Source organism: Littorina saxatilis, linkage group LG3, assembly GCF_037325665.1.
Source record: "Littorina saxatilis isolate snail1 linkage group LG3, US_GU_Lsax_2.0, whole genome shotgun sequence".
In the NCBI taxonomy this organism is placed as follows: Eukaryota; Metazoa; Mollusca; class Gastropoda; order Littorinimorpha; family Littorinidae; genus Littorina; species Littorina saxatilis.
The window spans coordinates 42,894,279-42,955,226 of NC_090247.1; the positions used below are offsets into that span (position 1 = coordinate 42,894,279).

At 41.8% G+C, this 60,948-nt stretch overlaps 4 protein-coding genes across 4 annotated transcripts in view; 3 read left to right on the forward strand and 1 right to left on the reverse strand.

The window, feature by feature from the left end:
* The window catches only part of LOC138960941 (uncharacterized), a 12,876-nt gene extending 3,746 nt beyond the window's left edge, over positions 1-9,130 (forward strand). The window contains exons 3-12 of the mRNA XM_070332571.1: positions 28-198; positions 720-811; positions 1,427-1,653; positions 2,247-2,497; positions 2,910-3,144; positions 4,223-4,312; positions 4,744-4,955; positions 6,640-6,840; positions 7,874-8,051; positions 8,951-9,130. Of these exons, the coding sequence (XP_070188672.1) occupies positions 28-198; positions 720-811; positions 1,427-1,653; positions 2,247-2,497; positions 2,910-3,144; positions 4,223-4,312; positions 4,744-4,955; positions 6,640-6,840; positions 7,874-8,051; positions 8,951-9,054 (1,761 nt within the window). The 3' untranslated portion in view covers positions 9,055-9,130. The remainder of the gene's footprint in view (positions 1-27; positions 199-719; positions 812-1,426; positions 1,654-2,246; positions 2,498-2,909; positions 3,145-4,222; positions 4,313-4,743; positions 4,956-6,639; positions 6,841-7,873; positions 8,052-8,950) is intronic.
* Positions 9,131-12,859: 3,729 nt separating this feature from the next.
* On the forward strand, positions 12,860-17,284 carry LOC138961201 (uncharacterized). Its single transcript, XM_070332802.1, has one exon. The coding sequence runs from the start codon at positions 12,860-12,862 to the stop codon at positions 17,282-17,284; it is 4,425 nt and encodes a 1,474-aa protein (XP_070188903.1).
* Positions 17,285-22,702: 5,418 nt separating this feature from the next.
* Positions 22,703-23,275, reverse strand: LOC138961202 (uncharacterized). Its single transcript, XM_070332803.1, has one exon. It carries the CDS (start codon positions 23,273-23,275, stop codon positions 22,703-22,705), a length of 573 nt encoding a protein of 190 aa, XP_070188904.1.
* A 6,701-nt stretch (positions 23,276-29,976) lies between these two features.
* Positions 29,977-60,670, forward strand: LOC138961203 (uncharacterized). Its single transcript, XM_070332804.1, has 12 exons — positions 29,977-30,176; positions 39,028-39,187; positions 41,181-41,351; positions 41,872-41,963; positions 42,585-42,811; positions 43,403-43,653; positions 44,094-44,328; positions 45,424-45,513; positions 45,938-46,149; positions 47,828-48,028; positions 59,417-59,594; positions 60,491-60,670. Exons 1-12 carry the CDS (start codon positions 29,977-29,979, stop codon positions 60,592-60,594), a joined length of 2,121 nt encoding a protein of 706 aa, XP_070188905.1. The 3' UTR covers positions 60,595-60,670.
* The last annotated feature ends 278 nt before the right edge of the window (positions 60,671-60,948 follow it).

The following is a 60,948-nucleotide window of genomic DNA, read 5'->3' on the forward strand; positions in this document are numbered from 1 at the left end:
TCTCCATTTTCTACACTTTTTTCATAGGAGACGTACGGAGAGGACCCCTACCTGACTGGCAGAATAGCCACCGCATTCGTGCAAGGCCTGCAGGGTGACCACCCGCGCTACGTGAGGGCCAGTGCTGGCTGTAAACACCTGGCCGCGTATGATGGACCCGAGAACATACCTGTTGACCGTCTCACCTTCAATGCAAAGGTATGTGTTACTATATTATTAATGCTTGGGGTACGGTGGTGGGGGATGGGGGGTGTGGGATCGTTGGGGTGGGGGTGGGGGTGGAAATGGATGTGTGTGTTGGGGGGGGGGATGTTCGAGAGCCTGTACTTTTCGGTATGTGCTCCTGTGTGTGTTTGCGTGTCCATGTACGGGCGCGTGCGTGCGCGCAGACCTGTTATGGTTGGTTTTGGGTTTGGAAAACAAGCACCAGACTGCGAACATCACATTTAGCCCATTAAAGAAGTCTTCCATTAAGACATTATCTTTATGTTTGTGGCAGCGTAAAAATACCGATTAAATACTCAAAACAGATTGCCAACGCTCGTCCTTTAACTGAAATCGTTGCTGCCGATGCTACGTCTTTGCTCGTAAACATTCTTCATGCGTGTACGTGTACCTAAACTGATTCCTGTTTTTGTGTGTGTATGTGTTGTGTGTATATATTTATTCATTCATGTTTTACGTCCACTGATAACAAAGTAGGGATGTTATCTGCATAGGTGTCTGAAAGAGATCTTCGAATGACATACCTGCCAGCGTTCAAGACATGCGTTGAAGCCGGAACATACAGCATTGGTGGTAGTTATAATGCGTGAGTAATTGTGAACTGGACATCAGCCAGAGAAAAATGGCTCCACTGTATATTTCTGACTGCTATTTCTCATGGAGTAAAATCTCAGTAAAAGACATGGGGGTGAAGGGTGTACAGAAAATGTTCCATTGTAATAAATTTATGTTATCTTATGGAAATGAAGTGTGTTTTTTGTCATTGTTTTTATTACTTTTAGTGTAATTGTAATCGTTATTATATATAGCTGCATTGTTGTACAGACACAAAGTCTGAAAATCCTAAAAGTGAGTGATAAATCCCATAGCTCATATATAATATCAAAGTATTCAAGGATAAAGATTGAATAACATCAGAATGTTATTAAAGCATTTTTGTTTAGAGACCCCAAATAAAGACCCTTTTTTGTGTGTGTTGAAAATCAGGTTTTAAAATGGAGGTCAATGCATTTTACAGATGTTATTTTGAGAAAAAAATTACAATTGAAAAACTAATGTCTTTAAAGGGGATAGTTTTAAAACGGCGTTTCTAAAAATGAGGGTTCTAATATTCATGGCCAACTTGGACTAATTAACTTCGAGAAACACATTTAAACAGTTGTCTTTGTTATTTTCCTCCATCTTGGCTCTTATATTCCAGTATCAACGGTATACCATCAGCCTTACAGCGGTATCTGATGACGGACATTCTACGAGGGGAGTGGGGTTTCCAAGGTTACATCTTCAGTGACGCTGGCGCTGTGGAATCGGTCATGTCCAGCTTCAACTGGACACAAAGCAAGGTGGACGCTGCAGCTCTCTGTCTCAACGCTGGTACAAACGTTGACCTAACCAACGACGGGAATACAATTGTCTATGCTGCGCTTGGTGAGGCACGATTTTAGTTTAAAATTGTTAGGAGGACACAGGTATAAAATGTCATAGTTCGTGTTAGGGTCGTTCCTCTGTCTTTATTCTGGTTCCAACCTGGACCTTACCAACGTGAAGACTACAATTGTCAATGCAGCGTTTGGTGAGTCATGATTTTAGGCTGAAATGATGCTTATAGGCATAAGAAATATTGAACAAATAAATAGAGAGGCCATTTTTTCACGGTCATAATCGTCTATATTCGACAACAAGGTTTGGGATTCTTTCTCTATCTTCACGACGGCACAAAACTACAGGAATACAGGTGTTCACGCTGGCTCGGTACCGGTGATACCTGATTTTAGCTTAAAGACCTGAGGTGATTTTGGCGTAAACAGAGCTGGACACAAAATCCTCGCCTGGGGCTGATTCCAGATAGCTTGCTGCATGTGCAGTCTCTTGCTGCAACTATTAGCCTGAACTGTTGCAGTTTGTCGCAAGCTCTTCTGTCGCAGTTTGTCGTAAAATTCACCTGCCGTGTCGCGACAAAAGCAACAGCTGTGGTACAAAGATACTTGTTTGTATTTGATAACTTTCTTTCTTTCCGCAAGGTGATGCCTTGAAGCAAAACAAAGTGACAGAAGCTATTCTGAGAGAACGCCTGGCGCCTCTCTTCTACACACGCATGCGTCTAGGCGAGTTTGACCCACCGGAAATGAACCCTTATAGGTCACTGGGCATGGAGGAAGTGGAGAGTGCTGCACATAGGGCGCTGGCTGTAGAGGCCGCCATGAAATCCTTCGTGCTGCTAAAAAATAACGGGGTGCTTCCTCTGAAAGCTCGCCGTTATGACACCATTGGGGTGAGCCGTGAATAAAGAATAAGATGTGGTTTTTTTTTTTGTATGTCTTTTACGTCTGTGCGCGTGCTTTCCTTCTAATCGTTAGCCTGAAACATCTTCTCTTTCTCTCTTTCTCTCTCTCTCTCTCTCTCTCTCTCTCTCTCTTTCTCTCTCTCTCTCTCTCTCTCTCTCTCTCTCTCTCTCTCTTTTGTTAGTTTATTTTCTTTTCTTTTCTTTTCTTTTCTTTTGTGTGTTTGTTTGTATCAAGGATAGATTGTAAGAAAAGACCTAGCCTTAAATCGTTTTCCTTGTAAAATACATTTCAGTTTAGTTCTCTCTAATAAATTCTGCCCCACTACTCCATCCCCTTCTGCAGCCTTCACACATCGTACCCTACAACACATACCTACCTTTGCGCTGTTATCATTATCAGGTCGTGGGTCCGATGGCAAACAACAGCGAACAGCTGTTCGGTGACTACCACCCCAACCCTGCCCCTGACGCTGTGGTCACTCCGCTGCAAGGCCTGCAGTCTCTGGCCACCACTGTCCGCTACGCAGCGGGCTGTGACGGTAACCCGAGCAGCACGCAGTGCGAAAGCTATTCCTCGGACACCGTCAAAAACGCTGTCACCAACACGCAGCTCAACATCGTGACGCTTGGAACAGGTAAAGCGCTGTTCACACAGCAGACTTTCAACCAACTTTCAACCAACTTAAATTGGATTGAAGTCGCCCAGGAATCGCTGAGACCAAATCGGCACAAGTAATTCTGTCATTAGAACGGTCCCGACGATTTCATTAGTCCCGATTAAATTCCGATTTAGCAACGACTTGAAAATGTAATTGAGGGCTGCTCGACTCCCCAGCGATTTACAAGCAACTAGGGGCAGACTTTTATTATTGGGCTTCCCGATGTTTTAGCTCTAGCATAAATAAGAAATTCCTCCGAGGTAGGAAAAACACCCCCGAAGTCAAAAGTCAAAAGTCAGACGTCAGACGTCAGACGTCAGAAGTCAGAAGTCAGAAGAGAGAAAGTCAGAAGTCAGAAGTCAGAAGAGAGAAAGTCAGAAGTCAAAAGTCAAAAGTCAAAAGTCAGAAGTCAGAAGTCAAAAGTCAAAAGTCAGAAGTCAGAAGTCAAAAGTCAAAAGTCAAAAGTCAAAAGTCAAAAGTCAGAAGTCAGAATGTAAACACAGGGTCCATTGCGAAAGGGTACGTCGAGGTAGGAAAAACACCCCCGTTGGTCAAAGGGAAATAACCATTCTCACTGCCACCAACTGAGAAGGTTATTTCCCTTTGACCATTAATATGTCACTCTTAATCTTAATCCACCAATAACTCCCTAACCGTGTGTTTGACTGGTCCCAATTTTTGTAAGGACCGTCTCAGGAATGTATAGAACCTGTTCACCAAGTTTGGTGACGATCGGTCCGTTCATTCTTGAGATCTATATGCGAACACAAACACACAAACAAACAAACAAACAAACACATCCAGTGAAACCTATACACACCCCTATACCGGGGGTGTAAAAATGTGTTGTTGTTTTATAAACCTAATGCGATCGGAAAAGCCGGAACGTGCAAATCGGCTAAGAATTGTACAGACCTTCCTGTATACTCACAATAACGCTTTCAAAATATCCCATGGTATTATGTTTACTAAAACGGCTACACTGCTTTCACTCCGCCGCCCTCACCAGATGACGGACAAGCATTCTGCATACATATTCCTGTTTTGCGTACAGGTCAAGCGGTAGAAGCAGAAGGAAACGATCGCACGTCCATCGACCTTCCTGGGCACCAGGCTCAGTTACTGATGGATGCTATTAAATACGGTATGTAACCAACGTGTTTTTGTTCTTTTTTATTTACCCGATTTGTTCGTCATATCGCCATATTTTTTGTCGATGCTGCTGTCGCCTGTTTTTTTTTTTGTTTTTGTTTTTATAACACTGGCTCTCCTACTTCTGATGATCATGACGATAACGATGACGATGATGGGGTTTACTACCCTAGCAGGACTTTGTAGTACAAACCACTTTTCCACTTATTAGGGGCACTTCAATTTTAATTATTTTTTCCCTGGTGCTGCTCTTGCGACCTCTGCTGTTGACAGCAGTGACTTTCCTGCTGCTGATGGTGATGGTAAAGCGGGAGCCGTCGCCAGACAGTTAACATCTGTCTACATTCTAGAGCGGCTTACAACAGGCTCTCACGATAGGACTGTTCTTCCGCATGACCGTAGTTAATACACCTCTTCTTCCAGGCGGATCAACGCCACTCATCGTGCTGCTGTTCAGCGGCGGTCCCCTAAACATTAGCTTCATGGATTCGGACCCCAGTGTGTCCGCCATTCTCCACTGCTTCCTTCCCGCTCAGGCCACTGGTGACGCCATACGTCACGCCATTCTCAATGACGTCACTGGCGCTGTGCCTGCCGGGAGATCGCCCTACACGTGGCCGGTGTATTTTGAACAGGTTTGTTCGCAGAGCACGCTGTTTACAGTTTATAGTTTTAAGTGTCGATTGGGTGATTTCGTGTATCACGATTGGTTTATAGGCTATATAGCGTATGGTTTTACATTTAATTTTTAATACTCGTGAATATGGAATTTACGAAATGATTAATATTTATAACTCCCACCTACCATTATTATTCTCTATATTTAGAGCGTTTTGTTTATTTGTTTCTTAGACATCGACTTTTAGCTTTTTCTAGGTATACGGATGTAGTTGAGTTTTAGAAACGCGGAGAGAAAATAAATAATGTTGTCATCATTTTCACGAGTTTTCATTCACAAGCACCTGGGAAACAAATCTCATGTTCCCCATGCAATAAATCCTCGGTTACCATAGTTGCAGGAAGCAGGTTATACATGGATAATCAAAAGCAAACCCAATGGAAACGCTCGGGTATTCTTCGGCTCTTTTCATTGGCGTTTCTCCAGACCTAAACAGACGACACGACACTGCTTTGCAAAGTTCCAAAAACGAACTGGCAAACTGGCAAAAGTAAACAAAAAACAAAACTACTTCATGAAAGGTCATAAATTCATCACAAACAAATGAAACCCACCGATATGTTTTGTCTTCTTACAAAGTCATGGAGTGCGTGTATCTGTGTTTCCATACACAGACGTTCGGAGAAACACGAACGTCAAGTTCAAGTCAAACCAATTGACCCCTGACACACACATTTTGACCCGTGCACAAGACGTTGTATCGATAAACGAAGCACAAATAAGAAATAATAATAAAAGCAAAGAAAATAGCAACTTAAGATATGCAAACATCTAACAAAGCCGAGCAAGCAGAATGACAGGTCTAATGAAAAACAAAGAGGCACTGAGTCGGAAACAAGATCGCGATTCTTTCCTTCGCTGCACGACGCAAATCTTCTGTGACCTTTGACCCAGCGTAGCTTCCACATTCGATCACTAAGCTTAATATTTACAACTACAAGCCGAGGGGGTGGAATACCGAGATGAACCTACAGAACTGTGCATCCTCAAACCTGACATAATCATCCCAACATTTTATGAACTCAAAAACACAGAAAGTTGCTTTCACACGCCAGCTTTGATTGCCAGTGGTTATCAAAACAGAAACCCGTGTGGTTATCAAAACGGAACTCGTGTTTCAAAGCATGGCTCCCTGTGTTGATTGTGCACTTATTTTCTCACTACCAAAATGATGACAAAAACGATGTTTGGTGGTTTGTTGTTAGACCAGCTTTTTTGTCGGTCCTCGGGGGGCATATCGACTTTTGTTTCATATTTATTGACCGACCCTTGGTCCTTTAATTTAATATGAAACAAAAGACGATATGCTCCCCCTCGGACCGACAAAAAAGCTGGTCTGTCAACAACCCATCAAACATCTTATAATAGCTAATTTGGCGACAGTCATCACGTACAATGGTTATTGTGAGTTGAAATATGGTCGATCGTGCCTACGTGACGTTTTACTTTGGGTCAGTGTTGACGACACGCAATCCTTTTGTGAGTGTATAAAAGATAATAACATAGGCCTAATTGTGTTAGTGTGCTTGTTATGTTAGCGTTTTATTGCTTGCAAACCTGTACAAACAAGGCTCTGTCTGTCTGCGTGGTTCAAGCGCTGTTCTCTTTGCTGTACCCAAGTATTCAAATCTGTTTTGCAGCTTAATGATATGACAGACTACTCCATGGAAGGACGGACATACCGGTATTGGGCAGGCCCAGCACTATACCCATTCGGGTACGGTCTGTCGTATTCCACTTTCGCGTACTCAAAGCTGATGTGCCCTAAGAACATATCTGTCGGGGATGGCATAAACTGCACTGTGGACATAGTCAACAATGGTCCCATTCCTGCTGATGAAGTAAGCACTTTTGTGTGTGTGTGTGTGTGTGTGTGTGTGTGTGTGTGTGTGTGTGTGTGTGGTGTGTGTGTGTGTGTGTGGTGTGTGTGTGTGTGTGTGGTGTGTGTGTGTGTGTGTGTGTGTGTGTGTGTGTGTGTGTGTGTGTGTGTGTAACGTTTATATGTATGAATTATTCAGCGGTTGGAACTCGACAGATCAAAGTTGAAGTAAATCTGTCTTTTTGGGATCAGTATTAGAAATAAGTTGACCTTTCTTGTTATACGTTTCGTCAACAGTTTACCAGTCAAATCAATCCCTTTTCGTCGAAGATCCTGCAAGTGTACACCTCGTGGACCTAGTCACCTGAGAGACAGTTCGCTTTCTTTGATTACAACACTGCGTGCATGTGTGCAAACTGCTTTTTAAACTGCCTCCCTTGATATCGGCAGTATCTCCGACAGTTCCAAACTTTACAAAATCGGAGCAAATGAACCACATTCTTCCAGAGGAAACGGCAAACGCAGTACTGTTTCGAGAATGACGTTTGTCTCGACGACTTTGTCATCACAAGCAGTGGAAAAAGGTCCCTGCCAAACTGTAGTTTGACACGACATCATTTACCTAATATACACACGTGTTAGTATATGGTTCAGTTAGGATATTGGTGGTCTCTCTCGCGTATGAAGGATAAAACGGGCGTTTCCGGGTGTTCAAGGAGCTGCATATAATTATGTGACCCTCCACCACGGAATGAGTCGCATGTCACCTCGCGCGGTTCTGCGCTAGGTTTAAAAGTCCGGGGGATGTCTGTTAACAGTGTGACGGTCACCTTAGTCACAGGCCTATAACTCGAAAAGTGTTTGCTCTTTTCTAAAACGGTTTTCACCACTGGATAGAGCATAAAAAACTCTTTAAGAAAATGTAAAAATATGAAAATTATGCAAAGGTGACATGCGACTTATTCCGTGGTGGAGGGTCACATATGGGGTTTCGAGCGGACGATATTGGGCACTCTAGCATGCATTGGGTTTACTTTACCTTTCTGTCTTTATAGGTGCTCCAAGTGTACATCTCGTGGACGGCCTCCCAGACGGACTTTCCCCTGCCGCGACAACAGCTTGTGTACTTCAACCGTATACCTTTCAAAGCTAAGCAACAGATGACCTATGCCTTCCACGTGGACGGACGTTCTCTAGCGCTCTGGTATGACAGCGGCTGGGAGATCAAACCAGGTGATGCCTGAGGATTTATTCTTTATGTTAAAGGCAGAGAATCGAAAAAGCAAGAATGGTAATGTTATTGGAACGTTAAGTATGTATGACTAAACAAAACGTTACATTAACTGCACCGCGACCCAGCGGTCGTTGAAGTGGACAGCCAGACAAACACTTATTATAAAGGTAATAAACGTATCTGATAAATTGTCCAAGAAACTTGCTGAGAAGACACAAGCGAGGCATATTATAAGAAAGACCTGGTTGCCTCGCCGCGTTGTGTCTTCTGAGCGAGGTTCTTGGACAATTTCTCAGATAAGTTTATTACTGTATCTGTATCATAAATGTTTGCCTGCCCGTCCGCTTAAACGAGCGTTTATAGAGCCTGAGCCTCCCCGCTTGGGAAGATCTGAGATGGTGAGCCTATAACTGTTTTCGCAGGAAGGATTATTTCGTTAGTGTGGACTAGAAGAGAATACGTGAGAACATTAGAGGGATCTGTTTGAATTGGGTATGTGTGTACATCATGTTCGTGTGTATGTAGGGGGGGGGGAGGAGGATCAAGTGAGGATAAGGTGAGTTTGTTCGCTTTGTCAGAAACCCGAACAACATGGTCAAGAATACTATGAGGATAAAAGTCCTGTGTTCATTGCAATGCTTCCTATTATCTCAGATGCCAGGAGACCAGAGAAATCTAAACACGGGTCAAGACTATTTTGAAAATAAAAGTCCTTTGTTCATTATAATGCTTCGTATTATCTCAGGTGCCAGGAGACTGGTTCCGTTTAACTCACTTGACTGTCTGTGTCTCAGTGCTTACTCCCCTCATTTTTGTGGATCCTGTCGAAAAATCTTTGCGTCACTTGGTTATATATAAATAGTGATAAACAATGTTTTGTGCTTATTTAACTCCCCAGGTTCGGTGACAGTGTACGCTGGAGGACAACAGCCCAATCAGCAAAAGCAAGTCCCATCCAACATTGTGACTGCCGGCGTCGGCGTTATCGCAGCTTCAGCTTAACTTTATGCTTTCTTCTTAGCTGTCTATTTTCTGGAATGTACACCAATTCGATAACAATGACTTTTCCTACGCTGAACTTCGAGGTGTTTTTACTTGGTGTTTGTTTTGCTTTTGTATTCTTTTTGTACTGTGTGTGTACTGTGTATGTGTGTGTGTGTGTGTGTGTGTGTGTGTGTTGTGTGTGTGTGTGTGTGTATGTGTGTTGTGTTGTGTTGTGTTGTGTTGTGTTGTGTTGTGTTGTGTTGTGTTGTGTTGTGTTGTGTTGTGTTGTGTTGTGTTGTGTTGCTTTGCATTGTGTTGTGTTGTGTTGTGTTGTGTTGTGTTGTGTTGTGTTGTGTGTGTGTTGTTGTTGTAGTTGTTGTTGAAGGGCCGGACTAAGGGGGGGGGGGGGTTACAGGGGTTGCGCAACCCCCCCCCCCCCTGGCTTAAGCATGTACCTCCCAAACGCCTTTTTTTGTGGGGGAGGGAGGGGGGTGGGGTTGCATCTGGATCATCATGAAATCCGAGGAGAAATCGCACCTCTCATCCCCTCCAAAAAAAATCATGAAAAAGGGAACATTCCTTGCATTGCATTCCGTTGCCTATGCGTCATAGGGGATCCATCGGCATTTTTCTTCAACGATTTTTGTGATGAAAAGTATGAGTCCTTACAATCTTAATTCTTCTTCATTGCCTATACAGCTTGCTGTCGAATTTACCTTTTTCGTTCAAGGAGAGGCTTCCTTTCCCTCCAGAAACATCAAAAAACGTTCAGCTTCAAGGGGGCGAAGCCCCCTTGCAACCCCCACCAAGGGGGTTCGCCCCCTGGACCCCCACCAAGGCGGGGCTTCGTCCCCTGGACCCCCATCTGTAACCCCCCCCCCCCCCCCTAGTACTTACCTAGTCCGGCCCTGTGTTGTTAATGGATGTGTATTTGGTTGTCTGTGTGTGTGTGTGTGTGGTGTGTGTGTGTGTGTGTGTGTGTGTGTGTGTGTGTGTGTGTGTGTGTGTGTGTGTAAACATGAGCATAACATGTATATTGCAAAATTTTCACATCCTGACCTCAAATAGGCCTGTCAGATAAGTCTACTTCTGCCCTACCGTTCGAACTGGTAATAGTGTGTTGCGAAAATGTACGCAAGCTATTCAGGTCCATACAAATACCGAGCACCGTCAGGCACCTATGGTCTATTTAATTAGGTGATGCAGCAAGTGCCTATGTATTGTCGGGAAAACCGAAGTATAATTACGTCAAAGTTTTGCTATCAGTTGACGTCATTTTGTTTGTCGTCAAGGAGTTGTCGTATTTCTTGAAGGAGTTTCCTTCAAAGCTTATTCTTTTACTTTCGATGTGATCGTCAGTTTACTTTGTTCATTAGTATTGGGAACATAAGGAGTTAGATAATAAATGAGGTTATTATTAGGTACGAAATTCTTGATCGCTATTTTCGCGAATAGACAAGAGTTTCCATTGGTCTAGGTTAGCTAACAACGCAAAGATGAGTTTCGGTTAGCGATTAAGGAGTTTGCGCAGAGAGAGAAAAGAATAACGATCGAAAAGAAAAGGCAACGGAAAGTGGAAGAGAAGGAGCGAAAGCATGAGAGGACCACAACAACACCGTTCTATGCCCATGCCTAGAAGCAAAACCCATCGCCAAGGGCGAACGAAGTTGGCAAAAGCTTCCACAGAGGAGACACCCTATCTTTCACGGGGCGACCAGAGATCTGGCAGCGAGCGACAGCGATAGCCGGTAACCGTCAGGGTGATGGAATCTTTTCTCGGTAAATATGTTTTTTAGATCCAAGTTGATTTTCCCAAGGTTACCAAGTTAATTTTTATGAGCACTGTATTGGTCACGGTATCACAAGTGTGATCAAATACCAAGATTTTATGTGATCACTGTAGATCAAACGTAATACATTGTATGAACGTTGAGCAGCATGAGGAACGAATGTGGATAATTAATTGTTTATAAAGTGCTGTAATGAATGATATAGTTGGATCTCCATTTGAATAACAAGATGTGTTTTTATCACACAGGTCTCAGGGGAAACGGTTTGTATGATGATAGAATAATTCCCAGTTCTGAGACTTGTCATTATTTCGACAGATATGTTGGTGTTTCGAGTTACGACTACGAGTTTCCAGTTCGAGATCTGAGGGACGAGTTTTTTTCACGATCAACCCTCTAACTTCGTGCGATGTTTTCCTGATCATCAATGATGAACTTTATATAACCGTTCGACGATAACCAGCCTGGACCACACGACGTTCCGACTGTCAACATCATCACTGCGTGTTTTCAAGATGAGTGACTTTTAGAATTAGATCCAGGATATATGAACGATACAGAAATGAAGAATAACCCGTCGACCACGGAACAAGCCAGTAAATAAAAGTTGAATCTATAAATTTACAAATACGTCTTGTGTGTTTTGTGCATGAATCTGCAATAGTGGTGTGATAGAATTTTTTTTAGAAACAAAATTCATTCTTGTTCTGATTTATAACGTAAAAGGTGAGGTCTTCGTACCCTCCGAGTACGCAACAGACAAGGATCCGCAACATTTGGGGGTACTCGTCCTAGGGATAGTTCCAAGACATTCTTGTTTTTGGGATTATTTCCAAAGACACGAGCCAAAATTCTAAATTTTTTAGTTGGGTATCACACCATTGTGCAGGTTTGTCACAAAACTCATTCGGAGGTCTGGCTATGGTAATTCATTTTTGTATTTGTACATTTTGCACGACTGCATGTGCATGAATAGGTCAGTTGGATAGGTATGTTGTAACACGTAGATTTTTGTTTCACATACGAACTGTCAGTATTTGTGAATACAGTAGGTGATACCAGTAGAAGTGTATGAGTGAAAGAATTGTGATTGGTTTCCTTGGGAAAATTATCTTGGACGCGAGGTAGGTTTTCTTGAGATAGCCAATTTACGAATTCCAAAAGAAAGGGAAACATTGTAAACCGAACTGAAACATCAACATATATTCTTTTGTGCGAAGGCACTATTCCATTTTAGTCAAGCAATACTTGAATGTAAACGCACGCTTGGACTAAAATCGTCCATGACTTTGTATTTCTTGGTGGCATAAGAAATATAGTTGTCATAGATTAAAGTAAAGTAATTCAACTCAGGGAAGCTGAGTTTTGAATGAAGATTTACCGGAACTATTGTAAGAAGTGCAGTAGGGTCTGATGAGAGTTTTGATGATAGGTAGAGAATTAGCATGGTATTGCTGAACCTATAAAACTCGAGTTTACCTAGTAAAGCTTAACTGGGATGGATAGACATATAAAAGCATTATGGTTGGTTTTGTCTAGGTTCTGAAAGTCAGAATTGTAAAATCCAGTTAGCCGATTTCCAATTTCGAAAGTCGTTATTGGTTTAGTATAGTTGGGTCAATGTGACACTATACTGAGACTAGGTAAGGAAAATAATCTTGTTGTGATAGATTATTTTAGTGAAGCTGGTGTGTTTCCTGAGTCAGTAGTGACTAGGTTTTGTGCTATTGAATTAGTGTCAAGGTCACTCGGAAGCCAGATCACGTTGTGGTGATTGTGTTATCAGTTGTTATAACCCTTCACAAGGAAGTTTGATATAGCAGTTAACTCGGGAGTCGAGTAGGTCTAGGTTAAAGACATAACTACTATAGTCAGTCGGTGTTCTAATCTGGTAGTGATTAGAGGTGTGCTCTTATATTCCTTACTTTTGTATACCAGGGTTACGTGTAGACAAATTAGGATTGAGGAACTGAGTCTTTAGTGTATTTTGGCAAAATAACTGAGACTAGTTGTTGCACCGACAAGTTAAGAAAATGCCGAGACGGCAGGTTATGGAGGCGGATTCTCCGCTGTTGGCATTCAAGCAGGATGGGATTATCCTGGGTCTGTCAGGTATAGAGTTGGCAGACTATATCGAAAAGCGACGTCTGGAAGAGATAAATCGAGAGGAAAAGAAACTCGAAGAGGAAAGAGAGGCGGAGCAGAAAAGGGCGGAAATGGAAGAAGAAGCCAGAAGGGAGGAAAGAAGGGCGCGAGAAAGACGCGAAGAGATAGAAATGCAACAAGAATTCGAACTGAGGAAAATGCGGGAAATGGTTGACCTAGGTTTAAATCAGAATGTAAACCAAAATAACCAGTGCATGCCCAGAGAGTCAAGTAGCAAGATACATATCAATCTGCCAATTTTGGATGACAAAGATGATATAGAAGCCTACTTCAAACAGTTTGAACGCATTGCAAAACTATCAGATTGGGATGAAGATGATTGGGCAATTCGATTGTCAGGGCAATTGCGAGGTCAAGCACGCCAGGTGTACATCGAATTGTCTGATGAGGAGTCAGTAAACTATGACGAGGTGAAAACAGCGATCTTGCAGCGTTTTCAGCTGACTGCTGAATCTTACAGGAAGAGATTCAAAGAGGTTAAGTGGGAAAAGGAAGAGAGCATCAAAGAATGCCGAAAACGCATGAAAACCTATCTAGATAGATGGAAGGAGTTGTCCGAAAAGGAAGGGAAGTCAGGTGACTTGGAGGATTTAATTCTCACAGACAAACTGTTGGATGTCCTAACTCCGGACCAAAACAGATTCGTTAGGGAAAGAAATCCAACTAACATCGATGATGTTGTGAAACATATGCAAACATACATAGATGCACGTGATGCCGGGGGACGCATGCCACCGCGACAGTCACAGGGGGGCGAGCGTAGGTTTGACAATAAGCCGCGTAATGGACCACCTCCAACCGGGGGTAACGCACAGTCAGACAATAGGCAGCCACACAAGGGCAATAACTTTGGACAGAGGTCGGGGGGTAATCCAAACAGGCAAACAGGGAATAGACCACCACCCAACACGAAGGGGTGCTTCAGATGTGGGGGGCCGCACATGATGCGTGATTGTCCCAAAAGATTGGATGGGCCAAGACCCAGCAGTAATTATGCATCAACATTACTAGCTGCAGTTCGAACGTCAGGTGACGAGGTCACATGCCAATGTCGTAAGGGCGATGCATACGATCCAAACTGTAGAGTACAGGTAGAGGGAAAGGACGCAAGTGGTATCCGTGACACGGGCGCAACTTGTATAGTGGTGAACTCTTCACTAGTGCCGCCGGAGTGTTATACGGGCGAACACCAGAACATAACCCTAGCAGATATGCGTCAGAGAAAAATGCCGATAGCGGTTGTACAAATGGACACACCGTTTTTCTCGGGAGTCACACGCGTGTTGGTGGCAAAAGCTTTGTGTCACCAAGTTCTGATCGGTAATATCCGAAAAGATATGGATGAAAACGAGATCAGTGTACCTGTTTTTCCAATTGTGAAACGGGAGGCAGAGCCACAAATGTGTGCGCCTGTACAGACTCGGAACCAGGAAAAACAGAAGGCGGAGAAAAAACCCTGGGTTCCGAAACAAATCGATCTCGGTCAGATTCGGCCAGAGGATTTGTCTAGAGAGCAAAAGACAGACCCCTCTCTAGCAAAAATCCGCGATCGGGTTGCCAAGGGGGCAAAAGACGGCACTCATTACGAGTGGAAAAAGGATATCCTTTATAGGATATACATGGACAACGGCAGTCCATGCAAACAGGTGGTTGTCCCAGAATGTTTTAGAACGGACGTCCTAAAATTAGCGCACGACACACCTATGGCCGGGCATCAAGGCGTGCGTCGCACCAGAGACAGAATTTGGCGCGATTTTTATTGGCCAGGGATTTGTGGTGACGTCAAACGGTATTGCGCGTCATGTGATGCGTGTCAACGCAGCTCGCGGAAGGGGGCTACAAGGAAAGTGCCTATGAAAAGCATGCCGCTGATAGGGACACCGTTTGAACGAGTGGGAGTCGATATCGTAGGGCCCATCATACCCGCATCTAACCGAGGGCACAAATACATATTGACTATGGTAGACTACGCTACACGGTACGTAGAGGCTACACCACTCAAAGACATTAGAACAGAAACAGTGAGTGAAGCTTTGTGGGTCATGTGGACAAAAGTGGGCATTCCTCGGGAGGTACTGACCGATAGGGGTAGCCAGTTCACAAGCGAGGTTATGGAAGAGGTAAACAAACTTCTGAACATTAAAGGCATCCATACTACGCCGTGGCATCCTCAGACAAACGGGTTGACTGAAAAATTCAACTCTACGCTCAAACACATGATGAAAAAGCTTTGCCAAGAGCAACCAAAAGACTGGGACAAGTTTCTCCCTGCGCTACTGTTCGCGTACAGGGAAGTCCCACAAGAAAGTCTGAAATTCTCACCATTTGAACTGCTGTATGGCAGAGAAGTCAGAGGTCCCATGCAAGTTCTACGTCAAGTATGGACGAATGAGGACACAGCAGATGAGACACGCTCCACTGTCAGTCATATTGTTGATCTCACAAACAAAATCGAGAAGACTTGCGAGATTGCCAAGAACAATCTCAGCAAGGCTGCTCTCAAGTACACAAAGGCGTACAACAAAAAGACAAAAGAAAGAAGTCTAGCGGTTGGAGACAAAGTGTTGCTTTTGTTGCCTGAGAAGCACAATAAATTGCAGCTGACATGGAAGGGTCCGTACCCAGTGATAGAGAAAGTCGGTAGTTGCAACTACAGGGTGAAAATCAAGGGACGTGACAAGCTGCTACATGCAAATCTGCTGAAGTTGTATGTAGAACGCGAGTCAGAGTCCAAAGAGAACAGGTCCGAGCAAACTAAAGCAAAGACTATAGTGGAAGTTCCGGAAATAGTGGCGGTGGTGGTGGATGATGTGCATGATGATGAAATGGGTGATTTGGGGATAGACCGATTTCCCATGCTTTCCCTAAAACCAAAAGAAGGTCCCAAAGATGTAAACATCAATCCAGACCTAGAACCACAAAGACAAGCAGAAATACAAGCACTTTGTGACAGGAAGGTCAAAGCACTCAAAGACATACCTGGGAAATGTGTCATTGAAGAGTGTGAGTTCAAACTGACATCACAAGAACCTGTGCATGTAAAACAGTACAAGCTACCTTTTTCACAAGTAGAAATTGTGAAGAAGGAGGTCAATGACATGCTGAAGTTAGGTGTCATAGAACCTAGCATTTCACCATACAACAGTCCGATTGTATTAGTGAAAAAGAAGGATGGGTCAATTCGATTCTGTATTGACTACAGACAGCTGAATCGTGAAGTAGTGTTCGATTCTGAGCCTATCCCAGACGTACCCTTGATCTTTGCAAAATTGCAGAAAGGGCGCTATTTGTCAAAGATTGACTTAACAAAGGGGTATTGGCAAATTCCCATCAAGGAAGAAGACAAAGAAAAAACTGCTTTTAGCACACCACTTGGGCAATTCCAGTTCGCCTACTTACCGTTCGGAGTGAAGACAGCCAGCATGATCTTTACTCGCATGATGCGGAAGCTCTTAGAACCGCTAGGACGTGATGATGTCGAGCATTTCATAGACGACATCATTATCGCGACAGAAACGTGGGAGCAACACGTAGAGGCGGTAGAAGCAGTTCTGTCTAGACTGGAAGAGGTATGCTTGACTGCAAAGCCATCAAAGTGTTACTTTGGCTACGCAGAGCTGGACTACTTGGGACACCACGTAGGGCAAGGCATGACCAAACCAGATGACGAAAAGACCGAGAAAATCAGGAGCGCAAAAAGACCTGAAACCAAAAAGGAAGTCAGGGCTTTCTTAGGACTGGCAGGATTCTACAGAAAGTATGTCAGTGACTATGCCAATCTCAGTGCACCGCTGACGGACTTGACAAAGAAAGGTCTACCTGAAAGGGTAGTGTGGAACGAAGAGTGCGAGGAAGCCTTCACGAAGCTCAAACAAAGTCTGGTATGCAAGCCAGTGCTGCTACTGCCAGATATCGACAAACCGTACACAGTGAGGAGTGACGCGTCCGATATCGCCATAGGCGCGGTACTTCTACAGGACCAAGGTCAAGGACTTCAACCAGTGGCGTACGCGAGCAGGAAGTTGAACAAGGCAGAACGTAACTACTCGGTCATTGAGAAGGAATGTTTGGGAGTAGTATGGTCGATCAAGAAATTTGAACAATACTTGTACTCGGTACATTTCACTCTGGAGACCGACCACCAACCACTCACATACCTGCAGAAGACCAAGACAGAGAATGGACGTCTCATGAGATGGGCACTCCAGTTACAACAGTACTCCTTTACTGTTAAAATCATCCGAGGGGTTGATAACGTTGGGGCCGACTATTTGAGTAGACTGAATAACTAGGTTTAGCTTAAACATGAATGTTTCAGCTCAAGAGGAGGGGCGTATGTTGCGAAAATGTACGCAAGCTATTCAGGTCCATACAAATACCGAGCACCGTCAGGCACCTATGGTCTATTTAATTAGGTGATGCAGCAAGTGCCTATGTATTGTCGGGAAAACCGAAGTATAATTACGTCAAAGTTTTGCTATCAGTTGACGTCATTTTGTTTGTCGTCAAGGAGTTGTCGTATTTCTTGAAGGAGTTTCCTTCAAAGCTTATTCTTTTACTTTCGATGTGATCGTCAGTTTACTTTGTTCATTAGTATTGGGAACATAAGGAGTTAGATAATAAATGAGGTTATTATTAGGTACGAAATTCTTGATCGCTATTTTCGCGAATAGACAAGAGTTTCCATTGGTCTAGGTTAGCTAACAACGCAAAGATGAGTTTCGGTTAGCGATTAAGGAGTTTGCGCAGAGAGAGAAAAGAATAACGATCGAAAAGAAAAGGCAACGGAAAGTGGAAGAGAAGGAGCGAAAGCATGAGAGGACCACAACAACACCGTTCTATGCCCATGCCTAGAAGCAAAACCCATCGCCAAGGGCGAACGAAGTTGGCAAGAGCTTACACAGAGGAGACACCCTATCTTTCACGGAGCGACCAGAGATCTGGCAGCGAGCGACAGCGATAGCCGGTAACCGTCAGGGTGATGGAATCTTTTCTCGGTAAATATGTTTTTTAGATCCAAGTTGATTTTCCCAAGGTTACCAAGTTAATTTTTATGAGCACTGTATTGGTCACGGTATCACAAGTGTGATCAAATACCAAGATTTTATGTGATCACTGTAGATCAAACGTAATACATTGTATGAACGTTGAGCAGCATGAGGAACGAATGTGGATAATTAATTGTTTATAAAGTGCTGTAATGAATGATATAGTTGGATCTCCATTTGAATAACAAGATGTGTTTTTATCACACAGGTCTCAGGGGAAACGGTTTGTATGATGATAGAATAATTCCCAGTTCTGAGACTTGTCATTATTTCGACAGATATGTTGGTGTTTCGAGTTACGACTACGAGTTTCCAGTTCGAGATCTGAGGGACGAGTTTTTTTCACGATCAACCCTCTAACTTCGTGCGATGTTTTCCTGATCATCAATGATGAACTTTATATAACCGTTCGACGATAACCAGCCTGGACCACACGACGTTCCGACTGTCAACATCATCACTGCGTGTTTTCAAGATGAGTGACTTTTAGAATTAGATCCAGGATATATGAACGATACAGAAATGAAGAATAACCCGTCGACCACGGAACAAGCCAGTAAATAAAAGTTGAATCTATAAATTTACAAATACGTCTTGTGTGTTTTGTGCATGAATCTGCAATAGTGGTGTGATAGAATTTTTTTTAGAAACAAAATTCATTCTTGTTCTGATTTATAACGTAAAAGGTGAGGTCTTCGTACCCTCCGAGTACGCAACAGACTAGGATCCGCAACATAGTGTAACGCATGATTATTTCCCTTTGTACGGTCACCTCCACCAAAAGTGTACCTCGATTGTTATTTCTTTCCAAAGTTTATTTTTCAAGTAAAGGGCTATCATGCGCACTCAATATATACATGTGCACAAAAATGGACGAGTTTATGAAGTGATTAGCTTGTGAGGGACCAAATGAAGATTTCTACTAAGATATCACAAAGAAATACAAACAAACACCCACGCACACACACATACGCGTGCACACACACACACACACACACGCTGAAAGAAACGAGTTTTGTTTTTGTTTGTTTGTATTAATTAAAGTTTATTGAATTTGACGTTTTTTAAACAGAAAATCACATTTCTATAATGTACAGATTTAAAAATGAGCACAAGTGCTAAAAAAAAAAAACCCCACCATGTCAGTGTGACAGGGGAGGCTACCGCTCCTTTCACAGCAGACTCTGCACCCGAGTTGTTGGCCTTTAAGTCAACACCCGTGGTTTGTGGAAATCTGTTTGTGATGGGGTCTGGTAGTTTCCGATTGTCTGTATGTTCATGGAAACCTTCGGGTTTGCATAACAGTTTTTATAGGGCTAAGAAATTAGCCCTAATATTTTCAAACCTGTTTGATTGCACTTCGCTTCCCGAGGTGATTGTAGTGTTTCGGCACTCGGTTACATACAGTAACACACAAATGGAAATTTCAGCAGTCAAAGCGCAAAAATGCGATGCAATGCACACTTTGGCGTGTCACAACCTCTTGTTCATTGTGTGTTTATTGTCGAAATGCGCACAAGTGTGTGTGTGTGTGTGTGTGTGTGTGTGTGTGTGTGTGTGTGTGTGTGTGTGTGTGTGTGTGTGTGTGTGTGTGTGTGTGTGTGTGTGTTTCTTCATTTTGGCGATACTTGCCTCGTAAATGATATAGAAGCCTGTCTCATAGTTTGAATGTGGCTGTGCGGGTCTTTGGGTGTTGCTGCTTTTGAAGGTCGTTGTGTCTGCCTGTTCATCTGTCGGTCAGTGTTTGGATCATGGCAGCAAGCAAATAAATAAGTTGATTTAATTTTTAAAAAATCAAAGAGCTCCGTAAAGTTGGGAATGCATTCGAACAATGAGAAACCTAATAATTTTGTTTTTTTGGGGTAGGTTTACATCAATATTCCTCTTTTGTCATCATTTTCACGAGTTGTCATTCACAAGCACCTGGGAAATAAATCTCATGTTCCCCAGGCAATAAATCCCCGGTTACCATAGTTGCAGAAGCAGTTTATACATGGATAATCAAAAGCAAACCCAATAGAAACGCTCGGGGATTCTTCGGCTCTTTTCATTGGCGTTTCCCCAGACCTATATAAACAGACGACACGACACTGCTTTGCAAAGTTCCAGAAACGAACTGGCAAACTGGCAAAAGTAAACAAAATACAAAACTACTTCATGAAAGGTAATAGGCTTACATTCATCAAAAACAAATGAAACCTAGCGATATGTTTTGTCTTCTTACAGAGTCATGGAGTGCGTGTATCTGTGTTTCGATACACAGACGTTCGGAGAAACACGAACGTCAAGTTCAAGTAAAACGACCCCTGACACACACATTTTGACCCGTGCACAAGACGTTGTATCGATAAACGAAGCACAAATAAGAAACAATAATAAAAGCAAAGAAAATAGCAACAAGATATGCAAACATCTAACAAAGCCGAGCAAGCAGAATGACAGGTCTAATGAAAAACAAAGAGGTACTGAGTCAGAAACAAGATCGCGATTCTTTCCTTCGCTGCACGACGCAAATCTTCTGTGACCTTTGACCAAGTCAAGTCAAGTCAAGTCAAGTATTTTATTGTTTTGGGCCCAGAGGGCTTTGAAACAAAGATATAACTTTAACAAAAAAGGTAACATATCAGACAGTTAATATATGTATACAAATTGAGCGGACAAATACAACAATACTATACAACCAAAATAAATTGGCAATATACACTTCCATACATACAAACAAAAAGAAAAGAAAATAGGTTTAACAAAATCAGGTAAGAAATCAGACAGATAATATGTATACATTAAGCGGACAACGATAATATACAGCCGAAATAAATTGGCAATACCATTATGCCATGCATCTTTTATAAAGACACAAAACAAAACAAAAGCATGCATTACATACATATACATACCAATAAAGAAACTAGATGTAACGCTAACATACTAAAGCCATAACATGGGCTACAAATCTTGCTAGCTTCATTAGTTTTATCTTAGATTTACAATTCATTAACTGTTCATATTTTAAACAATTTGGGTGAGATCGGTAATAGGGACTAATTAATTTTCTTCTTTCAGACACTATACTTTCGTCGGTACAAATGAACAAATAGTGAAACTCATCACCTAATTCATTTTTATCGCACATATCACACAATCTTTCATTTCTAGGGGCATTAAAAAATCTGTGCTGATGTATTGGCAACTTATGATTGCTTGTTCTAAATTTTGCTAATTTAACTTGGAATTTCCTAGGCAACCAAAGCAAATACCTTTCCAGACAAACATCCTTTTTATATTTAGTCAAGTTTTGACTAAATATTTTAACATCGAGGGAGAATCGAAACGAGGGTCGTGGTGTATGTGTGTCTGTCTGTGCGTGTGTGTGTGTGTGTGTGTGTGTAGAGCGATTCAGACTAAACTACTGGACCGATCTTTATGAAATTTGACATGAGAGTTCCTGGGTATGAAATCCCCGAACGTTTTTTTCATTTTTTTGATAAATGTCTTTGATGACGTCATATCCGGCATTTAATGAAACTTGAGGCGGTACTGTCACGCCCTCATTTTTCAACCAAATTGGTTGACATTTTGGTCAAGTAATCTTCCATGAAGCCCAGACATTGGTATTACATTTCAGCTTGGAGGCTTAAAACTTAATTGATGAGTTTGCTCATTAAAAATCTGAAAATTGTAAAAAAAAAAATAAAAATTTATAAAACGATCCAAATTTACGTTTATTTTATTCTCCATCATTTGCTGATTCCAAAAACATATAAATATGTTATATTCGGATAAAAAACAAGCTCTGAAAATTAAATATATAAAAATTATTATCAAAATTAAATTGTCGAAATCAATTTAAAAACACTTTCATCTTATTCCTTGTCGGTTCCTGATTCCAAAAACATATAGATATGATATGTTTGGATTAAAAACACGCTCAGAAAGTTAAAACAAAGAGAGGTACAGAAACGCGTGCTATCCTTCTTAGCGCAACTACTACCCCGCTCTTCTTGTCAATTTCACTGCCTTTGCCATGAGCGGTGGACTGACGATGCTACGAGTATACGGTCTTGCTGAAAAATGGCATTGCGTTCAGTTTCATTCTGTGAGTTCGACAGCTACTTGACTAAATATTGTATTTTCGCCTTACGCGACTTGTTATACATTCTGTAATTAAAACACAAGCTGTTGGCATTCACGTCAGTGTTCCATTCCTGCAGGAATTGATCTCTTAGCCTTTGTTTTACAACGTTTTTAAATCCTGAGACGGCAAGTGTCGTGTTTTTCCTTTCTTCACTCTTAGTCGCAAAGGAGACACAACGAGTTGTGTAAGTTCTGTAGATTTATTAACAGCTGGAACAACGGTGACAATATCTCTCAGCACAGTGTAAGAAAGAACAAGTGCAAGACTGGTAAAGAACAACAATACGTGTGCGCAGCCCTACTTATATAGTTAATGGACATACGAGAATATTCGGGAAACATCGACACTAATCTGGTTAGATCTACACAGTTCCGTCTGTCCGATGAGCGTCTGCGCTTACGTCATGAGTGACTGCGCACTTAATCAAAGTAAGTTCCATACTGTTCTTTATCCTTCCATTCGATTCCAGTGGTATCTAGCGATCTCCACAACACCTCCCCACCTAAACTGATGCTACTCCTCAAGCATCAACAGCAAAGTCTCTCTGTGGGTTTGCGTGTTCTCTTTGACCGTCTTGGATTGTCTGGTCCATACTCTGGATCGGATGGAGTACCTCTGCGTTTGGTCTGTCTCCGAGTTTGTGGCACAGTTTCCAAGATCTCCATGGGGTGATCTGTTACAAGTTCAGAAACAGTGTCCACTTCCTCACCAGGTTCATTGTCTTCCTCAGTGGTGTAGCGTGGCTGTAGCTGTTCCCAGTGTCGTCTCCATTCTGGACCATGAGGAATGACCATGACGTTGAAGCAGCGAGTACCCAGAGACTTCTTGATGACTGCTGGTACCCATCGGGGTTGTTTGTCTCGGCGAGGTCCATGGTACAGAGCATACACAGGATTTCCGGCCTTGTACTGTCTGGTTACCTTGACGACAGCTTTCAAGTCTGGAGTCATCTGAGACTTGGATGTCTCCTTGGATTGCTTGCCCTGAGCGATGTGGGCTGGCGAGGGCAGCAGAGTGTCGATCCTTGTCCGTAACTGCCTGGAATTCAAGAGTTCACTCGGAGAGAAACCACAGGATGTCGGCGTTCTCCGGTACTGCATCAAGAACTCTTGAAGAGCACGCTTCGGTGGCAAAGAAGATTTTCTCAGTGCTTGTTTGAATGTCTGCACCAAACGTTCGGCGGCTCCATTGGTAGCAGGATGATTATGGTGCCCCTGTCAGGTGCGTGATCCCCCGTTCCTTGCACCAGCTCTGAAATTCTTCAGAAGTGAAGGTCGGCGCGTTGTCAGTGACCAGCGTGTGAGGCAATCCAAAATGAGCAAAATCTTCTTCCAGCAGGTCTAGAGTGGCTCTAGAGGACGTGGATGACGTAGGATGAATGCATGGATACTTGGAGTAAGCATCCGTGATCACCAGCCAGTCTCTACCCATGAAGTTGATTGCATGGTCCAGGTGTAAGCGGCTCCACGGCTTTTCTGGTAGCATCCATGGGTGAACTGGAGGCTTGGATGGCTTGTTCTGATGTTCACCGCACGAGTCACATCGTCGAGTAGCCATCTCAATAGCAGCATCGATACCGGGCCAGTAAACAGCAGTTCTTGCCAACTGTTTCATGCGTTCCATGCCGAAATGTCCGAGATGCAGCAGATCAAGGATCTTGGACTGCAGGCTCTGTGGAATCACCACTCTCGATCCATGGACGAGGCATCCGTGGCAGATACTGAGAGAGTCCGACAACTTCCGGAACTTGTTGACATCTTCATTGATCTCAGCGTTCTTTGGTGGCCAGCCTTCACGGACGTAGCGCATCACAGTAGATATCACTGGATCTTTTCCTGACTCTTGACGGAGGATATTGGCATCCGCAGGCTGGACTTGAAGACTGAGAACCTTGATGGCACACACCATGTCCATGTCTTCACCACTTTCCTCCCTGTCGAAGTCGATGTCATCTCCGTATGGCAAGCGACTAAGGGCATCTGCATTGCCATGATCCGCTGTTTTCCGGTACTCGATGGTGTAGTTAAACTGGTTCAGCCACAGGGCCCACCGAGCTAGTCTGTTAGCTGCGAGCAGTGGAGTCCCTTTCTTCGGTCCGAACAGTGATGTCAGCGGCTTATGATCTGTCACCAGTATGAACTGACGTCCGTAGAGATACTGGTAGAACTTCCGCAAGCCAAAGATGATGGCCAGGGCTTCCTTGTGGATTTGGCTGTAGTTCCTTTCTGCAGCCGTGAGAGTCTTGGACACGTTGGCGATTGGGCGCTCGCTTCCATCTGGATAGCGATGAAATAGGACTGCTCCAATTCCAACGTTGGACGCGTCACAAGCTAGTCCCAAAGTCTTGTTTGGATCGAAGTGTACCAGAACTTGATCCGAGGAAAGCACATTTTTCAACTGTTCAAATGCTGCCTGTTCCTATCTCTCTCTCTCTCTCTCTCTCTCTCTCTCTCTCTCTCTCTCTCTCTCTCTCTCTCTCTCTCTCTCTCTCTCTCTCTCTCTCTCTCTCTCTCTCTCTCTCTCTCTCTCTCTCTCTTCTCTCGCCCAATAGATTGTTAAATTGACAACAACATATACTATTAAGATACAAAACAACAAAAGCTTCTGCTACCAGAATAAGATTACTTGAGACAGCAGATGTGCACAAATCTAAAGTTTTGAAATGGACAGTCCAACAAAGCGACCGACACGGGAAGAGAACAGGTTGCATACTTGCATGCTCACATACTTCTAGAATAATGCAACACTGAACGGTTGTCTTCGGACATTTGCGGGATGTAATATGTAAACCGAGTTTTGTTTCTTGTATAGGGTCCTTGTTGTGGGGTTGAAACCGGTAAACTCCCTTGAGTGCTTAGTTGCCACATGTTATGTCATGCGTCTTTCCAGACTACTGCCCTGCTCATCATTAACTCCTATTTGACATTAGAAATTGTTCAATCTGTCTTTTTTTTCTCCCCCTTTTCATAGGGGAAGCAATTTTAACTTTTTTATGTTACCATTTTCTGGCATGAAAATATCTTTTCAATTTGAAATTCCACCTGACTAACTGCTTTGCCACCAGAACTTGAACATATTAATTTAGACCTCTCTCTCTCTCTCTCTCTCTCTCTCTCTCTCTCTCTCTCTCTCTATCATCATCATCATCATCATCATTATCATCATCATCATCGTCATCATCATCGTCATCTTTATTATCACGTGCTGAAGTTTTCCGACCTCCTTTTGTTGGTTAACTTTTTAACTTTTTAATTTTTTAATTATATAATTGTGTGTCTATGCGTCCCAAGGACAGATTGTAAGAAAAGGCGTAGCCTTAAATCTTAATCCTTGTTAAATAAAGTTTAATTCTTTTTTTTTTTTTTTTTTTTTTTTTTTCTTTCTTTTTTATTGACCTCAGTTGCATGCAGGATGCTTCAACCCATATTTTTTGCCCGATTTTTGTAATTTTTTATTTTATTTTTTTATTTTTTATTTTTTTTTTTTCTTTAAGGCGGGGAGCATCCTTCTTCCTTGGTCTCTTTCTGTATAACATAATCAACTTTATATTATACAAAACATAAATTTCTGTCTAATGTTTAACTCTAATTCCAATAAAATACGTAAGTCTAACTTCTTCCCATACTTAAATTTTCCTATGGTCATTTTTGTTATCAAAATACAATAATTTATAAAGTAAATTTGATCGTTTTTTAAATTTTCATTCCAAAAACCAAATAATATATCTGTTTCATTCAAAGTTATATTATAATAAATTTGCTTAAAAATAAAGTCTTTACATAGTTTCCAAACGTTCCTCACCTCTTGACAATGAAAAAAGAAGTGCTCAAGTGTATCCAGTTCATTACAAACTTCACAATTATTAGTTTGACATAAACCCATCTTGTTTAGTAAAATATTCGTTGGGTAAATTCTGTGTAAAATTTTCCAATGAAGCAGACGCAGTCGTTCTTCTTTTGTACAATTAACAGCTAACAGCCAGTGTCTTGATTCCAGAACAATATTATGCTTTCTTTGCCAAAAAGAACAGGCGCTCGGAGTTTGTACCTCGAAATTAACCAAAACAGTTCTTATTTCCCTTGGTGTAATATTACCAATACGAGTCAAACCCTGCAACAGAACATATCGGTATGGCAATGCGTTAATCAGTTTTGTTTTAAGTGCTGTACATAACGCATTATACTCAAATTGTCTGGCTGGTTTATAAGCAACCTTTTGACATAATTCTTCAAATGAAATCATGTCACCGATTTCATTCATGACATCCTTTACATGATAAATATGACATTTAATAAAATCTTTGAAAAAGAGGCATTTATGTTTATATTGTATATTCATGTTGTTCCATATACATTGATTCATCAATGGAACAGGTGTGGCATCATACTTTTCATACAAAATGTGTTTGTTGTCTAGCCAGGTTAACAATACTTGTCTCCAAAAGACCGATCTGCAGTTAACAACGCCAACCAGCTTCTTGGAGGATGCATTAGAGTCAAAACAGGACAAACCATTACCCAAACTTGAAAAAACATATCTAGGAGTGACAGACCAGTAATTGTCTGTAGAGTTCTGCAGACCAATAGCCCACGACATCATAAATGAGTTGTGCATATCCACAACATTTATCATATTTAATCCACCATCATCTTTTAATTTACACATAATTGTTCGTTTTACTTTTTCAAACGCCCGTGTATTTGAATATTTTTTCTTCCAAATAAACCTGAACAAAATGGAATTAATTTGATGTAAAACATGATAAGGCACTGCTAGAGACTGGAAGATATAAACGAACTGAGATATAAGAAAGGTTTTAACAATGCAAATTTTACCTTGTATACTTAAGTTTCTTTTGGACCAATTAAAAATTATTTGTTGCATACGTTGAATTTTCTTAGACCAGTTGTCTTCAATTGATGACGCAGGTATATTGTTTGAAAAAACAATTCCAACGATTTTTACTTTCCGTTTCCATTTAAGACCAAAATATTGGTCAGTACAGTATTTGTTTGACCCAATCCACATGGCTTCAGTTTTATTTACATTCACTTCTAAATTGGAAACAGCTTTAAACATGTTTAAAATATGTAAAGCTCTTTCCAGATCTCTTTGATCATGTAAAAAAAGGGTGACATCATCGGCTTTAATTCAATTCAATTCTCTCTCTCTCTCTCTCTCTCTCTCTCTCTCTCTCTCTCTCTCTCTCTCTCTCTCTCTCTCTCTCTCTCTCTCTCATATTCGCTCACACGCACGGACACAAAAAACACTGAGAAAGAGAGAGAGAGAGAGAGAGAGAGAGAGAGAGAGAGAGAGAGAGGGAGAGAGGGAGAGAAAAAGAGAGAGAGAGACAGACAGACAGACAGATAGGCAGACAGACAGACAGCGCAGGGATTTATTTTTTTATTTTTTTATTTTTATTTTATGCAATTTATATCGCGCACATATTCAAGGCGCAGGGATTTATTTATGCCGTGTGAGATGGAATTTTTTTTACACAATACATCACGCATTCACATCGGCCAGCAGATCGCAGCCATTTCGGCGCATATCCTACTTTTCACGGCCTATTATTCCAAGTCACACGGGTATTTTGGTGGACATTTTTATCTCTGCCTATACAAGTTTGCCAGGAAAGACCCTTTTGTCAATCGTGGGATCTTTAACGTGCACACCCCAATGTAGTGTACACGAAGGGACCTCGGTTTTTCGTCTCATCCGAAAGACTAGCACTTGAACCCACCACCTAGTTTAGGAAAGGGGGGAGAAAATTGCTAACGCCCTGACCCAGGGTCGAACTCGCAACCTCTCGCTTCCGAGCGCAAGTGCGTTACCACTCGGCCACCCAGAATACTCTGGCACATCCATGCTTTCTTATCTTTTCATTTTTGTATTTATATTTTTTTGTGGGTAGGGGAATGGGGGGGGGGGGGGGGGGGGGGGGCTGTCCTCAAACAAGATAACCTTGTATTCCAGTGAGGGCTTGAACTCGGTGTAAACGCAAGTTTTCTCAATTTGGTTTGGGTTTTGTAAATCCATATGGTTTTTACATTTAGTCAAATTTTGACTAAATGTTTTAACATAAACGGAGAATCGAGACGAGGGTCGTGGTGTATGTATGTGTGTGTGTGTGTGTAGAGTGATTCAAAAACTACTGGACCGATCTTCATGAAACATGGGAGTTCCTGGGTATGATATCCCCAGTCGTTTTTCTCATGGGGTGGGAAAGGATGGGAGGGGGGGAGGGAGGGGGGATGGGGAGGGATGGGGGTGGGGACAGTTGTCTTTTCATTTTGGTTTGTTTGTTTCTTTCTTTTATTTGTTTGTGATTTGTGCGTGTTTGTGGGCATGCGTACGTTCGTGCGTGTGTCATTGTGTGTTTTGTAGGAGTAACAGAACAAAGTCTGCAATCAACTGACAATGCCCTTGGCCCAGCCGGTCAGTTCGATGTGTGTGACTGAGTCGTGTCTCGGTATTTCTAAGTAGATACGTTTTGTAACTTCGAGGACGGTTTAAAGGCGCTGTCAATGCTACGTACAAATATCAACCATCAGTAATTAGTCTCCGAATAATTCCGTACATTTGTGTAGGTTTGTACCATGTCAGACAGTTCCAAGTTCCAATTTGGAATCCAGTTTCGATAGATATGTTTGTAATTTTCAAAATCATCACAATAATCAGCCCGGGGGGGGGGGGGGGGGGCGGGGCGGTTAGCGGTTAGCTCAGTTGATAGAGCACTGGGCTTGTGATCCTAAGGTCGCAGGTTCGACTCCAAGACGGGACGGACACGGGTCAAATTTATGTGCAGACCCAGAGACGGTAGCCATGTCCCACCCCCGTGTCACCACAGTGGCACGTAAAAGACCTCGGTCATTCTATCATAAGTCCAGATGGCTGATACCACCTAAACACGCGTACACTTGTGTATCTTATCAAAAGCCGCCAGGGCGTAAAACTCGAATTATCATATAACCCATATCTAGTCCCAAAGAGGCGAAATATTTAGCCTGTAGGACATGAAGCATTCTCTATTTCTTTGTTCAATAATCAGCAATGCCAGAGCATGTTGGAGCTTAGACCTTGTGGACTTTTGTTCTGTTATTATTACTGCTTGGAATTTGAGGATTAAGGTCACTTGTCCGTTACAATGCTTGCTTTTATCTCGGATGGTAGGAGATTGGCTCCGCGTAACTCTCACATGTATACTCTATTGCACACGTCTCATGCATTTAGAGCGTTTACTTCCCTTTCTTTATCATAATTATCAGCAATGCTGTTTAGCCCATGATAAACATTGGTGACGCCGATTGCTTCAAGATGCAAATTAATTCTCTGTGGTTTAAATTAACTCTTTGTTCTAAATGGCAAGAAACGCTTTAAACAAGTACAGAAACCCAGGACGGCGATCTTGTTTGAGTCTGTAACACGAATTGCGCCTTTAACAATTTGTAAAATAATGGTGCATAAAGTTCAAGGGTAAGTTAAAGGGCAAACGATCAAGTACGTGTGTCGATCTACAAACAGTTTAAAAAAAACTGATTCAGCAGAGATAACCGCACTTACTTTTGTACGAGCCTGCCCGCGTTGCAAAAAAAAAAAGATAATAATAAAAAATAAAATTTAAAAAAAAGTCGGCTAGACAAACAGCACTTAGAAGCACAGGTGAAAGGCTTCAGGTTCAGTCATGTTTTCACTCGCTGTCTTACAAACCTTGCTCGTCCCTCTTTCTCTCTTATCCGCATCTGGCTCTACAGCTGCAGATTTCCCTTTCCGCGATGTGTCCCTGCCGTGGGTGACACGCATGCAGGACCTGATGGACAGACTCACTGTAGACGAGGTTCTGGAGCAACTGGCTAACCCCGGCTACAACCCTACTCCTCCCATCCAACGGCTGGGGATAGGTTCCTACAACTTCGCCACGGAATGTTTGAGAGGAGACGCGGTTGCTCCTGGCAACGCTACTGCCTTTCCTCAAGCCATCGGTTTGGCTGCTACTTGGAGGTAAGATGCAGTATTGTAAAAAAAAAAAATTTTAAATAAAAAAAGGCTAAATAGTTCAAAGTTGCAATCATTTTCGCGCCACATGTCATTTCACCACTGCGAGTCATGCCAGGCTTTTACGTGGAACAAGTTCATCCTTCACACCTGGTCAAGGGCCAAATATATCTATATATATATATACGACTAGTGTCTGTCTGTCTGTCTGTCTGTCTGTCTGTCTGTCTGTCTGTGTGTCTGTGCGCGATGCACGGCCAAAGTTCTCGATGGATCTGCTTCTGGGTGGCCGAGTGGTAACGCACTTGCGCTCGGAAGCGAGAGGTTGCGAGTTCGACCCTGGGTCAGGGCGTTAGCAATTTTCTCCCCCCTTTCCTAACCTAGGTGGTGGGTTCAAGTGCTAGTCTTTCGGATGAGACGAAAAACCGAGGTCCCTTCGTGTACACTACATTGGGGTGTGCACGTTAAAGATCCCACGATTGACAAAAGGGTCTTTCCTGGCAAAATTGTATAGGCATAGATAAAAATGTCCACCAAAATACCCGTCTGACTTGGAATAATAGGCCGTGAAAAGTAGGATATGCGCCGAAATGGCTGCGATCTGCTGGCCGATGTGAATGCGTGATGTATTGTGTAAAAACAATTCCATCTCACACGGCATAAATAAATCCCTGCGCCTTGAATATGTGCGCGATATAAATTGCATAAAATAAAAATAAAAAATAAATAAATAAATAAATCCCTGCGCTTAGAACTGTACCCACGGAATACGCGCGATATAAGCCTCATATTGATTGATTGATTGAAATTTGGTGGGCTTATTCAGAGAGACCCCGGACACAACCTCATCGATGAGATATTTCAACACGTGCTCTCAGCGCGCAGCGCTGAACCGATTTTGGTTTTTCCCAGTAACTCTTCCTTATCTTCTCCAGTGTTTTCAGCGTTTATCTCCCTTCCTTCGTGTGGCGTCAATCCATATTCCCGTTACTACGTTACTATTTTTAAAATGTCACGATTGCACCCGTAAGTTGTCCTTACTGTAAAAGTGAAAAGGTCGAATCAATTTATAGCCACGCGAAAAATACACTGTCATCTATCTCTATATATTTATAGATATAGATATACATATATATATATATATACGGCTTCTCTGTGTGTGTGTGTGTGTTTGTGTGTGTGTGTGGGCAACACCTGTGGATTGTAGAGTTCTGTTTGTGATGTGGTCTAGCGGCATTGGTGTGTCAGTATGTTCAGGTCTTCCTTCGAGAAGCCATAACAGTTATTTTCAATCCCGTTTGAGTGGACTTCGCCTTCAAAGGTGATTGTGGTGTTTTGGTCACTGAATCATTTTCCTGCTGTTCCCATTCCACCTGGGGGGGATTTAAGTTCATTCAAAGGGGGTCGAGTGTGACAGGGAGACTACCGTCGCCCTTCACAGCAGACTCTGCAGAGTTGTTCGCCTTAGAAGTTGTGGGCTTTCCTTGCATGTACCCGTAAGTTGTCCTTACTGTAAAAGTAAAAAGGTCGAATCAATTTATAGCCACGCGAAAAATACACTGTCATCTATCTCTATATATTTATAGATATAGATATACATATATATATACGGCTTCTCTGTGTGTGTGTGTGTGTTTGTGGGCAACACCTGTGGATTGTAGAGTACTGTTTGTGATGTGGTCTAGCGGCATTGGTGTGTCAGTATGTTCAGGCCTTCCTTCGAGAAGCCATAACAGTTATTCTCAATCCCGTTTGAGTGGACTTCGCCTTCAAAGGTGATTGTGGTGTTTTGGTCACTGAATCATTTTCCTGCTGTTCCCATTCCACCTGGGAGGGATTTAAGTTCATTCCACGGGGGTCGAGTGTGACAGGGAGACTACCGTCGCCCTTCACAGTAGACTCTGCAGAGTTGTTCGCCTTAGAAGTTGTGGGCTTTCCTTGCATGTACCCGTAAGTTGTCCTTACTGTAAAAGTAAAACAAGTCGCGTAAGGCGAAAATACAATATTTAGTCAAGTAGCTGCCATTTTTCAGCAAGACCGTATACTCGTAGCATCGTCAGTCCACCGCTCATGGCAAAGGCAGTGAAATTGACAAGAAGAGCGGGGTAGTAGTTGCGCTAAGAAGGATAGCACGCTTTTCTGTACCTCTCTTTGTTTTAACTTTCTGAGCGTGTTTTTAATCCAAACATATCATATCTATATGTTTTTGGAATCAGGAACCGACAAGGAATAAGATGAAAGTGTTTTTAAATTGATTTAGACAATTTAATTTTGATAATAATTTTTATATATTTAATTTTCAGAGCTTGTTTTTAATCCGAATATAACATATTTATATGTTTTTGGAATCAGCAAATGATGGAGAATAAGATAAACGTAAATTTGGATCGTTTTATAAATGTTTTTGTTTTTTTACAATTTTCCGATTTTTAATGACCAAAGTCATTAATTAATTTTTAAGCCACCAAGCTGAAATGCAATACCGAACTCCGGGCTTCGTCGAAGATTACTTGACCAAAATTTCAACCAATTTGGTTGAAAAATGAGGGCGTGACAGTGCCGCCTCAACTTTCACGAAAAGCCGGATATGACGTCATCAAAGACATTTATCAAAAAAATGAAAAAAACGTATGGGGATATCATACCCAGGAACTTTCATGTCAAATTTCATAAAGATCGGTCCAGTAGTTTGGTCTGAATCGCTCTACACGCACGCACACACACACACACACACACATACACACACACACACACACATACACCACGACCCTCGTCTCGATTCCCCCCTCGATGTTAAAATATTTAGTCATAACTTGACTAAATATAACAAGTCGCGTAAGGCGAAAATACAATATTTAGTCAAGTAGCTGTCGAACTCACAGAATGAAACTGAACGCAACGCAACGCAGCAAGACCGTATACTCGTAGCATCGTCACTCCACCGCCCGTGGCAAAGGCAGTGCACGTGGAATTGACAAGAAGAGCGGGGTATTCGTTGCGCTGAGAAGGATAGCACGCTTTTCTGTACCTCTCTTCGTTTTAACTTTCTGAGCGTGTTTTTAATCCAAACATATCATATCTATATATTTTTGGAATCAGGAACCGACAAGAAATAAGATGAAAGTGTTTTTAAATTGATTTCGAAAAAAAAATTGTTATAATAATTTTTATATATTTAATTTTCAGAGCTTGTTTTTAATTTGAATATAACATATTTATATGTTTTTGGAATCAGCAAATGATGGAGAATAAGATAAACGTAAATTTGGATCGTTTTATAAATTTTTATTTTTTTTTACAATTTTCAGATTTTTAATGACCAAAGTCATTAATTAATTTTTAAGCCACCAAGCTGAAATGCAATACCGAACCCCGGGCTTCGTCGAAGAGTACTTGACCAAAATTTCAACCAATTTGGTTGAAAAATGAGGGCGTGACAGTGCCGCCTCAACTTTCACGAAAAGCCGGATATGACGTCATCAAAGACATTTATCAAAAAAATGAAAAAAACGTTCGGGGATTTCATACCCAGGAACTCTCATGTCAAATTTCATAAAGATCGGTCCAGTAGTTTAGTCTGAATCGCTCTACACACACACACACACACACACACACACACACACACACACACACACACACACACGCACAGACACACACACATACACCACACCCTCGTTTCGATTCCCCCTCGATGTTAAAATATTTAGTCATAACTTGACTAAATATAAAAAGGAGGGTTGGGGGTGGGTAGGGAGGGGGTGGGTATGGTTTACTTTGAGCAGGTCGGTTTCAGTTTTAATAAACAATTCCAGAGAATTGTGTATCTTATATTTGAGTCTTTCGTGTTTTAGACATTGATGCATTTAATAGTTTTAACGAGTTGCCTTTTGTTTTATCATTCTGGTGTTTATCTAGATGTGCTGTGTATCTCATAAGAAGTTCTTAAAAGTTCGAAGTTATTTTAGCATATAGGTTTTTTATGGTCTTAACAGTTAAACATGTATTACGTTATCATTAAGATTCATGCTTTGTTAGCACTAAGCAGTTGTTTTAATCAGTCTGGTTTTCTCTTGTTTTCATCTTATGAACATTCTAAATGTTAGACTAACTTATTGTCTTGTACAGAATAACAACTGTGTGAATGGTGCTATACTGAATGAAAGAGTGTGACATGAAGTTCTTGTACATCATTGTAAAGAGTGTGAATGACGTTTTAGTTTAGATGTCAAGCGCTCAGAGCAAGCCTTTTTAACGAAAGTTTTTGATTTAGCGCTATATAAATGTTCTTCTTCTTATTATTATTATTAAAAAGGTCGAATCATTTTATAGCCACGCGAAAAATACACTGTCAACTATCTCTATATATTTATAGATATAGATATACATATATATGTCGTATCCATTCTGTACAATTTGCGCATTATGTACAATGAGCAGCATATCTTGCACATTGTATACAATGAGCAACAAGTTTTGCTCATTGTATACAATGAGCAAAACTGTTGCCCATTGTATACAATGAGCAAGACCATAAAGTTGCACATTGTATACAATGTGCACCGAGTGAGCAAGATTGTTGAATGGCGTTCAAGCTACACTGATTTGAACCCTTTACTCACAAATAGAAAAAGTGTGAAAGGCGGTGAAAACGACGCTCTCATTAGCTGACGTTGTTGTTTCTATCTCTTACTTTTAGCATGACATGACAATGTGAGCGTTATTATAAACGAATGTTATGTGTGTGTGCGTGTGTTGAAACAACATTAATTGTTGTATTTGTTTTTATTGTTTAATTAAAGGGGCAGTCAACAGGTTGCTGTCGTTTCATGTTTTCGGGCCAAAAAGAGATTGCTTACTCTTTACTCTTTACTCTAGGTAAATGTAACAAAAAATATATTTTAAAAAAAGAAAAGATTTTGAATATTTTTTTAAATTGTTTTGGATTTTTCGTTCCATTCGCACGCCAGTTCAAAACGCCGAAAGCAAAAAAACAAAAAACGCATGCATATTGGTCAAATTTGAAGCGAGTTACGGCCGTTTTAAAATAAAAAATATGACGTCATTCTACTTCCACTACAAAGTTAAATGTTATTTCCAGCCAAACTAACAGCGCTATCGATGTGCGGTTTCACTAAAGTGGTTCCTATGCATCAAAGAATTTGTTAAAACAAAGTTGTTTTTAGCTGTTTTCTGCCCCTTTAATTTACAATAATTAAATTCTTAATACACTGTTTAGTTTTAGCGAAATGAGAATTAAATCAATGCTTAAACATAACAAACATCGTTATTTGAACACTTTACCATTCACTATGATTCATATATCAGTGTAGCTTGAACGTCATTCAACAATCTTGCTCACTCGGTGCACATTGTATACAATGTGCAACTTTATGGTCTTGCTCATTGTATACAATGGGCAACAGTTTTGCTCATTGTATACAAAACTTGTTGCTCATTGTATACAATGAGCACGATATGCTGCTCATTGTACATAATGCGCAAATTGTACAGAATGGATACAACATATCTATATATATATACGACTTGTGTCTGTCTGTGTGTTTGTGTATCTGTGTGTTTGTGTATTTGTGTATTCGCCATGCACGCCCAAAGTTCTCGATGGATCTGCTTCAAATTTGGTGGGCTTATTCAGAGAGACCCCGGACACAACCTCATCGATGAGATATTTCAACACGTGCTCTCAGCGCGCAGCACTGAACCGATTTTGGTTCCACCTCAGCTATTTTGGTTCCACCTCAGCTACCCGGGCCCCCATACCGACACACCATAGCCGCTACACCACATCACAACGCCAAAGTTCTCGGTGGATCTTTTTCAAATTTGGACACCGTATTCAGCTACACCCCGGACACAATATCATCGATGAGATATTTCAACACGTGCTCTCAGCGCGCAGCGCTGAACAGATTTTTGTTTTTGTGTTCATTTCACCATTATAAGTAACTCTTCCTTATCTTCTCCAGTGTTTGGCGTTTATCTCCCTTCCTTCGTGTGGCTTTCCCGTTCAGTTGTAAGTTACTACACTGCGCTGTCCACTGCGCTGAGCGTCTTCGCATATTCCCGGCGTTCTGTTACTGTTACTATTTTTAGAAGGTCAACGCAGTGTACAGAACGTAAATTGGACCCGTAAATTATCCTCACTGTAAAAGTGCAAAGGTCGAATCAATTTATAGCCACGCGAAAAATACACTGTCATCTATCTCTCTATAGATACGGCTTCTCTGTGTTTTTGTGTGTGTGTGTGTGAGTGTGTGTGTCTCTATGTAAGCAACACCTGTGCATTGTTCAGTTCTGTTTGTGATGTGGTCTGGCGGCTTTTGCTCATGGCATGCACTTTTATAAATGACCTCCCAGTCACACCGCGTGCGGTAGTTTTCTGCTCTGACTCGCGCTCTTCATTACAAGCTCTGCATCGAAACACATCAAATCGGGCAGAGCTACAAAGAGAAATCCTCTTTATATGTCACCAGTTAATCTCATCCGGCACATCCGTATCATTTCTCTGGGTCCCCTCTCACGTAGGGGTCCGGGGAAATGAACTGGCGGATGTCGCTGCCAAAGAAGCGGCAGAATATAGCCCAGCTAACACTAACATCGGCTACTCAGTAACCGAGTTCTACAGTAAAATCCGTAAACTCATTCGAAGTCAGTACGTAACATCTCTGTCCTATCAACCCATTGATATGAACGATCTACACCCCGATCTTCCAACAAACCTCCTCACTATCTTCAGACGCCTCCGTGCCGGCGGCTGCCGCTTCCATATCTTTAACAAGTCCTGCCATTGTGGAGAACCCTATTCATTTCAACACATTTTCGCTCCATGCGCTACAAATAGAATTACCTTTAAAACCTTATATGACCATATGCAGCTCCATGGTCTGAGTCCCCAGGATTATCTGCGCAGTAGCAGTTCTCTAGGCTGGTCACACAGCTTGCTGCTGTGCCGACTGGTCAGGGACTCGGACATGGGGCTGTGGGTATAACTAAGCCCAGATTATCACATCAGCGTGTTTCAGTTTGAGGTCGAGTGGCTCCCGCCATCCCTCCTGATTCCAGCGACTACCTTCTAGACAACATATCCTCACCCAAGGCCCACTAGTCGCCAAACTGTACATATTGTTTTTATTACCACGGCCTTCGTGGCTTACATCTTAATCCTTTTATTTGTAAAAAGTTTTGAGATTTATTGTTCGTGTTCCTCTTATTTGCTCATCTATTTGGTTTTATTGGTGATCCTGAAAGGTTCCACTTTTTAACTCGATTTGAAATAAAAAAAAATAATATTACAAGCCCGTTATTCAAGATATAGAATACAGACTTATAATTCTTACCAAGAAACATCTTAACTACTTTTCATTTTAACAAATTCCACAGAGCATTATCAACTCAACCCCACCCCCTGCCCTCCTCTCCTTATTTTTTGTTTCTTTCTTTCCTCTTTTTGAAAGCGGACAAACACTCAAGTCCTTAATGGCTCAAAACCGTAGGACTTTTAATATTAATTTTAACGTAATTTTATGTGAAACACTCAAGTCCTTAATGGCTCAAAACCGTAGGACTTTTAATATTAATTTTAACGTAATTTTATGTACTGGCCTTCCTTTGGGAAGCCATAACTTGCTCAGTCCTGTTTGAGTGGAGTTCGCCTCCAAAGGTGATTAACACGGTTACATTCGTCGACAAGGATGGGACTCGATATGGTCAGGAATGGCATTATGGCCACTGAATCATTTTCGTGCTGTTCCCATTCCACGAATCTGGGAGGGACCTAAGCTTGGCGGGTCCATTGTTCGGACCCGGCGAAGCCGGCGTACGGCTCTAAGTACTTCTTTCCGGCGAAGCCGGCTACCCGGCGAAGCGGGTATTCATTCTAGTATATATATATACGGCTTCTCTGTGTGTGTGTGTGTTTGTGTGTGTGTGTGGGCACACCTGTGGATTGTAGAGTTCTGTTTGTGATGGGGTCTAGCGGCTTTTGTCTGTCTGTATGTTCTGGCATTTGAGAAGCCATAACAGATAATATAGGGCTAAGAAATAAGCTCTAAAATTCTCAATCCCGTTTGACAGGACTTCGCCTGCAGAGGTGATTGTGGTGAATCACCACGCTGTCTGTCTCTGTCTCGCGATTCACCCCGGCGAAGCCGGGTATTCCTCTAGTACAACATATGTATAGCTTCTTGTTGTACATATTGAGGTGGGGTTTTTCCACTAAAGACTTCTTGTTTGACAAAGCTAGGTGTCATTTAGGAAAAGAATTCAGCAAAGAAGTTCTACTATGCAGAGCAAGCAGCCAAGTTGTAGTGTCAAACTTGAAGGTGTTCTTGTCCTGTGTAAAAGCTGAGCCAGGTACGTGGTCCTCAGCAAGGTGATGTACGTATGACACCCAATGATTTCCTTACATTCTTCTGTGGGGTTTTTGTGGGTTTTGTTTTTGGGGGGTAGGGTCTAGAGGGCTGACTGTGCTACAAGACAACTTAAAGTGATGCTAAGGTAAAACTGACCGTCGATATGTCCAGTACTCACATATTGTTCTGTTGTGTTGTTCTATTTGTACAAAACAATGTCGGAGTAGGTCTAGGCCTACTTATCAGGTGGAGACGACAGTCCATTTGATCCTAAGTGTTTAAGCCCCCCCCCCTACCCCCACACCCCGAAAGCGGGATATAGGATTGCCTTAAATTGTGGAGGAAACACGACCAGACACGTTAAACCCCACTCGTGTAAAAATAACAACAGAACAAGTGCACTTGGGAGTAATGCAACCCACAAACGCAGAAGAAGAACAAGAAGAACAAGAACAAGAACAAGAACCAGAATGTTTTTCTTGTTGCAGTCCAGACTTGATGTTCCGCGTTGCCGAGGCAACCAGTGTCGAAGCAAGAGCGAAGAACAACTATTTCCGGCAGCAAGGCAACTTCGGTGCTCACACCAGCACCAGCTGTTTTTCACCTGTCGTCAATATCGTCAGGGACTACAGGTGGGGCAGGATACAGGTAAGTGTCTATTTCATTTCATTTATGCTTTATTATCCCATTGCTGGTCTGGGTGGCCGAGTGGTAACGCACTTGCCTCGGAAGCGAGAGGTTGCGAGTTCGACCCTGGGTCAGGGCGTTAGCAATTTTCTCCCCCCTTTCCTAACCTAGGTGGTGGGTTCAAGTGCTAGTCTTTCGGATGAGACGAAAAACCGAGGTCCCTTCGTGTACACTACATTGGGGTGTGCACGTTAAAGATCCCACGATTGACAAAAGGGTCTTTCCTGGCAAAATTGTATAGGCATAGATAAAAATGTCAACCAAATACCCGTGTGACTTGGAATAAAGGCCGTGAAAGGTGAATGCTCGCCCTAATAGGCTTGAGGTTTGCTGGCCGATGTGAATGCGTGATATATTGTGTAAAAAATTCCATCCCACACAGCAGAAATTAATATGTAAAGCGCTTAGAGAACGTCAAGCGCTATATAAATCTCCCCATACAATTGCTGGAAAATACAGGTGCGTCGCTTCCATTGGCTTTCTCCCAGTGAAAAGCTAGCAGCAAGCAGAGTCTCGCTACTCAGATGTGTGCGTGGTAAAGTGTAATCAGCAATCTGCACTTTGGACAGAATAATATTTGTGATATAAAGGCTGCTGAATGTGCAGTTTCCGGATGCTACGGTTCATGTGCAATGTATTTTAAAAACAGGTTTAAATAGTGCATTTGTCTTTTCACATGGTGCAATACTAATTTAAAGATTATGTTGACTTCTGTCAGACCTTTTGAATCAATTGATACCAAAAAAATACCAGTCAGCAAATGCTCTGACAAACACACACACACACACACACATACACACACACACACACACACAGAGACACACACACGTATGCACGCACACGCCCGCACGCACGCCCCTCACACACACACACACACACACACACACACACACAAACACACACACAAACACACACACACACAAACTATGAATGGCGATTGTGATCCTAAATACACGCAGACGTGATTTTTTTTCTCGTAAATTGAAGTCCGGACGGGCCTATAAGAAGTCCTAAGAAGTGTTGATTTTTATATTTAGTCAAGTTTTGACTAAATATTTTAACATCGAGGGGGAATCGAAACGAGGGTCGTGGTGTATGTGCGTGTGTGCGTGTGTGCGTGTGTGTGTGTGTGTGTGTAGAGCGATTCAGACTAAACTACTGGACCGATCTTTATGACATTTGACATGAGAGTTCCTGGGTATGAAATCCCCGAACGTTTTTTTCATTTTTTTGATAAATGTCTTTGATGACGTCATATCCGGCTTTTCGTGAAAGTTGAGGCGGCACTGTCACGCCCTCATTTTTCAACCAAATTGGTTGAAATTTTGGTCAAGTAATCTTCGACGAAGCCCGGGGTTCGGTATTGCATTTCAGCTTGGTGGCTTAAAAATTAATTAATGACTTTGGTCATTAAAAATCTGAAAATTGTAAAAAAAAAAAAAAAATTTATAAAACGATCCAAATTTACGTTTATCTTATTTTCCATCATTTGCTGATTCCAAAAACATATAAATATGTTATATTCGGATTAAAAACAAGCTCTGAAAATTAAATATATAAAAATTATTATCAAAATTAAATTGTCCAAATCATTTTAAAAACACTTTCATCTTATTTCTTGTCGGTTCCTGATTCCAAAAACATATAGATATGATATGTTTGGATTAAAAACACGCTCAGAAAGTTAAAACAAAGAGAGGTACAGAAAAGCGTGCTATCCTTCTTAGCGCAACTACTACCCCGCTCTTCTTGTCAATTTCACTGCCTTTGCCATGAGCGGTGGACTGACGATGCTACGAGTATACGGTCTTGCTGAAAAATGTCATTGCGTTCATTTTCATTCTGTGAGTTCGACAGCTACTTGACTAAATATTGTATTTTCGCCTTACGCGACTTGTTATTTTATGTACTAATTTCGAAAGTGCAATCTCCATTTTCTACACTTTTTTCATAGGAGACGTACGGAGAGGACCCCTACCTGACGGGCAGAATAGCCACCGCATTCGTGCAAGGCCTGCAGGGTGACCACCCGCGCTACGTGAGGGCCAGTGCTGGCTGTAAACACCTGGCCGCCTATGATGGACCCGAGAACATACCTGTTGACCGTCTCACCTTCAATGCAAAGGTATGTGTTACTATATTATTAATGCTTGGGGTACGGTGGTGGGGGATGGGGGGTGTGGGATCGTTGGGGTGGGGGTGGGGGTGGAAATGGATGTGTGTGTTGGGGGGGGGATGTTCGAGAGCCTGTACTTTTCGGTATGTGCTCCTGTGTGTGTTTGCGTGTCCATGTACGGGCGCGTGCGTGCGCGCAGACCTGTTATGGTTGGTTTTGGGTTTGGAAAACAAGCACCAGACTGCGAACATCACATTTAGCCCATTAAAGAAGTCTTCCATTAAGACATTATCTTTATGTTTGTGGCAGCGTAAAAATACCGATTAAATACTCAAAACAGATTGCCAACGCTCGTCCTTTAACTGAAATCGTTGCTGCCGATGCTACGTCTTTGCTCGTAAACATTCTTCATGCGTGTACGTGTACCTAAACTGATTCCTGTTTTTGTGTGTGTATGTGTTGTGTGTATATGTTTATTCATTCATGTTTTACGTCCACTGATAACAAAGTAGGGATGTTATCTGCATAGGTGTCTGAAAGAGATCTTCGAATGACATACCTGCCAGCGTTCAAGACATGCGTTGAAGCCGGAACATACAGCATTGGTGGTAGTTATAATGCGTGAGTAATTGTGAACTGGACATCAGCCAGAGAAAAATGGCTCCACTGTATATTTCTGACTGCTATTTCTCATGGAGTAAAATCTCAGTAAAAGACATGGGGGTGAAGGGTGTACAGAAAATGTTCCATTGTGATAAATGTATGTTATTTTATGGAAATGAAGTGTGTTTTTTGTCATTGTTTTTATTACTTTTAGTGTAATTGTTATCGTTATTATATATAGCTGCATTGTTGTACAGACACAAAGTCTGAAAATCCTAAAAGTGAGTGATAAATCCCATAGCTCATAGATATATAATATCAATAAAGTATTCAAGGATAAAGATTGAATAACATCAGAATGTTATTAAAGCATTTTTGTTTAAAGACCCCAAATAAAGACCCTTTTTTTGTGTGTGTTGAAAATCAGGTTTTAAAATGGAGGTCAATGCTTTTTACAGATGTTATTTTGAGAAAAAAAACCATTGGAAAACTAATGTCTTTAAAGGGGATAGTTTTAAAACGGCGTTTCTAAAAATGAGGGTTCTAATATTCATGGCCAACTTGGACTAATTAACTTCGAGCAACACATTTAAACAGTTGTCTTTGTTATTTTCCTCCATCTTGGCTCTTATATTCCAGTATCAACGGTATACCATCAGCCTTACAGCGGTATCTGATGACGGACATTCTACGAGGGGAGTGGGGTTTCCAAGGTTACATCTTCAGTGACGCTGGCGCTGTGGAATCGGTCATGTCCAGCTTCAACTGGACACAAAGCAAGGTGGACGCTGCAGCTCTCTGTCTCAACGCTGGTACAAACGTTGACCTAACCAACGACGGGAATACAATTGTCTATGCTGCGCTTGGTGAGGCACGATTTTAGTTTAAAATTGTTAGGAGGACACAGGTATAAAATGTCATAGTTCGTGTTAGGGTCGTTCCTCTGTCTTTATTCTGGTTCCAACCTGGACCTTACCAACGTGAAGACCACAATTGTCAATGCAGCGTTTGGTGAGTCATGATTTTAGGCTGAAATGATGCTTATAGGCATAAGAAATATTGAAAAAATAAATAGAGGCCATTTTTTCACGGTCATAATCGTCTATATTCGACAACAAGGTTTGGGATTCTTTCTCTATCTTCACGACGGCACAAAACTACAGGAATACAGGTGTTCACGCTGGCTCGGTACCGGTGATACCTGATTTTAGCTTAAAGACCTGAGGTGATTTTGGCGTAAACAGAGCTGGACACAAAATCCTCGCCTGGGGCTGATTCCAGATAGCTTGCTGCATGTGCAGTCACTTGCTGCAACTATTAGCCTGAACTGTTGCAGTTTGTCGCAAGCTCTTCTGTCGCAGTTTGTCGTAAAATTCACCTGCCGTGTCGCGACAAAAGCAACAGCTGTGGTACAAAGATAATTGTTTGTATTTGATAACTTTCTTTCTTTCCGCAAGGTGATGCCTTGAAGCAAAACAAAGTGACAGAAGCTATTCTGAGAGAACGCCTGGCGCCTCTCTTCTACACACGCATGCGTCTAGGCGAATTTGACCCACCGGAAATGAACCCTTATAGGTCACTGGGCATGGAGGAAGTGGAGAGTGCTGCACATAGGGCGCTGGCTGTAGAGGCCGCCATGAAATCCTTCGTGCTGCTAAAAAATAACGGGGTGCTTCCTCTGAAAGCTCGCCGTTATGACACCATTGGGGTGAGCCGTGAATAAAGAATAAGATGTTTTTTGTATGTATGCCTTTTACTTCTGTGCGCGTGCTTTCCTTCTAATCGTTAGCCTGAAACATCTTCTCTCTCTCTCTCTCTCTCTCTCTCTCTCTCTCTCTCTCTCTCTCTCTCTCTCTCTCTCTCTCTCTCTCTCTCTCTCTCTCTCTCTCTCTCTCTCTCTCTCTCTCTCTCTCTCTCTTTTGTTAGTGTTTTTTCTTTTCTTTTCTTTTCTTTTCTTTTCTTTTGTGTGTTTGTTTGTATCAAGGATAGATTGTAAGAAAAGACCTAGCCTTAAATCGTTTTCCTTGTAAAATACATTTCAGTTTAGTTCTCTCTATATAGTCTGCCCCACTACTCCATCCCCTTCTGCAGCCTTCACACATCGTATCCTACAACACATACCTACCTTTGCGCTGTTATCATTATCAGGTCGTGGGTCCGATGGCAAACAACAGCGAACAGCTGTTCGGTGACTACCACCCCAACCCTGCCCCTGACGCTGTGGTCACTCCGCTGCAAGGCCTGCAGTCTCTGGCCACCACTGTCCGCTACGCAGCGGGCTGTGACGGTAACCCAAGCAGCACGCAGTGCGAAAGCTATTCCTCGGACACCGTCAAAAACGCTGTCACCAACACGCAGCTCAACATCGTGACGCTTGGAACAGGTAAAGCGCTGTTCACACAGCAAACTTTCAACCAACTTTCAACCAACTTAAATTGGATTGAAGTCGCCCAGGAATCGCTGAGACCAAATCGGCACAAATGTAATTCTGCCATTAGAACGGTCCCGACGATTTCATCAGTCCCGATTAAATTCCGATTTAGCAACGACTTGAAAATGTAATTGAGGGCTGCTCGACTCCCCAGCGATTTACAAGCAACTATAGGGGCAGACTTTAATTATTGGGCTTCCCGATGTTTTAGCTCTAGTATAAATAAGAAATTCCTCCGAGGTAGGAAAAACACCCCCGAAGTCAGAAGTGAGAAGTAAGAAGTGAGAAGTGAAAAGTCAGAAGTCAGAAGAGAGAAAGTCAGAAGTCAGAAGTCAGAAGTCAGAAGTCAGAAGAGAGAAAGTCAGAAGTCAAAAGTCAAAAGTCAGAAGTCAAAAGTCAAAAGTCAGAAGTCAAAAGTCAAAAGTCAAAAGTCAGAAGTCAGAAGTCAGAAGTCAGAAGTCAAAAGTCAGAATGTAAACACAGGGTCCATAGCGAAAGGGTACGTCGAGGTAGGAAAAACACCCCCTTTGGTCAAAGGGAAATAACCATTCTCACTGCCACCAACTGAGAAGGTTATTTCCCTTTGACCATTAATATGTCACTCTTAATCTTAATCCACCAATAACTCCCTAACCGTGTGTTTGACTGGTCCCAATTTTTGTAAGGACCGTCTCAGGAATGTATAGAACCTGTTCACCAAGTTTGGTGACGATCGGTCCGTTCATTCTTGAGATCTATATGCGAACACAAACACACAAACACACAAACAAACAAACAAACAAACACATCCAGTGAAACCTATACACACCCCTATACCGGGGGTGTAAAGATGTGTTGTTGTTTTATAAACCTAATGCGATCGGAAAAGCCGGAACGTGCAAATCGGCTGAGAATTGTACAGACCTTCCTGTATACTCACAATAACGCTTTCAAAATATCCCATGGTATGATTATGTTTACTAAAACGGCTATACACTGCTTTCACTCCGCCGCCCTCACCAGATGACGGACAAGCATTCTGCATACATATTCCTTTTGTGCGTACAGGTCAAGCGGTAGAAGCAGAAGGAAACGATCGCACGTCCATCGACCTTCCTGGGCACCAGGCTCAGTTACTGATGGATGTTATTAAATACGGTATGTAACCAACGTGTTTTTGTTCTTTTTTATTTACCCGATTTGTTCGTCATATCGCCATATTTTTTGTCGATGCTGCTGTCGCCTGGGTGTTTTTTGTTTTTTTTATAACACTGGCTCTCCTACGATGATCATGACGATAACGATGACGATGATGGGGTTTACTACCCTAGCAGGACTTTGTAGTACAAACCACTTTTCCACTTATTAGGGGCACTTCAATTTTAATTAATTTTTTCCCAGGTGCTGCTCTTGCGACCTCTGCTGTTGACAGCAGTGACTTTCCTGCTGTTGATGGTGATGGTAAAGCGGAAGCCGTCGCCAGACAGTTAACATCTGTCTACATTCTAGAGCGGCTTACAACAGGCTCTCACAATAGGACTGTTCTTCCGCATGACCGTAGTTAATACACCTCTTCTTCCAGGCGGATCAACGCCACTCATCGTGCTGCTGTTCAGCGGCGGTCCCCTAAACATTAGCTTCATGGATTCGGACCCCAGTGTGTCCGCCATTCTCCACTGCTTCCTTCCCGCTCAGGCCACTGGTGACGCCATACGTCACGCCATTCTCAATGACGTCACTGGCGCTGTGCCTGCCGGGAGATCGCCCTACACGTGGCCGGTGTATTTTGAACAGGTTTGTTCGCAGAGCACACTGTTTACAGTTTATAGTTTTAAGTGTAGATTGGGTGATTTCGTGTATCACGATGGGTTTATAGGCTATATAGCGTATGGTTTTAATTTTAATTTTTAATACTCGTGAATATGGAATTTACGAAATGATTAATATTTATAACTCCCACATACCATTATTATTCTCTATATTTAGAGTGTTTTGTTTATTTGTTTCTTAGACATCGACTTTAGGCTTTTTCTAGGTATATGGATGTAGTTGAGTTTTTGAAACGCGGAGAGAAAATAAAATTATGTTGTCATCATTTTCACGAGTTTTCATTCACAAGCACCTGGAAAATAAATCTCATGTTCCCCAGGCAATAAATCCTCGGTTACCATAGTTGCAGGAAGCAGGTTATACATGGATAATCAAAAGCAAACCCAATGGAAACGCTCGGGTATTCTTCGGCTCTTTTCATTGGCGTTTCCCCAGACCTAAACAGACGACACGACACTGATTTGCAAAGTTCCAAAATCGAACTGGCAAACTGGCAAAAGTAAACAAAAAACAAAACTACTTCATGAAAGGTCATAAATTCATCACAAACAAATGAAACCCACCGATATGTTTTGTCTTCTTACAAAGTCATGGAGTGCGTGTATCTGTGTTTCGATACACAGACGTTCGGAGAAACACGAACGTCAAGTTCAAGTCAAACCAATTGACCCCTGACACACACATTTTGACCCGTGCACAAGACGTTGTATCGATAAACGAAGCGCAAATAAGAAATAATAATAAAAGCAAAGAAAATAGCAACAAGATATGCAAACATCTAACAAAGCCGAGCAAGCAGAATGACAGGTCTAATGAAAAACAAAGAGGCACTGAGTCGGAAACAAGATCGCGATTCTTTCCTTCGGTGCACGACGCAAATCTTCTGTAACCTTTGACCCAACGTAGCTTCCACATTCGAACACTAAGCTTAATATTTACAACTACAAGCCGAGGGGGTGGAATACCGAGATGAACCTACAGAACTGTGCATCCTCAAACCTGACATAATCATCCCAACATTTTATGAACTCAAAAACACAGAAAGTTGCTTTCACACGCCAGCTTTGATTGCCAGTGGTTATCAAAACGGAAACCCGTGTGGTTATCACAACGGAACTCGTGTTTCAAAGCATGGCTCCCTGTGTTGATTGTGCACTTATTTTCTCACTACCAAAATGATGACAAAAACGATGTTTGGTGGTTTGTTGTTAGACCAGCTTTTTTGTCGGTCCTCGGGGGGCATATCGACTTTTGTTTCATATTTATTGACCGACCCTTGGTCCTTAAATATAAAACAAAAGACGATATGCTCCCCCTCGGACCGACAAAAAAACTGGTCTGTCAACAACCCATCAAACATCTTATTATAGCTAATTTGGCGACAGTCATCACGTACAATGGTTATTGTGAGTTGAAATATGGTCGATCGTGCCTACGTGACGTTTTACTTTGGGTCAGTGTTGACGACACGCAATCCTTTTGTGAGTGTATAAAAGATAATAACATAGGCCTAATTGTGTTAGTGTGCTTGTTATGTTAGCGTTTTATTGCTTGCAAACCTGTGCAAACAAGGCTCTGTCTGTCTGCGTGGTTCAAGCGCTGTTCTCTTTGCTGTACCCAAGTATTCAAATCTGTTTTGCAGCTTAATGATATGACAGACTACTCCATGGAAGGACGGACATACCGGTATTGGGCAGGCCCAGCACTATACCCATTCGGGTACGGTCTGTCGTATTCCACTTTCGCGTACTCAAAGCTGATGTGCCCTAAGAACATATCTGTCGGGGATGGCATAAACTGCACTGTGGACATAGTCAACAATGGTCCCATTCCTGCTGATGAGGTAAGCACTTTTGTGTGTGTGTGTGTGTGTGTGTGGTGTGTGTGTGTGTGTGTGTGTGTGTGTGTGTGTGTGTGTGTGTGTGTGTGTGTGTGTGTGTGTGTGTGTGTGTGTGTAACGTTAATATGTATGAACTAGATGATTACCCGCTTCGCCGGGTACCGGCTTCGCCGGGAAGAAGTAGAGCCGAATACCAGGCTGCGCCTGGGACGTACGCCGGCAAAGCCGGCGCACGAAGGAAAGGAGATAAACGCGCAAAACACTGGAGACCTTCTAAAAATAGTAACGTGCAGTGACCTTCTAAAAATAGTAACGTAGTAACGGGAATATGGATTGACGCCACATGGAGGAAGGGAGATAATCGCGGCTGAAAACACTGGAGAAGATAAAGAAGAGTTACTGGTAGTGGATCCCGAAAAAAAAATCGGTTCAGCGCGCACAGCGCTGCGCACTGAGAGCACGTGTTGAAATATCTCATCGATGAGGTTGTGTCCGGGGTGTAGCTGAATACGGTGTCCAAATTTGAAAAAGATCCACCGAGAACTTTGGCCGTGCATCGCGAACAGACAGACAGACAGACAGACAGACACTAGTCGTATATATATAGAAGACTAGATGATTACCCGCTTCGCCGGGTACCGGCTTCGCCGGGAAGAAGTAGAGCCGAATACCAGGCTGCGCACGAAGGAAAGGAGATAAACGCGCAAAACACTGGAGACCTTCTAAAAATAGTAACGTGCAGTGACCTTCTAAAAATAGTAACGAAGTAACGGGAATATGGATTGACGCCACACGGAGGAAGGGAGATAATCGCGGCTGAAAACACTGGAGAAGATAAGGAAGAGTTACTGGTAGTGGATCCAGACCAAAAAAAACCAAAATCGGTTCAGCGCGCACAGCGCTGCGCGCTGAGAGCACGTGTTGAAATATCTCATCGACCAGGTTGTGTCCAGGGTGTACCTGAATATGATCACCAAATTTGAAACAGATCCATCGAGAACCTTGGCCGCGCATCGCGCACAGACACACAGACAGACAGACAGACAGACAGACAGACAGACACACAGACACACAGACACACAGACACTAGTCGTATATATATATATATAGATTCAGCGGTTGGAACTCGACAGATCAAAGTTGAAGTAAATCTGTCTTTTTGGAATCAATATTAGAAATAAGTTGACCTTTCTTGTTATACGTTTCGTAAACAGTTTACCCGTCAAATCAATCCCTTTTCGTCGAAGATCCTGCAAGTGTACACCTCGTGGACCTAGTCACCAGAGAGACAGTTCGCTTTCTTTGATTACATCACTGCGTGCATGTGTGTAAACTGCTTTTTAAACTGCCTCCCTTGATATCAGCAGTATCTCCGACAGTTCCAAACTTTACAAAATCGGAGCAAATGAACCACATTCTTCCAGAGGAAACGGCAAACGCAGTAGTGTTTCGAGAATGACGTTTGTCTCGACGACTTTGTCATCACAAGCAGTGGAAAAAGGTCCCTGCCAAACTGTAGTTTGACACGACATCATTTACCTAATATACACACGTGTTAGTATATGGTTCAGTTAGGACATTGGTGGCCTCTCTCGCGTATGAAGGATAAAACGGGCGTTTCCGGGTGTTCAAGGAGCTGCATAGTATATGTGACCCTCCACCATGGAATGAGTCGCATGTCACCTCGCGCGGTTCTGCGCTAGGTTTAAAAGTCCGGGGGATGTCTGGTAACAGTGTGACGGTCACCTTAGTCACAGGCCTTTTACTCGAAAAGTGTTCGCTCTTTTCTAAAACGGTTTTCACCACTGGATAGAGCATAAAAAAACTCTTTAATGTAAAAATATGAAAATCATGCAAAGGTGACATGCGACTTAATCCGTGGTGGAGGGTCACATATGGGGTTTCGAGCGGACGATATTGGGCACTCCAGCATGCATTGGTAGGGAGGCCCACAGAGAAAATCCAAAATGGCGGCCACAGCCGTGATTTTTTTTTTACTTTTCTCTGAAGATTTAAAAGGCTAAATAAATATTTAAAAACGTCAAACTACTTGCAAGGGTTTCTCCAGTTGTTGTTCTTTTGAATGATTGTTGGTATGTGAACGTGCTGTTTTTGGTTCATGAGTAAAACAAGTCCCGAACTTGCCCCAAAACGCTATCTCCCGCTTCGGACTTAGCCGCAAACGCGGTCAAACACTGTACAAAAGGAAGACGTGGAACTTGCGAAGAAAATGCGAAAAAGTGTTTGTGGGTTATCGTCCCTAGTCACATGCTGGCGGCGAAAACAAAATGGCGGATCGCGTAGGTACCGATCGTGTGCGAGGTGGTGGTAAATAATTGTGCTCGGCTTTTTGTTGCAAGAACGCCCGTTACAAACAGAGCTGCTTCGGGAAAACTTTCCACAAGTTCCCTACAGAAGAAAAAAGGTGGGTTGTGCAGTGATTATTTCATCAGGTTTACCTTCTTCAGAATGAGAATGCAATGGCTCGAGTCAACTCACTCAGTAGACTACAGCGTCAGCGAGTACTTACGACTGTGAGTGTGAGTCAGCAGTCAGTACAAAACAACAGTTTACACTTGATGACAAACCCGTGGGCATATTTGCCGAAACCTTTATCAAACCTTGCTTACGGGAAAACTACAGTACAAAGGTACATCACTCATCCGTTTTGCGTTCAGGCAGAGCGTTAGATTTAGACTGAAGATCTGATTTAGCTTTCTTTGTCTTTCCTTTTTGCTTAGTTTAACAATAACATTGTTGTTTTTACTGTCAAACTAGGTGCAGAATATGGATGCAATTCACAAGGCGAGAGGACTTTGAAAAGCTGCAGCCAGCTGCTGTTCAAGGTCTCAAGCTTTGTACTGATCACTTTGAGGCCAACCAGTAAAACAATCCTGCAGAGAGGATCACTTGTGTGGAATGCTGTCCCGACATTGTTTGCAGTGCCCAATCCACCACCGAAGGTTATTTATTTATTGGTTTTAGGTTTTTGCAAACCAAAGAAGCACACTATTAAATGCAGGTTGAGTAATGACAAGTTTGAGGCTGATGTAAGAATTGAAAACAACAGCATTGTTCCCATCAAATAATGCCTGTTTGCATTTAGCGCAAAAAAATGATAAGGCCAACAAAAAAAAGTTACTTATTTTGGATCGACGTCCTGATTATGATGATATGATGAACTTATTTTGCAAAAAAACAGCCCCAAATGGCAAAAAAGGTATAGGGTCGGCGTCAACAACAAAAAAGTTGTATGTTTCTGGTCACCTGACCCTACCTATGTTTTCCCGACGACCCTAGACATTTTTTTTTTTTGCATTTTCAAAAATAAAAGGGGTATTCGAAAATCAATTGTTTTCCTGTTTTTCAACAAAATAGTTTAAAAGATGGTTTTAAAAAAAAAGGTTAGAAAAAAAATCTCCACCTTTAGTCATGTTAGGTCACAAAAAAGTCTGTTTAAGGTAACATAGGCCCCCCAAAAATAGCGTCGGTAGGTCGGCTTTTTAGTTTTGTATTTTAGCCATCTGAATATTTTAATTTTATTTTTTAATGCCCCCAAAAAGTCTAGGGCCGGTGGGAAAAAAATAGGGTCGGTCCGGATACCGTAAACAGATTATTTTTTGTTTTGCCTTACCAGAAACATACACTTTTTGTGTGTGGCCTAAGACCAATGCCATGAAATTGGGAGAAATGTTTCATTGTGACTGGGTGTTGGTTGTGAGTTTGTCAGTTAAAGAGCTGTGCAATTTGCAGGTTGCTAGTGGGAGGAAGGCACCATCGCAAAGGGTAGCTACAAATGAAGCCAGCACCGACCTGTCGCCTGATACACAAATTGTTCAACCAGGTAAGAGATTTTTAACCATGAAGAACACCCTGACATCAAAAAATGTTTAAACCCATCCATTACATAGTTGATAATCGCTGTATAGGGTGACGGGCGCTGGGGCGGGGTGGTAAGACGTCGGTCTATTAACTCGGAAGGTCGAGGGTTCGAATCCCGGTCGCGGCCGCCTGGTGGGTTAAGTGTGGAGATGTTTCCGATCTCCCAGGTCAACTTATGTGCAGACCTGCTAGTGACTTATCCCCCTTCATGTGTACACGCAAGCACAAGACCAAATACGCACGAAAAAGATCCTGTAATCCATGTCAGAGTTCGGTGGGTTTTAGAAACACAAAAATACCCCGCATGCTTCCTCCGAAAGCGGCGTATGGCTGCCTAAATGGCGGGGTAAAAACGGTCATACACATAAAATTCCACTTGTGCAAATAAATGAGTGCACGTGGGAGTTTCAGCCCACGAACGCAGACGAAGAAGAAGCTGTATAGGGCGGATGCATGGATGGATGAAATTGTACCTGTAGTTCCCACACGTAAAGATGGGAAACATATCCTGTTAGAGGCATGGTTTGACAAGAAACAATTAAGTGGCTCTATTCCCATCTCCCCCCCCCCCCCCCCCCCCTTTCCCCGTCGCGATATAAGCTTCGTGGTTGAAAACGACGTTAAACACCAAATAAAGAAAGAAAGAAAGAGGCATGGTGTGTGAGGAGTTTACCTGGTACTGTTGTCCTAATCAATCAATCAATCAATCAATATAAAGCTTATATAGCGCGTATTCCGTGGGTACAGTTCTAATGGCCTCACCCATTCAGTACCAAACAAGGTCAATTCCATCATTGTTCCACATCGAATCCATAGTTGCTAATACACTTCATTTCTGGCCTGCCTTCCTACGCTATTGTTTATTTTCATTTTGTGATTGAATTACACATGTTTTAATTTCTTCCAGGTTGTAACTTGTTATGGTTATGTTATTTTATGTGTGTTTTGTGTGTGTGTTTTCTTTTTTAGATGACATTCAGGCGATCCTGGAGGACATAGGATGTAAAGCATCAAAGTCGTCATCCTCCCCATCCCCTCGTGAAGCGGAACTTCGGCAGAAGGTCAACAAACTGAGGAGCAAGGTTTTCCGATTAGAAAAGAAAACGATGGAACCCCGTGTAAAACGAGCGAGTAAATTAGCCAAGCCTCCCAAGAAAGACTTTGTAATAGAACAGTTGTCTCATATATTATCAGGCGAGGCGAGCTATTTTGCCATTTATGCCTGTTACATATTTACCGGTTATCTGCTGCTGTGTCCATTCCTGGCAGAGACGGAACGCATGTTACCAAGGAGCCGAAGGAGAGTCGATGAGATGAGAGAATGTGATTAACAATTGCCAACTCTCTCCGTACAAAGAGGGTCCAAAATTGTATCAAAATATAGATCGTAGGGAATTCAAAATAAAAAAAAAGAGACAAAACATGTACTTCGGCTCATAGAGCCTTCTTTAATTTTTGACTCAAAAGTCCATGCTCCGAGAGTCCTTTTTTTAATTTTGAATTGCCTACCATCTATATTTTTATACATTTTCAAAAAGATTCAACAGTCACCTTCCGTTATTCTTGAACTTGGCTATCCCAGCCTTACCTCAACATTCGATATTCCTGTGATACTTTTGACGTAAAATCAATTTTTACTGTAAAACACTTCGGCAAGAGGATTGGTCCAAGCAAACAAATAATAAACTTGTAAGATTTTTCCTGATATTTCCGATCAATTGCCTATGGTTTTATTTAGCTAAAAGATTCAAACGTCACACCTATGACCCATGGCTATTTTTAAGGGGAGAGTAGCATCCCTGGTGTGTTGTTTTTGATGTACCTTTTGGTCTGTTTACAGTAACATAGGCACACAAAAAGAGGGTCGGTAGGTCGGCTTTTCTTAATTTTTTTTTTATAACCATCTTTTTAAATTATTTTGCAAAAAAACAGGAACAAAATTGATTTTTTTTTCTTTTTCTTTTTCTCCAAATGCCAAAAAAAAGGTCTAGGGTTGGCGGGGAAAAAATAATAGGGTTGGTCGGGATACCGTAAACAGACTATTTTGCTTTGTTTTGCCTAAGCAATGACTAACAAACTTTCTTTAGGGTCTGACATTGTATATACTATACAACTTTTTGGGGTATTAACTAAATACATGTATACAGTTTTTGATTCCTTTTATACTTTTTCACAAATTACCCCCCCCCCCCCTTTTTTTTTTGTAGTCTGCCCTGGGGGCGGGAGGTCTCCTAATTTCGGTTTCTAGGGTCATCTTATGCTTCCCCATGAGCTGAGAACTTAATTTAAAATGGGCCACGATTTTTTTATTTGTATTTTGTAATTGTGCCTTTGTCCAGTCACATGATTTCACTTTGTACTTAAAAACTTGGCACTGTCATCATTTTATTGCTATTTATTGTTCAGTTGTTCAGTATTTATTGCTATTGGGCATCAGTTGTTCAGTTGCCCTCTTTCGAATGAGCCATGCATGCATTATGGATGTGTTTAGCGAATGGGGATACCTCAAGCAATGTAAAAAAAAGAAACAATGTGAAGCAAACATATAGCACCAAATAAAATAACCGAATCAGAATGGAAACTTCTTCAGTGTATGTGTGTGTGTGTGTGTGTGTGTGTGTGTGTTTGCTGTTTTAAATACCGAAAATGTGAAAATAAAGCAAGTCACAACATGAGAAAGATCGACTGTACTAGTCATAACAAAGCAGGAGACAGTCTGGTCAGCATGCAGCAAAGGGGAATAACTCATATTTAGCCATTCTCATTTCTAAGCATGCCCAATGAGGAAGTTATCCTTCTTCCCATTGTAGTTTCTTTGACGCGGTGTACAGGGAAAAAGCTATTTGACGTCGCGGCAAGCGAAACACTCGAAATCGTCACCCAAGTTCCAAGAGCGCGCGAAGAAAAACTATTTAAAGTACAATACTGAAATTTAGTGTGGCATAAGATCAACCCTTTGTTATGATGTATGTGAAAGAACGACTTATCAACATTTTATTAACGTCTTGAAAAAGGGTGGGTTCTGAACACAGTGTTTTACTTTTTACACAGATGTTTCTGGAAATCGCCCATTCCTGTCAATTATGTTAAAAGGCCAATCTACCAAGACAATGTCTTATCTAATCAATGTGTGCAATACTTTAACCGGGCCAACCGATTGAAGTGAAGCAATATTTCAACTTTTGCGCCGTCCAAGGCCGAATCGCGTATGTTCTGAGATCTCGCAAGGAAAAAGTATTAGATGCAGTTTACTGACATTTTGCATACCATCAGATCAATCCTTTGTAATTATGTATTCCGCTGAGCGACTCATAATTACTATTAACATGTTGTGAATATAGTTGATTCTGAACACAGTGTTTTTGTTTTGACACAGGCGTTTTTGGAAATCGCCCATTTCTCTCAGTAATCTTAATAGGCTAATCTACAAGAAGAACATCATTTCTCATCAATACGGGCTATACTTTGACCGGGCCAATCGATTGAAGTGAAGCGATTATCCAACGGCTGCGCCGCCGAAGGCTGAATCTAGTCATTTACAGAGTGATACAACTATTTGCATGACGTCGCGGCAAGCTGAAACACTCCAAATTATCGCCCCAGTTCCAAAGATTCGCAAAGGAAAGATATGCTAACCAGATTCATGAAATTTTGCGTGCGATACAATCAACTTTCTGTTATTATATGTTCAAAGGAGCAACTTACAAAATATATCATTACGTCGTTGAAAGGGTTTATTCTGAACACAGTGTTTTCTTTTAAACACATGCGTTTTAGGAAGTCGCTCGATCTTTCTTCTCAGTGATCTCAAGAGATAGATCTACCAGTAAGTTTAGTACATTTGTTCTCATCAGTATGTGCTTTGGCTTGACCTTGACAAGCGATTGAAGTGAAAAAACACAAAGCTGATCAACTCTCGCAGTCATACAAAAGCTGAATCAGTTACGCAGTGTTCAGTAGCGGGACGCACCGGTATCAGAGTATGCACAGTGAAAAACTTGACGTCGCGACAAGCCGAAATTCGAAATTATCGCCTATTTTCCACGAGCTCGCAAAGAAAACTTATTTTAAACAGAAAATATATTGTGTAGTGAAAGATCTCTGCAAAAGATCTATCCAGAAGTCTGTTCTCATCCTGATGTAGATTTGTTGGACTTCGCCTAGCGATTATGATTAAATTAAAACGCTTTTCAACTGTTTCACCGCCGAAGGCTGAATCAAGGCATGCCGTGAAATGTCACAGGAAAATATGTTATAATTTTAGGTTTGTCAACTCCCCACCAAAGTTAGATCAACCAATTAGCAACATCTTTAAAAAGAATAACCGAGCCTTCCAGCTGTGGTAATGATTTTTTTTCTCCGCGACGCGGCCTTGAATAGATCCATCAGTTATAGTGAACAGATCTAACAAGAACAGCAATTTTGCTTACATATGACTCGCCTTCGCCACAAGTATTATTATCAGAAACAGGCTATTCACGACACGCAGGACCCCGTGACCCAGCAAAATTAACAGACCCAAGGAGAAGGTTTGTTGGGGGACAATGAAATTCCGGTTTAAAACACGTGGACAAAACACGTAGCTACCTCACTGCAACATGGATTGCTTCACAGGACCGATCAGCACACAGAAGCCCTTTTCGCAGTAACCTAGCTGTAGATACTCGCTTTGCAAAGTAAATTCTCGGTAAAACGTTCTCTCACAAAACACACACACACACACAAACACACACACACACAAACTCAAACACATACATTTTGATCCAGAATCACAAAGACAGAGAGACACATACACACATGCATACATACTCACGCACACACGAACACAAACATACACACACACATGAATACAGACAGACACACGTGCACATAGACACATATGTCTTCGCTCTCATTCCGTTAGTGCGAATTTGTTAATCGCTGTTGCCTCTGTGGCTGCAATATGTGGCTTCTTCCAAGTCAAGCGTGCATCTTGGGTTACTCCAACAAAAGATAGCGTTTCAACCTTAAATCGGAAGGTCGAGGGTTCGAATCCCGGTCGCGGCCGCCTGGTGGGTTAAGTGTGGAGATGTTTTCCATCTCCCAGGTCAACTTATGTGCAGACCTGCTAATGGCTTATTGTTTAAGACTTCAAAATATTATCAAAGATCACTTTGACAGTGTTACAAAGGGTTGTTTGGCAAAAGCTCATTCGCACGGAATCGACGTGATGATTTCTTTGAAAAACAGGTGCTATTTGTGGCCAAATGTCTAAGTGATCTTTGCTAAAAAAATGTTTAGTCTTAAACGCTTTGGCGAATAATTCTAATTAAATTGTGTTGTTGAGAAATGAATTTCCTCCAAAAATGTCTTTACCTTGTTAAAAAAAAAAATTCATTTTTACGATTTGTGTAGCATGTTGAAGAGACACGTTTGCCTGCAATCACGACTCGCTTGACCCCTACCCTGTATAACACAATTTATGAACAAGTAAAAGATAAAAACGATTAAATACTATGCATTTGTCGTAGAGCCAGTAAAATATCCTCTACGAATCTGTTTTTCGTTTTGATTTATCTTATCTGGTTCACATTTTACGACAATTTGAAAATGACGAAAAATCACTCGGAACAATGGGCGCGAATGCGTTGCGTTTCTTTTGCCGGGGATTGTACACGCAAGCACAAGACTAAGTGCGCACGGAAAAGATCCTGTAATCCATGTCAGAAGTTCGGTGGGTTATAGGAACACGAACATATCCAGCATGCTTCCTCCGAAAGCGGCGTATGGCTGCCTAAATGGCGGGGTAAAAACGGCCATACACGTAAAAACCCACCAGTGCAAAAACATGAGTGAACGTGGGAGTTTTAGCCCATGAACGCAGAAGAAGAAGAAGAGAAGTATGGCGCTGAAGTACTGTATAATTTAGTAATATCTCGATGTCTTTTAGACTATGATCCGCACTGGGTTTTGTAGCACGAATTACCTGATCTGTAGGTACATCTCATTGAATGTGTAATGTCTGTTTAACGATAGCTTTAATACACTTAGTCACCTGGTGTTCTTCTTTGATCGCGATATGTTTGCAGAATTCAATTCTGTGCTACAATTTCGGTCTGTTCTGTTTCATCTTCATGCTTGTGTGTTTATTGATGGTATTGTTATAATGCTGAATTCATTTCCCGACGATTTTTGAAATTCAGTAAAGTGTGACTGATGACTTCAAATGACTTTTATGGCGCTGAATTGTTTATTGTTCTTAATTGCTTCTCATAACTAATGATCTGACTTTTTGGCGCTAAATACCTGATGTTATATTTTAAATGTTTCTTTGTTCTGTTCTGCAATTGTATTTGTTACATTTCATTGATTAGACAATTTCTGTTTTGCTGTGAAAGTTTTTTTGTTGAAAATCTGTTGTTTGTGTCATTATTGCATTGCTGGGGATTTTGTCATGCTGGATACCTAACCTTAATTGCACCGCAACAAGGATAACAGATATTGTGTGTGTGGGGGTGTATGAGACAGAGAGAGAGAGAGAGAGAGAGAGAGAGAGAGAGAGAGAGAGAGAGAGAGATAGAAAGAGAGAGAGAGAGAGAGAGAGAGATAGAAAGAGAGAGATATTCACATACACACATAAGCATACATACATACATACATACACACATACATACCTGCATACATGGATATATACACACTTACATACACATAATTTGCTATATAATCGCGGATATACAGGTTAAGGAAGAAACGCACACATTTTCAGTCAGGCAGATTAAAATATAACGCATAACTGCAAACTTGTGCTGTAGTTAGTGTTTTCTTGTTTGGAAGTAAAATTATTATCATTCAATGTGTGGAAATATGCTAAAATGTGAGGTTACAGATGTTTTTAAAGATTGACATTGCGGAACATTAATACATTTTATAGTTTTTATTTTAAATTTATTATTTTTGAAAATATTGATTTTCAAGCTTAAGTTGTAAAGTTTTGATTATACAGCATCAAAAGTATGACAGCTAGATTGTACACAAAGAGATCTTCAATTTGATATATCGTATGACATATTTACCTGTAAAACCACTGAAGATTTGCTTGTTCGCGTTTTTTAAATTTCGTGTGATGACGTCAATATAGCCTAAAATTGCAATCGGCTATAAAACCCTTTTTATTGCATTTATTGGATACATTTGTGGTTGCTGCAATCTGTTTTATAAAATAAAACCGAAAAGGTCATTTCTTTTTGCTTTTTTTAATTTGTCGCCCTGTACAGAACTTCCCAGTTGTGAAAAAATCGCATATTTGCCTGACTTTACAGTCCAATACCTCCAAATGTATAATTCTAACAGGCTTCAAATTTTGCACAGCAATTCTATAAGTACTTTTACATTTCAAACCTGAACTATAAGAACATTGCTTAATTTTGAAGCTGTTTACAGCACTCTAAAAAATGCCTTCTGTGCACTATTCACGCTTAGGACAGTGGGCCTCCCTAGCATTGGGTTTACTTTACCTTTCTGTCTTTATAGGTGCTCCAAGTGTACATCTCGTGGACGGCCTCCCAGACGGACTTTCCCCTGCCGCGACAACAGCTTGTGTACTTCAACCGTATACCTTTCAAAGCTAAGCAACAGATGACCTATGCCTTCCACGTGGACGGACGCTCTCTAGCGCTCTGGTATGACAGCGGCTGGGAGATCAAACCAGGTGATGCCTGAGGATTTATTCTTTATGTTAAAGGCACAGAATCGAAAAAGCAAGAATGGTAATGTTATTGGAACGTTAAGTATATATGACTAAACAAAACGTTACATTAACTGTACTGCGACCCAGCGGTCATTTAAGTGGACAGCCATTCAAACACTTATTATAAAGGTAATAAACGTATCTGATAAATTGTCCAAGAAACTTGCTGAGAAGACACAAGCGAGGCATATTATAAGAAAGACCTGGTTGCCTCGCCGCGTTGTGTCTTCTGAGCGAGGTTCTTGGACAATTTCTCAGATAAGTTTATTACTGTATCTGTATCATAAATGTTTGTCTGCCTGTCCGCTTAAACGAGCGCTTATAGAGCCTGAGCCTCCCCGCTTGGGAAGATCTGAGATGGTGGGCCTATAACTGTTTTCGCAGGAAGGATTATTTCGTTAGTGTGGACTAGAAGAGAATACGTGAGAACATTAGAAGGATCTGTTTGAATTGGGTATGTGTGTACATCGTGTTCGTGTGTATGTAGGGGGGGGGGAGGATCAAGTGAGGATAAGGTGAGTTTGTTCGCTTTGTCAGAAACCCGAACAACATGGTCAAGAATACTATGAGGATAAAAGTCCTTTGTTCATTGCAATGCTTCCTATTATCTCAGATGCCAGAAGACCAGAGAAACCTAAACACGGGTCAAGACTATTTTGAAAATAAAAGTCCTTGGTTCATTATAATGCTTCGTATTATCTCAGGTGCCAGGAGACTGGTTCCGTTTAACTCACTTGACTGTCTGTGTCTCAGTGCTTACTCCCCTCATTTTTGTGGATCCTGTCGAAAAATCTTTGCGTCACTTGGTTATATATAAATAGTGATAAACAATGTTTTGTGCTTATTTAACTCCCCAGGTTCGGTGACAGTGTACGCTGGAGGACAACAGCCCAATCAGCAAAAGCAAGTCCCATCCAACATTGTGACTGCCGGCGTCGGCGTTATCGCAGCTTCAGCTTAACTTTATGCTTTCTTCTTAGCTGTCTATTTTCTGGAATGTACACCAATTCGATAACAATGATTTTTCCTACGCTGAACTTCGAGGTGTTTTTACTTGGTACGTGGTGTTTGTTTTGCTTTGTATTCTTTTTGTACTCTGTGTGTGTGTGTGTGTGAGTGTGTGTATGTGTGTGTATGTGTGTTGTGTTGTGTTGTGTTGTGTTGTGTTGTGTTGTGTTGTGTTGTGTTGTGTGTTGTAGTTGTTACATGGCCGGACTAGGGGGGGGGGGGGTTACAGGGGTTACGCAACTCCCCCCCCCCCGGCTTAAGCATGTACCTCCCAAACGCATTTTTTGTGGGGGAGGGAGGGGGGGGG

Coding starts and splice junctions, on each gene's coding strand:
- LOC138961201 (XM_070332802.1), top strand. CDS start 12,860: ATGCCGAGACGGCAGGTTATGGAGGCGGATTCTCCGCTGTTGGCATTC.
- LOC138961202 (XM_070332803.1), bottom strand. CDS start 23,275: ATGCAGTACCGGAGAACGCCGACATCCTGTGGTTTCTCTCCGAGTGAA.
- LOC138961203 (XM_070332804.1), top strand. CDS start 29,977: ATGCAGGACCTGATGGACAGACTCACTGTAGACGAGGTTCTGGAGCAA. Junction 44,329..45,423: donor CATCGTGACGCTTGGAACAG/GTAAAGCGCTGT, acceptor TTGTGCGTACAG/GTCAAGCGGTAGAAGCAGAA. Junction 46,150..47,827: donor GGCCGGTGTATTTTGAACAG/GTTTGTTCGCAG, acceptor TCTGTTTTGCAG/CTTAATGATATGACAGACTA.